Source organism: Setaria viridis, chromosome 6, assembly GCF_005286985.2.
Source record: "Setaria viridis chromosome 6, Setaria_viridis_v4.0, whole genome shotgun sequence".
In the NCBI taxonomy this organism is placed as follows: domain Eukaryota; kingdom Viridiplantae; phylum Streptophyta; class Magnoliopsida; order Poales; family Poaceae; genus Setaria; species Setaria viridis.
In genome coordinates this window covers 26,508,501-26,577,386 of record NC_048268.2, presented here as the reverse complement: position 1 = coordinate 26,577,386, position 68,886 = coordinate 26,508,501, and the positions used below count along the sequence as shown (strand labels likewise).

The window sequence follows — 68,886 nt, the reverse complement described above, 5'->3', positions numbered from 1 at the left end:
GCGGCAGCCCTGAACCTGTGAAATGGTATTTTCTAGCAAGAAAGATCTAATGTGCACTTCTCGTTATCGCGTGGCTGATCTCATTTTAGTCGAAACCTTAGTAAAGACTTAGTTTTTGTTCATGAAAATGAGCGTGGGACACATTCTATGATGCATGCATCATTTAGCACCATAATTCGTTTAGATTGTTCACATTAATTCGTCTCACAAGTTCATCTTCTGGATCTCTTCAAGGAAGAAATTTAGCATCGAGATGATGGGACCCCAGATGGAATTAAGCATTTTTTACAAAAAAATAAATAAACGAAATTAGCTTGACTAGTATATTAGTTACATTTGGTTGACTTTGTAGAGCGAGCTTTTTTTTTAGAGAAGTTGACCTTCATTAGCACCTCATTCTCTAGAGGAACAACGAGTGATGGGACTAATTAACATATCAAAGTTCCTGGCTCTCCCCATGTGCCTAGCTAGCTCGAGGTAAGCGAATCATTCTGCAAACAATATACTCGTAATCCTTTGATTGTTGCAGGTCAACTCCACTACAATATACAACACAATATGCTTTTCAACCTTACAAGCCTGCAATCTACGTTAGATCAGGTGTTCAGAGGCAGGATACGTTCGAAGGATTGCAGGAACGCAGCCTCTGTTAGCAATACAACGGGTTTAAAAGTCACATAGGCCGAGGCCAAGCAGGCCAGATCATGAGACCAGATGGACAATGTCAGAGGAGTTGAAACTTCTGGTCCTTCATTAGTTTTGATTTGCATTCTCTTGCACCCTCTGATAGTGTCAAAGCTCTCTAGATTCTTAATCCGTTACAAGAACAGAACTCTCGGATCAAAAGTACGGTTCTCATCTGTATCCTCTGAATATATGGAAATGTCGCAATGCAAAAGTTTTCAGACATGAAGATAAAGCTAATCTACAGATTGCAAGAAGATGCCATGACGATCTCCGAGTCTTTTTTATCAGGTGGAACAAATTCTTGATCGTCGATGGGCAGGACGTAGTCCGACCTCGTCGTCGTCACGCGGATGGTTGCCGCTGTCGCCGGCGGATGGCTGAGGGGGAACATGTGCTCGGGCGTCTGCTTCTCCAGAGACTCGTCGTCCTGCTGCCAATGAAAGCAAGTCGTCAAGAGGATTCAAGCCTCTGATTTGGCTGCTCATAGCTTATCGTCGGTCGATCCACGGGCAGCAAAAACACCCGAATTATTATCTTATAATAATAATCTGATCGATGTATATGCAGCAATTTTTGTAAACTTGGACTCCGGTTCTTACCATAACATCGACCACGGCTCGGTCTCTCTAGTTGCCATTAGTTAAGGTGCGCACACCAACTTTGGGACAGAACGTCAGGTAAATTGTCTCGCGTGCTCCTAAATCTAAAAAAATTAGAAAATCCGGCCATCAATTTGATAATATAGCCACTATATCTATTTTGTTCATGAAAAAGATCCACCTTTGTTATTGTCAAAATAATGTAAAGTAAGCTATATCTAAATTATTATCCACATTGTGAAAATAATCTAAAGTAGCTCTCTAATCTTCATATAAACTGTCCACCTATGTTATTAAAATATATTCAAAAGTAATCATCTAAATCTGCACTTATGTTATTAAAATATATTCTAAAGTAATCCTTCAAATTTGCATCTAAATTACGCTACTCCACCATTATAATATTAAAATAAACTAAAGTAACATTTAAGGACATGTTTGGAAGGAAAGGAGTGGTTTAGGATATTTTAGAATTCGGTTCAAGTTTGTACTAAATCCTAAGGATTTAGATTTTAAAACTATATTTTTAAAGACGTTGTAAATGTGCATCAAAATTATCTACCTCTACCGTTATATAAACAAATATATCAAAGTACTCCTATATATGCTTACTCATTTTTCCATTGTTAATATAGAAGAAAAAATTTAAATTAAGCCATAAATACATGATCCACGTCACCATGATTACTGCACATACATGTATGCATAAAGTTATGGTTTTAAGTTTCTCCCTCAAACATATAACTCCGGTTAAGGTTTTAAGTTTCAACTAAACATAACATGTTAACACACATGATGCGCAACGCAAAAGGGAGAAACTATGGATGGATGAGGATGGAAAATCGTATAGAGTAATTGATCATTACATATAAAACTGATATCTTACATTAATTAAGCTTTCAACTAAATATATGTAAAATACATATGAAGGTGAGATGTAAAAACAAATGGGGATGAAAAAACACACAGAGCAATTAATAACTAGAGTCTACTACGAGGAATAAAAGATAAGAAAGTATATATATTCGTATTGTATTAGAATAGGAATAGATAAGAAAAAAAAGAGAAACAATTTACTAGTTTGTGTTAGCAAAAGCAGCGACGTTCCAGACAGCCAAAAAGAGTTGCTTGTAGTTCTCTCTCTGTTTTTTCCCCCAAAAGGTCAGCTTTAGCGGACCAGAGTTAGTACTTAGATAGTGTTTGGTTCGTGCTAAGGTAATGTAAACGCATAGGAAATCAGATTACAGTGTATTTGGTGGTGGAATGGGTGATTATCCTCTTTGTTTGGTTGCACTCTGGTAACGTAATCAGATTGCTGTGTGGGTGCTATATCTGATTACGGTGGGGGAGGAGGGGTAACAAGCTTGTATAGATATTATTTAGGTAAGGGATTCGATTACAGTATCAATTGATTACAAACCACCACAACCAAACATATGTAATGGGATTCGTTACGTTCAGTAATCAGATTACGTTACATTTGAGCCAACCATACGTAGACCGTAGTACCTATTATAACTTCAAGCCCCTGCTCCTGCACGGATCAACGTACTCTATAATTAGTTTACATTTGGCAGCCATATCAGGCCCCTGTGCACGCCTTGATCCTCCGTAGGCAGTGCATGGCGGCAGAGCTGGCAGAGGTGGCTGAGCGACATCGTCTTGATTCTATTAGATTCGTGTATATATATATATATATACACATATATATATATATATATATTATAGATTTATTATTTTGCTATACACTTAGATATACTATATATATCTATATTCTTAGAAAAATCAATACGACTTATAATTTTGGATGGAGGGAGAACTATCTCCGGACAGCAACTACCAGCCCCTGCTCCTCCTGCACGGATCAACGTATTAGCTTACATTAACAGCCATGTTGCGTGCCTGTGGCCTGTGCACGCCTTGGTCGTTGGTAGGCAGCGCGTGGCGGCAGAGCGGGCACAGGTGGCTGCGCGACAGCCATTTTTTGAGGCACTTGCGATGGAACCGATGCTTGAACGCGCAGGGCATCACATAGAGCCTTTTGCCTTTCTTGTAGTGCCTCATGCAGATGATGCACATGTTGTCAGCTCCTGATGACCCGTCGTGCCTCTGCTTCTTGAGGCCCGCGATCGCCGCCGCGGAGGCCGGGACGCCTCCGAAGCCGCCGTCGCTGAACCTGGCGGGGGTAGCCTCGCCGGCAGTCATGTCATGGTCGTCGTCGTAGAGCGCGGGGTCCGAGAGTAGGTACTGGCCGCCATTATCGCCGCCGGAACCAGCAGTCTCCCCTGTCTCTGCTGCTTGAAGGTGCCCAGTGCCATCCGGTGTTGTTATTAGCTCCTGGCCAATCGTGTCGTCGTAGGCAGCAGCGTGGTTGTACTGATGGTGCTCCCACTGCATTGGGTATTGTTCAGGCTCGTCGGACGGGTTGTCGTTACCCGGATAGAAATCGTCACCGGACACCACTGGTATTGGGTCTCTGTGCTGTCTGTAATAAGAGTCTGCACCGTCGTCATGTTCATGTATTTGGGCGGCTGCCTCTAATATTTCAGTCAACCGTCTAAGCTTCTCTAACACCTCGTCTATCTTGGACTGCAGCGCATCACGTTCGCGCCTGAATTTCGCGTCGTGCATGCAGCCTGAATTTCGTGTGGATAATTGATTTGTCCTTTGTGTTGGGGAGTATTATATTTATAAGCGTGGCGTGGACACGGGTCCGTCCGATTAGGAATCGGATCAGTGCAGGTGCAGACTTGACGGATTTGGTTATTGATACGCGTAAGAACTATCGCTTGGACAGCAGGCTCGGCTGGTCGCGTCCGCGCCGGGCCCGTGGCGGCCGCGAACTTTTTTTTATTTTTAACCTTTTTTTTATTTATTTTTAAAAATAATCTTACCCGGGCTTTATTTGCGCGGGGTGACCCTTTTGGCCGCGCCAGACCGCCTGGCGCGGCAGTAACACGCTGCCGCGCCGCATGCACTGGCGCGGCGGCCCCTGCCCCGCTGGCGCGGCGAGTCGCGACGCCAGGTGGGCGTTGACGTGGGCGGGCGTTCGCCGCGCCAGCCCGCCTGGCGCGGCAGGACCTACACTAAGTCCACGCGCCGGCTCCCTTCCTCCTCCCTCCCTCCTTTCTTCCTCCTCCAGACACACCACACAGCAGCACCTTGCAGCGCCGGCCCCCACCGTCCCACCCTCAAATCCACCCAAAATCCGACGATTTGGGTGGGGAAAAGTAGTGAAAATCGATCCCTGCTTCGTATGGAAGGTATTCCCCTACCTTTTCTCGTGTTTTACCGTTGCATTTGGTAGATCGGAGGATGTTTAGGTGACTTAGGGTTAGGTTAGTGATTTGAATTTTGAATGAAATGCAATGGTGTTTTGTGTTAGATGATACGTAGTTCATACGCAATTAAGTCTCTGCCCGCGATATTGACGTGTAGAACTTGTTGAATGCTTCGATTTAGGTATATATTCATCCAATTGTGTGGTTTACATGACATGTATTTTTTTTATATCTTCAATTAATTAGTCTCATATTTGTTTCAGTGTTTGTATTTTGTAGATCGAGTGTTTACATTTTATCAAAATGATGTATATAGCTCGTATGGATTACGTGTGTAAAGTTTATTTGTGTATTAAATTTGTTGCACTTGATTTCCAGGTGAGATGGCGTCGTTTGGTTGTGAATACAAACGGCGTAGGTGGTATGTGCGTTATGTGGGCGAGTCCAATGGTGCTGGTCCCGTACCTCCTGCCCTTCCGGTACCTCTTTGTAGATGTGGCGCGCAAGCAGAGGTGAAACAATCAAGGCATCCAAAGACAGCCGGAAGAGCCTTCTATGTATGCAAATGGACTTTTGATCTACTGCCTGCCGCACCTTGTGATTTCTTTCAGTGGATCGATGGACCCGACAAATATGATCCTAGGATCCCCCTATTCCCATATCATAGCACAGAGCTTAAACCATACCATCAGTTTAGGCGTTGGGTTCCTCCTCCACCAAATCCACCTAGGATGACCGAGGAGGAGAACCAGGAGGCTGCTTGTAGGCGTGTGAGGGATCCTCCCATGTGCAAGTGTGGTGTTCCTGCTAAGCTTATGCGTCCTAACTTAGGGGATCCACCTAAGTTTACTCCATTCTTTCGATGCTCCCTAAAGACTCATGTAAGTATATTACGAGAATATTAGTATGTCGTTTAGCTAGCAGTTATAATTTTGCAGTATATTATTCATACTTTTACTTGATGTTATTTACTTGATGTTATTGCTTGGAAGTTGGAGCAGCGTTTTGTAGTTACTTTACGTATGAGTAGTTCACGTCACGGGTTTTTTGCAGGATGGGTGGCCGTTGTGTGATTTCAATGAGTATATATACGGCCCAATGGCAATGTGGCCAACAGAGGAGGAAGTGCGGGAGTTCGAAAGTGGAAAGGCACCGTGGCCATGTGTGTCCTCTCCTAGTGATAGATGCAAGTGTGGTATATTGGCAACAGAAGGTGTGGTGCCTTCTGAACTTGGATATGATTCGTTCTGTGGAAATGCACATGGCGATTACTGGGTTAGTAACTACTCGTCTCTTATGTTTTATGAAGGTTGTAACTTGTTTCAAATTTGTAAGAATATTGAATTGTTGTTGCAGGAGGGAAGGACATGTGATTGGGAAGATTTTTGTGGTCGATATGATTTGTTATTAAAGTTGGGAAATACATCGGAACCATGGAAGTCAAGGAAACAACAAGAAATTAAAGAAAAGATTAGGAAGGAGTATGATGTGCCTATTCCTGACGACGACTTACTTTGAGGGAAAATATATCAAGATATGGTGCATGAGACTGGAGTGGAACCTGAAGGACTTATTCAAGGGAAACTATTATTAAGTATTGGAGGCAAAATAGATCCAAGTATCCACGACCTCTAACTGAAAATGAGAAGAGAGAAAATAGGAGGAAGTTGCAGGAGGAGAGGGAGTTGGAGAAACAAAGGTTGAGGGAGGAAAGAGATCGCTTAGGTTATGTGGTTGATCCGAATGTGAAATACCCTAAGGGTTCATGGGAAGAATATTTGCAACAAGTTAGGGCAAGAAAGAGAAGGATTGAAATGGAAGAGTTACAACAAAAAGCGGAAGAGGCACAGATGGAGACGATGAAGGCTCTTGTTGCCGATTTACCTGTTGGTAAGGTTAATGTCGATAAGAAAGGCAAGGGAGTTGTTGTTGCCGGAGATGATGATGATGATGATGATGATGATGATGATGATGACGACGACGAGTTACTATATGAAGGTGACTCGGACTAGATGAACGTGTTGATGTAGCTGGATCATGTTTCTCTGTAGCTGTGAAAACTATGTTCTTTTATGAGAAAACTATGTTTATGTTTATTCTGGGAACTACAATTAGTTGTCAAAAACTATTTTCATTTCCGAGAGAACTATGTCCAAACGCATCAAAGTTTCCTCTCCGAGCTAGTAGTCAGCGCTAGAGTGTGAAAGAAATAGTAGTAGCTTCGATGGGATCGATGATTTGGATGGAGGACGAGGAGGAGTGGGCGGTGGAGGAGGAGGAAGGCATAGCGCTGGTAGAGCGGGTGATGGGGCGGCGGGCGGCGGGACGCTTCGTATTCTCGTACGAAGGAAGCACCATCGAGTAGATTTGCGGTCAAGTTGCAGAAAGGAAGAGCAGAGGGCAGTGGCCCGGTTCTGTAGGCGCGACACAACTGCACGAGAATGGCGTGCATGCGTTGTGCGCTAGAGTGTGAAAGAAATAGTAGTAGCTTCGATGGGATCGATGATTTGGATGGAGGACGAGGAGGAGTGGGCGGTGGAAGAGGAGGAAGGCATAGCGCTGGTAGAGCGGGTGTACTTGCAGTGTACTTGCAGTGGGTCGGAGAAGTACTTGCAGTGTACTTGCAGTGGGCCGGAGAAGTACTTGCAGTGTACTTGCAGTGATTTGGATGGAGGACGAGGAGGAGTGGGCGGTGGAAGAGGAGGAAGGCATAGCGCTGGTAGAGCGGATGTACTTGAAGGTATTTGTGATGCAATAATAGTAGAAGACGAAGTACGAATGGGGCAATACGTACCACTAACATTTAATACACGTGTGTGTTATTCTTATCCATGATTGCGCACCGGTCTGATCTAATCCTATTGCAGAACACTTTGTGGGCGTTTTGTCAGTACCATGTGCCTTGTGTTAAATGTAGTCAGAATTACCAGGCCTACTAATAAATATTATTCTCTATCCTAACCACGGGCTTGCTGCGCCACTCCGCCTGGCAAAGCAGAAATGTGCTGGTGGTAGGGGAGGGGGCTTGCCGCGCCAAACGAACCAAACTTTTAGTGAAGTATGGTTCGTGGGGGGGGGGGGGGGGGGGGGGAGGGCGTGCCGCGCCACTCCGCCTGGCGCGGCAGGAGTGCGCTCCCGCGTCAAACGAAACGAACTTTCAGTAGGTTTCCGGGGGGGAGGGCCTTGCCGTGCCAGGCGGCCTGGCGCGGTAGGAGTGAGCTGTCGCGCCAACTGCAATGAACTTTTAGTAGGTTTCCGGGGGGGAGGGCCTTGCCGCGCCAGGCAGCCTGGCGCGGCAGGAGTGAGCTGTCACGCCAACTGCAACGAACTTTCAGTAGGTTTCCGGGGGGGGGGGGGGGGGGGGGAGGGCCTTGCCGTGCCAGGCGGCCTGGCGCGGCAGGAGTGAGCTGCCGCGCCAATTTTAGTAACCTTTCAGTAGGTTTCGGCCCAGGAGGGTGGGGCGTCAGGAGCACGCTGCACAATCCGAAACGTATTTTTGTTCTGAACATTTACGAAAAAATACACGAAATACAAGTACATCATGGAGCAAACATATAACATTGTACGGACATAAAAAAAACTAACAACCAACTTAGTCTTTTACAAACGTGACATGAATAAACCTAACAACCAACTTAGTCTTTTACACACGTGACGGTTCCAAAAGTCTTGAGACATGCTAGGTTCAGTGTCGTGACCGCCGCTCATCCGGAGGGCTAAAAGGATCTCTTGGGCGACGCTCCCTCCTTGGATGCGTGGGCAGCACATTGGCGCTGCCAACGTCGGTGTGGTCCCGGGAACGACGACGCCGGCGTGGCAACCGGGTACGAGGTGCAGGTTCCTATGGAATAATTGGGCACAAATCATAAAATTTGTATGACACTTCGGGAGCGAACATTAAAATGTATAATTGAATTTGGAGAAACTTGTGAATATACCTGGCTGGACTCTCCCTGCGTCTGAGTCACAGGTGGAGCATCGTGAGAAATCTCCAGTTCCTCACCATATGTAGGGTCGTCATCCTCAGACTGCTCACCTTCAGAGTCCTTGATTTCCTGAGGGGATGCGGGTTCCTTGCCTCGTGATCTCCTGCTAGGACCTGCAGCAGTGGACGGTGTTGCAGCCCTGGGGGTAGTCGCCAATGCAGTCCGACGTGATCCCGAAGAAGTACCCTGGACATTGCCCCCGTGGTGCACATCTGAGGACGTCATGCAGTTCATCCTCATGGCCATTCGCCTGCAACTTTTTCGAACCCTCTGCCACATGTAAGCAGCATATATTCACGACTATGTTATTGATGGTTATAAAGGTAGTACGAGTATAAGTGGAAATTAGTTTGGCCTTCTACCTCTGCAAAAGCACGAAGCAGACCATCACCTTCCCCGACGGCGTGCTCCATAATCACGCCCGCCTCGTTTGAGAGCCTTGCAAGCTGCTGTCCCTGTACGCAGGAGTTTTCATTCCACGAGTGATCAATGTTACGATACTATAATTACAAACCGAAATCTTACCATGTAGTCGTGGAGAGGTGCACGCTCAGGCTGTGTCCCATAGCGTGTCACCGTGTCGTACGCGTCAGCTATGTCAGCGTCATCATCAGACGGTGCATCCTCAATGGGCACATTAGTCCAAGATGGTTTCACTTTGGTTCTCGTCGAAGTACAGTACCATCGTATGTACTCATTGTTTGGTCGCCAGTACGGTCCACTTTCAGGATCGCATCCTTGCTTGTTCTGCCACAGGAGGAGGTACTGAGCATGCTTCAACCTCCAATCATTCTCCTTGTACCGCTTTCTGCGGTCGATACTGCATCAGAAATTAGTGAAGTATTAGTATAACATGTTAAGTGCGTTAATTGAATAGCCTCCAATAGTTATTTATTCCTACGTACCTGTGCAGCTGCTGCGAAGTCGATAATTCCAAAGGAGGGCACGGTTGCATCCTCCCAAACTGCCGCATCACCCTATGCGGCATATGAAACTCTACCACGTAGTACAATATCAGTGGGGTCGTGCACCTCCACAGCTCTCTGTCTCTGTAGCACGTCGGTGAAAATACGATATGGCTAAGCTGCTCATGGTCGTACGGTTTCCATTCCACCTTCAAAAATTTTCACGCAATACTTATTTCATCTATCATTATACGAAAGTTAGCTTAAAAAACTATGGTGAGCAAATTACCTGGTGCTGCGTGAGAACATCAAACTCGTTTGTGTAGGCCCTATAGCGCCTATCCGGGTTGCCACGAACAGGTCGCACATGCTTCCACACATGATAGAACGTGGGACGAGCATCGTCTTGATGCCATGGCTGAAATTGCAATTAAGTCCAATTGGTCACATGATACAATAGTTTTTCGAACATTAAAGTAGAAAAAAGAATTAGCCGTTGTGACTTACATCGACACGGAGGCGGGAAGGTCGACCCACGAGCATTCGCTCCCAAATCCAAATCTGGAGCATATAAGTGCACCCTCCAACATTGGAATCCCTCGCTGTGCGCCTGCAAGCCTCACATAGCTGTCTGTACAGCCAGGCAAGAGCCGCTGAGCCCCAACTGTAAACAACTATGTTTTCCCAAACCTGACCTAGAATGGGGAGAACCATCCACGATACTATGTTCCCAGCTGCATCTGGAAGGAGGAATGTACTGACAAAGTGTCATAGCCACACTCGAGCATAGCGCTGCACGACCTCGTCATTTGCTCCCGGAGGACACACATCGAAGTGCTCCCTCAACCATGCAAAGCTGACACCGGACATCTTCTTCGAGCTGTCTCCGCCCTCCGGCTCTGGCGGCCTAATCCCAATATGCATCTCGACCATATCACGCCAATTCTCATTCTGTATAATACCCGTCACTGGCTGCCCATCCAGTGGAAGGCCGAGTATCATAGCCACATCCTGCATTGTGATGGTCATTTCTCCGAAGGGCAGGTGGAACGTGTGAGTCTCCTGACGCCACCTGTCGACCATAGCGGTCAACAGCGGTCCGTCCATTGGAGGGAGACCCCCCACGACCTGAACAACGATATCCAAGAAACCTGCTCTCTGCAGGTACTGGGCGTACCACTCATCCCACCTAAGTGGTGAGTGCACCCTAGCCCTGAGTGGTGTCAAATTCTGCAAAACATTATAAGATTATTAAAAAATGAGAAGTCAATCCAATTGTGAATAACGGGCTACTAAAGTGGTAAGTAACACAAATATGATACAAATGACATTTGCAGTATGAAATTGTTTACACTGTACACAAGCGAATAGTAACGATAGGCACATCCTCAATTCATAAGAACATTTCATACGAAAATCTTGCAATTCTCATCCTAAGGTATGCATTCATCAACAAAAATTAGCAACCATTGTTATACCTCATTTAGGTCCGCGAGGTGGTGGGCACGGTGCTGCAAGTCGTAAGCAGCCTCAAGAAGAGGGTACCCCGGGGCCGCCATCCTAAAGAAACAAAAAAAAGATCGTTAGCAAAAAGCTTCATTATATGATAATTACGGTAACTATGATAATGTACAACTATAAAAAAGATAAAATAATAGCCATGCAAAATACAAGCAACGCACATACCCAATTGTTCGAAGTACGCGGCCTATTACTGCTCGCTCTAGATTTAGTGTCTTTAGATTTTCTACTGCGGCACGTGCAATTCCTAATGACTTGTGGCACTTGGAGCAACGATTTTCCGACTTGTCAATATCAAAATCACCAGTATCATAATCTGCAGAAAGCCTCCCTTCCGACACGTCCATGTCGCCTGTGAAACGCTTCTTCTGCCTCCTTCCTACTTTATTTCTCATTAAACTGGGGTTAGGCACGTACCCTGCCCCTTCATATGCCGGCCATTGTGACGGATCTAGGTAAGGTTGAAAGCTTGATTCCCATATTTTGATGGTGTGCTCCCTAGAGTACAACGGTGACATGTACAAGGGGCTTTCATAGTTAAGACCTCTTGCCTTGCAAGCTGTAATGAAGTGTGAACATGGAAGGTGCAACAATTGAGGAACATTGCTTTCTGGCCTGTAGTGTCGGCCTCCATGACTCTCACCCCCAATGTTAGTCGTACCATAACTTCTTATAGAATACACCATCCTTTCTGGCCCGTACGGTTCTGCTAAGTGGTGCACGGATCTAAGCTTAGCCTCTGATAAATAATTATCTGCAACTTGCCCAATTCTATAGCCTTGATCTAACATTTCACGTGCCTTTCGCCATCGGTTCACAAAGTAGGCGTTGCATTTTTCGAATGTGTATTCAATAATTCCAGCGACGGGCCTACTTCGGATGCCTTTGAAAACTCCGTTGAGTGATTCCGAATAGTTCGTGGTCATAATACCCCAACGCATCCCTCCCTCATCGAAAGCCTGCGCCCATTTATCCTTGTCCTCCATTTCACCCTTCAACCATTCTTTTGCGTCGTCGTTCAAGTCCTTCACTAGATCTTCTAACTTCTCACAAAATTCTCTCTCTGTATGAACCTTGCATAATAATTTCAATTTTCCAATCACACGATTGCTCTTCTACCGACGCGACATGTTGGCAGCAAAGTGCCTCGTGCACCACCTATGCACAAGCGGTGGAAAACCATCAATGTGGTCCTTCGCACAATTTAGGAGCCCATGATGCCTATCTGATATCATACACACTATCCGTGAAGTTCCAAGAACATGTAGCCGAACAAGTTTCATAAACCATGACCAACTCTCATTATTCTCACTCTCGACCAAGGCAAAAGCAAGAGGCACAAGCTGTTGTTCTGGATCTACAGCAACTGCCATCATTAATGTACCCTTGTACTTGCCAGTCAAGAATTTACCGTCCATAAGTATCACAGGACGGCAATGTTGAAATGCCTCACTACATTGAGGGAAGCACCAAAATACCCTTTGCAGTATATGCTTCAAAACTCCATTGTCAGGAAGCATCATGCCACATGAGTTGATGCACCATTTAACTCCGGGATTGTAGTAGGTTATAACTGAGAGTACCCTAGGAACCATGCCGTACAACTCCTTCCAGTCGCCCCAAAGCAGGGCAACAGCGTGTTGCTTCGCCCGCCAAGCCTTCGAATACTTCACACGGTATCCACTAAAGATGAAGATGGACTCCACGAGTGATGGCACCGATGTCTCGCTATCTTTACGGATAATGTCTAGGATACGCCGTCCAAGGTACTTTGCTGTGCACTGTACATGCTCTCGCTTCGGCTGTGACGACCGACAAGTATGCGGTTGCACAACATTTGAAATTCTCCATTGTCCGGTGCTTGATATTAGCCGAGACCATACACGCCAATGGCATCCTTGCTTGCACATCACATTGTATCTTAAGTTCTTATCAGAGTGAACTACGCTAAAAGGTCTATGTAACCTCACCGCATAGTCAGCCAAGAAAAACTTCAGCTCCTCAAGACTATTGAACTTCATCCCCTTCTTAATCACTGGACTCTCACCAATGGACATCCCTTCGGCATTCACCATACTAGATTCACATATTGCTTTGTGAACCATACTTATGTCCTTATCATTGGGAACGGATGGCAGTTCGACATCACGTTCTTTTAACAACCGCAACTCATACTGGGTGTAAGAAAAACAATCGTCCATACGACGAATGCCTTCTACATCATGCACGGTTGCGGTGTCAAATTGCGGTCCATCCTCTTCATTTTCTACCCCGACGTTCTCATATTCATGCCCACCACTCTCAAATAGTGATTCCTCCTCTACCTCCACACCTACTACCCCATCTTCCTCCAATTCACAATCTTCGGAACCCATAGAGACATTATCAACATCTATATTTGCTTCATCCCTCTCAAAAATGTTATTGGGAAAATGATCATTGGCAATAGCCAAGTGAAAATCACGTTCTGTTTCACCTAACACGTGATGCAACATTTCTGACTCCTGGGTACCATTATGGTTCACTACCGCCACTTCCTCCCTCATGACAACATTTGGGCCAGGCATACGAACAATTTCGACTATAACCTCCAAACATGCAACATTAGCTTCATGCACAACATCCTTATAGTGCTTCCAATTCGCATCGGATGCTAACTTCATGAGAACATAATGAGCTCTAGCTTTCCCATAATCAAAATGACCTCTCAAACTGATCTCATCCACTCTACATCCATACTTCCTCATTACACGGTCAACTAAATCACTAAAACTTGGAGGACCATCGAAGAATTCAATTGACTCATTCATATTCTCTAACTCCCCATTTTGTTTCACAACACTACCATCAAAAAATCGAACTAAACGATCCATCTACAAAATACAAACATTTCACCATGTCATATACACTACACATTGCACATATTCGACATATCAACTACACATTACATATATTGGACAAATTCCAAACAAAAAATATACATATACATTGCACTATACGATTCAATGAATATGTACCTAAATCAACAAGTTCTACACGTCAATATCGCGGGCAGAGACTCAATTGCGTATGAACTACGTATCATCTAACACAAAACACCATTGCATTTCATTCAAAATTCAAATCACTAGCCTAACCCTAAGTCACCTAAACATCCTCCGATCTACCAAATGCAACGGTAAAACACGAGAATAAGTAGGGGAATACCTTCCACACGAAGCAGGGATCGATTTCCACTACTTTCCCCCACCGAAAACGTCGGATTTTGGGTGGATTTGGGGGTGGGGCGGCGGGGGGTGGCGCAAGGAGCTCGAGCTCGGGCAAGTCTGGAGGAGGAAGAAAGGAGGGAGGGAGGAGGAAGGGAGCCGGCGCGTGGACTTAGTGTAGGTCCTGCCGCGCCAGGCGGGCTGGCGCGGCGAACGCCCGCCCACGTCAGCGCCCACCTGGCGCCGCGACTCGCCGCGCCAGTGCATGCGGCGCGGCAGCGTGTTACTGCCGCGCCAGGCGGTCTGGCGCGGCCAAAAGGGTCACGCCGCGCAAATAAAGCCCGGGTGAGGTTATTTTTAAAAATAAATAAAAAAAAGGGTTAAAAATAAAAAAAGGGTTAAAAATAAAAAAAAGTTCGTCGGCCGCGAGCTCCTACAGGCAACCTCCAAGCTGCCATCGTGGCAACTATCATATCCTGCATATTCTAACACAATTATTAATTATACTCATACATAATCATTGTAAATTTTGTTTGGGTGTGGTAGAATTTAGATATTAATTACTCTGCATGTTTTTTTTATCCTTGTCCACAATTTTTTCTCCTATTGCATCATATCTTCGTGTGTGCTCCCACGTATTTAGTTGAAACATTAACTTGACCTACTTATTTAACATGGAAATCCACAAGCACATCACGGCATGAAAATTCTAGACCATGCTGGTACAGCATGAACGTGAGGTCGTACTTGTGCGCAGGATTTTGGGACGGCACAACACTAGAACATACTGGCATGATAAGATCCACGTTCCGCATAGCATAGTTTAAATCCCATCTCTAGCTATGAAGGCAGGGTGCGGGCACGTGCATGTGCAAAACTTTATGTGGGATAAGCAATGATGCCAACATTGAGCTGAAATTTTCTTATTGCCAAATTTCAATTACCACTATCCGCTTTTTAAATCACATGTTGGATTCGATATCCACTGATATCTTGGTATTTGTTGTGATTTTATCTTATTTTTCGGTGCATTTTATCTTGGTTCCTGGTGTTTGGGTCAGTTCAAGGAATTCAGCTTCTTCCGAGGAAAAATGTGCAAAAATCGCTCCCCCATCACGTTCAAACACACATGGAGAAATAATTTGTTCCTCAAGAAACAGACTAATCGTTTGGGGGAATGCAACTTAAGCTCTGAACTGGCAGAAAACAAAAACAGAGATTCAGAGCATGTTGCAATGTCGAGCGTCTCATGCTGGACTTCGATTGCTTAAGTGCGTTGCATGGAACCATGTGGGACCAGAATTATTTTCATTCTGAAACAGAAAAGAAACGGGATGTGCATCACGAGAGAAAATTACAGGTAAATAAATCCACGACTAGTAAACTCATCAGTAGGCCAATACAATGTACAAAACTAGTAAGATGACCCATGCAAATAGCACGGGTAGCTAGCTTTTCTCCATGCTAACATTTGATCTTTTTTACTTGAAAAAATGTTCAAATAATTTTTTCATTCTACTTTGCTATACAACCTATATACTCCACACTTAACCAGCATTTAATAGATTATCCAACCCCGAGTGGGGGTTCGGTTCGTTGGCTGGTATTTGTTTAGTCATTCAGATAGTGACTGGCGTTTTTTTAGCTATGCATCACACACCTCATGTGGATCTAGCTTTCAACAGCGTAGAACACATCACGAGAGATGTTGAAGGGGGCTGGTTGCTCCGTTATATGCATGCCTAATGGGCCTTTCCTTCACAAGGAGAAAAAAAAGAGCTATGCTATTGATCGACCCTTTCCTACTTACTTCGAATCAATAGGGCCTATCATTTTTCATGAGGCGGGCCAAATAGCGAATGAAATGCAAAAATAGGGGAAGGGGTCCCTTTGCTGTAGTTCCTCGAAATCCTCTACTAGTCATTGGTTTCAAAGCAAAGGTATCCGATTCAAAGCAAAGGTATCCGGTATAGGGGTCGTGGGCAGGTTAGTGTTTCATTTCAATAGGTGATAGTGGTATACCCAAACCATATGGTATAGGCCTTGGAAAGGAAAGTAAATCAAGTCCATCTTACATGATTTCTTCACTTGCTTGGGCTTAAGCGGTACCAGTACCTGGAGATTAGTTCAGTTCTCTTTCTCCACATGACACCCTTATGTTGTCAAACAAATGAATCTTTCTCCGCCCCTGCTCCGACCAATGAAAGTGGTACGTGAGTTGGGTTTAGAATGTCATGAGACAGTTCGGTTCCTATCTACCGTTGGTGTTAAAGGGAGAATTGCGAGGAGCCAACCCTAGTACGAGAGGGCTGGGTTGGGTCAACCTATGGTGTACCGGTTGTTATGCCTATAGCAGCGCCGGGCAACTAAGTTGGTATGGAAGAACTGCTGTGCCGCAGGAAATCCTTCTCTATACAAGTTCTCGTACGAGGTTTTTGAACAGAGAACAGGCACAGGATTGAGGAACTTTCTAGCATAACACACCCGTAATGGCGATCTCGTTCTCACGCGCCAGTCCCTCTTGCTAAGCCTAAGTGTTAAGCATAGCATATATATTAACCCATCTTAAAAGGACTTCCAAACATTGATTTTAGGAGAGTCATTTTGTAGGACCATTCTTTTTCACCCACTTGAAATTCTCGTAAAGAGAGAGTGAGTGTTGTTTTCTAAAACTGATATTTTATAGCCATTTTCAGTGCATCTAGATCAGAAGCCTGCGTGCGGGCTCTTTCTTAATTTCATGTCCATCCCTCACTCGGGCTACTCAAAACTTTGATTCAGGAAAGAAATGCAGAAGGAATTCAATCACTACTAATTGGTATATTTATTTATGCATCCATTCGCCATAGTTCCAGCATTACAGCAAACCTGTGTCAAATATATTTTGCAAATGGTCTGACCAAGTTATCATCCCTTTTATAATAATATGTTTTGGCCCAAGACATGAATTCATGATAAAATCGAATACCGATGTTGAAATATAGTTTTTTATGTTCAAGTAATATAATTTTTTTCTTCTTATGATGTTAATTAGTTTTTGTTACTATAAGAAATTGTCATTAGGTTTTAATAAGAAGATATAGGTGACTTAATAGTTTTTATGTAGTCAGTTATTGAGTGGAATTGGCGAATGCAGTCCAGTCGCACTTAGCCCAATTATTATGTCTAATTGAGCTATAGTTTCTAGCATATAATTTACTCGTGTCTTCAATCTTGTATTGGTGGATGCATTCATTGGTGAGTTGACAAAGCTGCCCTTCAGCCACCCTGGCATTGCATATTCGCTTTTTTACATAGGTGGTGTGATATGATGCTGAGAGGTTGACCTTCTTGAATTTCCTCCGATCTTCCACTCCACCAACCCTATTTGCTACATTTTTAGATGTTGTTTTTGACCTTATTTTCTCATCTGGCTTCATCAAGATCTTCGGCCGGGTGCTTTTCTCTCTATGGTACATAGCATTTTCCATCGATCGAGTAGATATATCTCTTTTTCGTGTGGTACTCTCTTGAAGATTTCACAATTTTTGTTTTTTAAAAATTAATTGTGATGCAAAGAAACTAACTAACTGGGAACACTTAGTTCACTCTTTTAGATTTTATTTGTAATGGTATTATGCTTTTATTTTAGAAATTTCTTATTTATTATAAAATAATATATTTTATATTCCATGTATGTATGCTTTCGTATGAGAAGTTATTGTAATATAATTTCAATATAGTATAATTTTAAATGAATTTGCAAATAAAATTATGTGGAGATTGTCCAATGCTGTTATTTTGGCCCATCGACCTAGACCAATGCTCTATCTTTTTTTTCTATCTTTTTTCCCTCCTCAGATTCTTTTCCCTTCCTGGTAAGGGAGCAACCCTGCAACTTCAATTGTGTACCTCTTCTTGGAGTTGTAACGGAGCATCTAAGAGGTGTGGTTTGAGTTTTCTGCCTTGTCTATTTTCCAAGGCTTGCTAGCTGTGCCAATCCTTACTTCTTCCTATTCTCTAATGACACTCTCAACATCATCATCTTCTTTGATGGGTCTTTGGTGCAATATGACTAGCCTGTTTTACTAGTTATTAAGACCGGTGCAATATGACTAGCCTGTTTTACTAGTTATTAAGACCGAGTATGTCATCCGCTTTGTTGGCGGCATCAGCTGGAGATCAGGCCATCCACCTTCGTCACATCCTAGATGTGAACGAAGTTATTATCTTTGATTCCTCCAGGTCATGATGCTAAAGACATAATTTCATATCTACATCAATTTATATAAAATCATTACTTGTGTGGGTGCCAACATTCGTAGTCGAATGCACCATCCATGGCCCTGCCCCAGTTTCCATGGTGAGAGGTGTCATCTATGATGCCTCTTTCATCGATGGTCGCATTGTGGGTGGCGGCTTCATAGAATTTAAAGCCTTCCTCTCCTAATTCAAAATTTAGCTATTAACTAATTATATTATACATGGAGAGGAATTCAAAATTTAGCTATTAACTAACTATATTATACATGGCCTCTTTACGTAAGTAGTTTGCTTTCCAATCTCAATGATTGCTCTAATTCCAAAATTAGTTATTCATTAATTGTATTTTTTCATAGACACTTTAATTATTTGTCTATTTTGCTTCCCAATTTGTATACAATTCAATTACTAATGTGTTATGTTTTTAAATTCCAAATTTATCTATTTATTAATCGTATTCAACATTGACCCTTTGGGTTTAGCGAAGACTACAAATCTCCATAAATTCAACAATGTGTATCTGCTCATGTTTTTATGGGAATTGTAATGAAATATTTCTAGGCTTTCCATGTGGAATTACTATTCTTTGTCTACCGTAAAATCAGGAGAAAGAATACATCATTGCGGATTAGTATTCGTCCACGTTGCCACAAAGCTACCCAGCCTGATCATCCATGGTTGTTTTGTCTCTATACAACACCTTGGCCAATTAGCAAGGGGAGTTCTGATTCCCCATCAATATAATTCAGCAAGAAACATTTTCTTTCTGTGCAGAACCTTCAGCTCGCTCTGCCTGTTTGCGCATTAAGGCAAACGTGGTCACCAAAGCAAACCCTTCAAGTTAGTGGAGTTAGGCTAGAATAGCTCTCCTTCAGGTTCCAAGTCTCCTTGGAGTCTAGGGTATGGCTCTTGTATCTTTTATTCCTAGGTTGACTTTATCCTATTCAAGATATTCATCTTCCTTATATAGTGTTGTGCTTGGTTCTTCTATACATGAGTTGGTTATATACCCTTGCTATCGTGATGTGCTAATCTTATACGCTCGTATGCTAGTCGTATACCCTTGCTATCGTAGTATAGGCTTATATACTCTCATGTGTGCTAATAGACCTTGCTAGATGTTATACTTTGTGTGATGTGAACCCGTGGGGTTGAATCCTGATCTTTCGATGAGAGAAGGGGATAACTCGATTTGGGGATGGAGATGACATTCACAGCCCGACTACAACCATCCAAGGATGCTGTGCCTTAGCAACCGATACACCACCTCCAATGGTCGTCGCAATCTTGTGGAGCACAATCAACCAAACCACTAGGGTAATTCCTACAAGCAATTAAGGAACAAGTAAGAACAAGTAGAACAAGCAATTCAATTGCAAATATGGAGATAAAAACCAATCTAAAATCACAAAGTTGATGTTCTAAATTGAGTAGAACGGATGGTCTAGTCGACACATGCGTCTATAAGGAAGTAGCAATGGCTAAACTTTCAAGAAAATAAAACCCAATCTATTTGTGGCAGTCCTTATTAATACCTTGGAGGATGACCAGGGAGTCCTGGTGTCATGCTCCAACCCTAGAATGTGTCCTTATTGGACCCGACTTGATACAAGGCCCATCGAGTCAAAATAGGGTGATGTAGCACCGTAGACAGAAAATGTCTCTGGAATAAATCGACGATTGAGGCCGCCTCAAAAATGATATGACTATGAATCTAGATCCATATGAAAATAGACATGATAAGGATTCCATGAAGTACTTGAACATCCCAATCTGAGTCCATATGCGACCATGGTGACCGTTACAAGTTAGTGTTGTTCTGCAGTTTGAATCCAATTCCGAAACGTGTTGGATTTGATCTCTTTCTTTCCTTGGGCCAAAGTGACATGGTGGCCTAGTGGGGAACTCTAGGAATTCTTGGACTTGGTCCCCAATCAACTTCTTTGGACCTCTATGCCTTCCATGTGTGTTTAATACTATTTTTGATCCATGTATGTATTTCTAAAAATGACAATGAACACACATCATGGTGCAGCATCAATTCATCAAATATATCAAATACAATCATAGTAAAGAATTATTTCACCTTTGAATCAAAAGTTGCTAATGTGGTTGTATCCGAGCAAGTGATGTTCTCATCATTATGTGCATACATATCATGTATAGGCTAGTTGATCTATGCTACAACATCGGTTCAGTGGCCATTTCCATGGTGGCTTCAGCCATTGTCACCATAGCTAGGATGTTGGAGTGTTGTTAACAATGCAAGCATGGTGCTTAGATTGCTTAGCTTCATTGGATATGAATTTGTCCCACTGATTGCTAGGGGTAGGTGGCATGTAGTGATAGCCCTGTTCGTCCTTTGTAATCCCCCACATTCGGGTACGCTGTAGGAGTTTATAAATTAGCAGTAAATACGCTGGCAGACCGTTAGGGTACTGTCTCCCCATGTGTGCCTGGTTGCATAGGCCTGGCTCCTACACAATGTTTATTTATATTATGCTTGTATGATCTGTGTAGTATATAGGAAGTACATATGAATCTAGAGCTAACTCTTAGTCCTTCTCCCTAGCTTAGTTATCTTGAGATGATTCTTCTGTGTGTGTCACACTATCTTCTGTGTGTGTCACACTACCCTATCCATTTATCTTACCCCTGCCTTGAGTATTATCTCTATCCATCTTATGATATACTCATATGCATAGTAAACTCTTTTGACCTACCCGCCTTCCTTTGGGAAATACGATACCCTTAGGAATACTCTTGGGGTGAAATGCTACAACGGTATATCCGTGCGCTTGTGGATTTATTCTTGATCGTTAAATATACCAACAGGTGGTTCGGAGATCGAGTCAAAGTCCTTGAAGTTTCGGTGCCTCTCTCTCTACCCGTCGCTTGTTCGCATACAACCTTGGTAAGTATAAAGCTAATTACCCAGTTGTTTACAGCAAGTTATCTATTTGTTCAATGTCCTACTATCATGAAGAACATACCACCCCAAGGAGGTTCCTATCATGTGGTATTAGAGCCATTATTACGATGGTAGGTTTCATAACCATTCATATGTCCCACCTTTTAGTTTACCATATGTTATTGTTTAGACATGCTTGTTTTGTTGTGCATATGAAATATTTTAAGGGTTATGCTAATATGTCATTGACAAACCAATACTTTTGGATGTGGTTAAATTTGTATCGAAGGCATGTTGTATGCCGTATCAAATTATTGGTAAATGTACTCTTACTTATGGTGCTAGAATGTGCTATCATATACTCCCATTTTACACATCAACAATTAAAAATAAGTGTAAAATGCACTATAGATTCCTAAACTTGTCACGCCGTGTCAACTAAGTTTCTAAACTTCTAAAAATGCATGTCACGCCGTGTCAACTAAGCTTCTAAACTTCTAAAAGGCATTTTTAGGTCCTTACCTATGTAAACGGTCCATCTCATATCCCAAACGAGCCATGTAAGCTTCCAACGTGGCATGCCACCGTGGTGCTATGCTGGTGATGATATACAAAAGACCCGCTAATTTCTATCACTTTGCAGTCTGTATCCTCTCTCCACTCCTCCCCTCCCATTCAGCTGCCACCTCATATTGTCATGCTCGCCTGGCTTCCTAGCTGGTGCTGGCCCCGGCATCGCCATGGGAGCCCGCGGCATGCTGGGCGACCTCACCGTGGCCACGCCACTGCGTAAGTCTCAGCTGCGATGGGTGTCGACGCTTCCTCCTCGCCATCGGCATCGGCGTCCATGCAGCTGGCCGTGCGGCGCCCCTGAGCGCGATGGACACGGAGGTAAGCCAGGCTAGCTGGGCCGCGGTCGAAGCCCCGGCCATCTTCTCCTGATGGAAATTGCGTAGACAGCCAAAAAGAAATCCGTAGCAAAGAAATAGAAAAGATAAAATATTTTGATTTGAACATCGGTAACATCAGCAAATCGATAAGATTTGCATCTCTCTGGCCTCATCTCATTTGGACCTCCTACAGGACCTCCTGACGCGATGGAGCAGCTCGCACGAGCGGTAGTGAAACGCCGGAGCTAAATGGTGGAATGGTGATCAGAGGCTGATATGAGGGAGGCGTGCGCCTGGATACTGCAGCCTTGGGGAGGGAGGAGGCGTTGCCGGCCCGCCGCCAGCCGCGTGCACAAAGTTGCGGGGGACGGCGGAGGAAGTGCCGTTGTCCTGCCACCTGACACCATGGAGGAATGGAGAGGAGAGGAGGGGCAAATGGGAGGAGACGTGGAATGCGGAGGGGTTTATTGCATATTCGCTAGCATGGTGCCACGGTGGCATTGCCACATCAGTGTCAGATGCTTGCTTGGCATGTTTGGGATCTGGGATGGACATTTTAGATAGTTTGAGACCTAAAAATGCAATTTACAAGTTTAGGGACCTGGTTGATACAGCATAATATGTTTAGGAACCTGTAATGCATTTTACTCTAAAAATAATATAATTATATCTTTTGTCTCTCTATATTATATTCTATGGCATGTCTTTTTATAGTAATAACTTTATTGTTTATTATGTATGTCTTTGATATAATATATTTATTATTTACAACATATTATGTAATTATTAAATTACTAGGTTTTTAAAAAAACACATGCCCGTGGCATGTATATCTCTTTTATATTACTTTATGTTAAATGAAAAGTGATTGTAACTACTGAGCAGCACTACCAGAAAAAGTACTGCACAGAACCAAATGTTTATCAGCATGTAGAATATCAAATAAGAAGTGACCAAATATTCTCCATAAATGCTAACAGATCTGCCCCCATGCATGTAAATATCCATGTAGTTGGTATAAATAGATATGAAACATATAATATATACTCTTAATAAATGCTAACACCTCTTGCCTCATACATGTGTATCCATATAGTTAATGTAAATATAGATAGATAGATAGATAGATAGATAGATAGATAGATAGATAGATAGATACTAGAAGCATATACTAACATATTATCCTACAATTTTAACTTATCTACGGAGCTGACGCACGCAATTGGTAAAACTCAAGGGTGGAGTTCACCGGCCAGGGTTCAAACACTGGCACCCACATATTTAGCCTCAAAAGAAGGCTGGGATTAGGGATGCAAGTTATATATATTTTGGGTCGTTGGGTTGACCTAAAAAGTTGATAAAATAAACTAGAATGACATTCCACGTAAATAATTTCGGAGGATAAATATATTAGAGTGGTATGCCATCGTAATTAATCAGCTGACAGGAAACACTATTGGTTACCCACTTGCATCCTAGCTGGGATGTTTGCCTCTTTAAAAAAAATGCTAACTTATCTTGCCCCATGCATATATAATTATCCATGTAGTTGTCGTAAGATATACTACGTACAAACATATATGGATATATTCTCCATAAATACTAATATATTTTTTTCATGCAGATGAGTACGCATCTTTCTTCATGTAGTTGTATTAAGATATACTACGTAATATGTACAAACGTATACCGATATATTCTTCATAAATACTAACGTATCTTTGCTCATGCAGATGAGTACATACATCTTTCTCCTGTACCTGATCAAAGATGAACATATGCGCATTCAACATTGATGAGTTATCTATCTATATCCATCTATATATGTAGATATAGATATATGTGTATGTATGTCGCCATAGAATTGGCACAGACATTATACTCCTAGCTATATATAGGAGCACTCCTTCACCGAGCGATCATAACAACTGAACAAGCTACATTAGCCTAAGTACGATGCCTGGGAAAATAGTGCTCCTCCTGGTTGTGTTTGCAATAATCTCTCCTAGCCACGTGATGGCTGATTGTACCCAGGACCAGAAGGCCGCCATCCTGTACGACTGCCGCAAATACCTTTCCAGGATGGCAAGAAGGATTGTCGCGCCTAAGACTTGGGATCACTGCTGCAGGGATGTCAGGGCTGTACCGAATAGGGACATGGACTGCATTAGAAAGCTGCTTACGTATACAGAAGTGATGAGGATCGTTGAAATAAGGATCACGAATCTGGCATACCTCTGTTAGATGCTCCTACTTCTCCTCTCCGCCCTCATCATCATGGCTAGGTAAGAACACTAATTTCTGATCCATTTCACGCTATGTTCCGCAATATGCTGAAGGAGGTGATAAGGTTAGAAATGAGGATTGGTCATGTTTTTCCTTCCAGACCATGTTGCAAAGGGACGGCTATCATCGTTGATGGAATTTGAAAGAAGATATGTTGGCATTTTAATAAAATCATTCGAAGCAAAATCATTATGACATGTATATTTGATGAAAGAAATATCTTTATCAAGGTTTGCTGGTGAATTTTTATTCAATCCCTTGTTGCCACTGAAAAAAATCCTATCCCTCTTATGCCATCCCGTGTGCATGACACACGGTCCTGCTAGGTCTTTGCTATGTGGACTTAGTGGCATACAAGGGTTTGGAATTTTTTCAGTGGCATTGACGGAATTAGGCCCCAACCTTTCATTATCTCACAGTGTACATGATTTAACATCTCTTCTCTTTCACACACGACGTACGGTACAGCCACGGTTGACCTCAATTTTATTCTTGCTCTGTATTCACAGCTGCTTCGATCTGAATTTGTTGAGATGCGCAAAGTCAAAGGCCACAACCACACTGCCATCAAGCCTCTTCACCACGAACCTCTCCACCAGCACCGATCCGCCGGCAAGCCTCCCGGCGTCCTCCTCCTCGTCCACCCACCCGCCCCTGTACTCCTCCCACCGCATCCTCTCCCACACGCTCGTGCACACACCGATCCTCTGTCCCGTCGCCGCCGCCCTAAACCACACGTACCCGTCGCCGTTCCCCGAGCTCCCCACCTCCTGCTTCGCTTCCACGCTCCCACCGATGAGCGCCCTGTTGCTGGCCAGCTTCGAGACGCCGGCGGCGTGCGCGTGCACCGGCTCCCAGTGCTGTTCCAGCGTCACCTCGTAGAACGCGCTGCGCTCCATCTGCTCGCGCGGCGCGACGCCGCCTTCTATGACGACGAAGAACGGGGAGTACCATTTCCCGACGGCAGCCGTGTTGGTCGCCGCCGGGAACGCGTCGAGGATGGCGGCGTCGGGGAGCTGGCGGGACCGGAGGGCGGCGTCGAGGCCCCGCGCCTCGCCGAGGTCGAAGTCCTTGGGCTTGGACGCGTACACGCGCCAGCCCTTCTTGCGGTAGAGGAAGTACGGGAAGCCATCGGGGGCGACGGCCCTCGCCGTGAACCGCCCCCGCCGGCGCGGCACGATCTCGATCTGCTGGTAGATGTCCGCCGGGTCGAACGGCCGGGGCTCGACGTCGCTGATGCACCGGCAGAAGCAGCACGGGACCATGTCCTCCTCGCGAGAGCACGCCCTGACGAGGCCCCTGCGCCGGCCGGCGGCGATGACGGGGTAGTAGCGGTTGGACGCGAGCGGCTGGTCGGGGACGGGGACGAACACGACGGCGTCGGCGTAGGTGGTGCTGCTCTCGCCGTGTTGCTCCGTGTACCGCACGGTGAGCACGCGGTTCTGCGGGAACGGGAGGTCACGGACGCGCGTCCCGCCGCATGTGCCCCAGCAGCAAGTCTCGCCGTCGTCGCCGTCGTCGTCGGGGACCTTCACCACGAGGTAGCCGGAGTTCCGGCCCTCCGGTGGCGGCCGGGACGCCGCCTCCGGGTGGCTCTTGAACAGGGACAGCGGCTTGGTCGCGTACATTTTCTGATTAAGCTGATATGGGTGTCATGTGCTTTGTGTTGGTAGCGATGAAGAGACAAGTACGATACATCATACATATATGTATACGTTTGGCGACGGACACGATACCTTTGAGGCTTTGACGAAAGATGATAAGAAATGTTATATGGACCTTTCCTGGCATGTGATAAGCTAAAATAAAGATGAGATAAAAATCCAGAGATGATTACTGGACCATATGGGAAACGCGTCTTTGACTTGACTAGTCGTTACTAGTGACCCTAATTGTTGAGTGCTGACAAATTGTCGGTAGCGTAAGTATAGCTAAAATTCAACCAGCTTTTTTTTTTTTTTGAAAAACCAGCTTTGAAACTACTTGCACAGCTCACGGCTGTACACAAATATAATGAGGTTCGAAACTTCTCCGGGGTTGATAAGTACAAGCACCCCATTTAATAATCTATGGCTCTATGCAGTCCAATCTTATCAACACAATAGCCATCAAACCGTGCATTCGGCACAAGTTGGTTTTGGGCCCTTGGAAGGTTTTATTGGATGGCTTCTCCGACGGCTTCCGAAGAAACTATACCGAATGCCCTTCCAACAAATGGTTTCAGCTATGGAGCACCCACGAAGCCGGTAGCCGATTTTTACTAGCGAGGCAAAGCTGGAATTTCTAGCTCCCCGCGGCTTCCTCCCCACCCGCGCAGGACTCGGTACGAAATTGCCTCTAGACTTCGCTGTAATTACAGCCAAAATACCACCACCCCCTCAGAATTGGCAAGGCCTCATCCACACAGCGAACCGCACGTCTCCCCCAGGCCTCGATTCCTCTCTCCCTCTCCTCATGGTCTGCGGTGGCAGTGGAGAAATGGAGGACGGGGCGGTGGCGCCAGCCGGAAGAGGACCCCCGGTGGCTGAAAGGGGCAGATTCAGTGGTGGTCTGCAAGATGCAGCCGCGGAGGTAGTAGCGGTGCCACATCCCCATTCGCGTGATTGGGAGGCCCACCAACGGGTCCCTGGGCGCGCTCCTGGCCGCCGCGGGATTGCCCCCAGGCCTGGGGCCGGGCGCATGGCTAGGCTTCCATGGTGCACCTGGAGTAGCAGTGTCCGCAGGGGCGGACGGCACCACCCAGACCGGCCACGCTGCTAGGTCCTGGGGTGGTGCCCCAGCCATGCCGGGCCTAGCCGCCGGCGCATGGCCCAGCCGCCATGGCTGGAGGCACATCCATGCCCGCAGGCGTCGGCATGGCTGGCCATGGAGGATAGCTGGAGTGGTGGGCCAGAGCAGCAGTCGCAGCTCTAGGGCTGGAATGGTTCCGTGCCGATCTTGCCACTTGTTGACGGCAGTTAGCACGCTAATTTATGAACCGCAAGCATACGGATCAGTTGTAACTCTTCCCTTAGAGTAATCCCCAAGATTTATCAATCCGTGGAACAAGTGGATTTGCACGCTTAACTAAGCACTAATCTATGTAACCGAAGGTTCTTTGTATATGATAAGATTGAACTAACAACAGAACTAGTGACTTCGATTAAAGCGGATAGAGAGTATGGATGTAAACAAGATAGATAAAATGCTTATCCTAGGGATCTAGGATCCCTTGTAGATGTAATCGCTTTGCATGAAAGAACTAGATCTAAGTGTTATCGTGAGTGGATGTGAACCATGCCCAACACTTTCTATCTCGTACATTGTCACTATACGAGGGTACTCAATTATTAAACGATCAGAACACGATATGATGATCGTTCTAGGTAAGCAAATAAGCAACCCAAAGTAGCGCTGGCTAGGCATTATATAAAAGAGCATCATCAAGATATGATAGATAACAAACAGATCTTAAACAAGAGGTTCAACGATTACAAATCAATGTCTCCAAACAACCCCGAGGATAAACAGAGATTTTACCCCATGATCTTACACATATTCATAGAATTCTGGGTAAAGATCGTCCTATAGATCAACTGGACCGAAGACGATGACGAACGGGGGCAGAAAAGCCCCAGGCCGATCGGCCTGGGCACCTCCAAGTCGATTGGCTTAGGAGGTTTCTCTCTCCTCTGGTGCTCCGCTTCGCGTGGCTTTTTATAGATCCAATCTTCTCTCCGTTTTTCCTCCTTGTCGCGGTGGTGGATGGTGTTTGCGTGGTGTTTTCTCCTCTATCTCCAACTCCTCCTCCTTGAAGTTCATGAGGGGGTATTTATAGTCTCCCATAGGCGGCGGCTCTAGGTCAATATCGGTGAAAAAACCCTAGAGATCATCATAGATTTCACGCTGAAGAAATGGGAGGTCGACCAGGCCTTGGAATGGGCCAAGCCGATCGGCCTAGAGGGTCCCAGGTCGATCGGCCTTTGCCCTTCCTAGCCCTTCTGGTCCTCTCCTTCCTCGTGCTAGCTTCCCTCAATGACCCATGTTCAAATATCCGTTAAGCTCTTTATGTAAATCCTCTTGATTATGTCGTATTTCCTACCAAAATACAATATGCTCCAAAATACAACACATCTGTAATAATAGGGTTATTTCAGGTGCTAAGTGGTGGGTTAGTATAAGAATAAGCATGAAAACACTGGTTAAATAGCAGTAAAAGTGTGTCAATAACGAGCGTAAACAATCCTCCCACGCTTAGCTAGAAACTTCTCCAGCAAGGTTGAACAAAGATCTTGAACTAAACCTGAGCAAGCGAGTCAAGTATCTAGCCTTCAAACAAAAGATTAGAGGAGCATCAAAGATAATCAAAGTATGGGTGTTCAAAGATTTATCTAAGCAAAGATTCCCCACAGCTATTATTCAAGACCAAGTGACTTTAAGAATCAACTACACTTACTTTCTGACTTTCTTCGGAGGGTTTTCTTCCATCATAAAACAATCTCCCTGCAACAAAATTGAAACAAGAATCCTTTTCCAGGTGCTTACATGTCACTCAAATGAATGGTGGCTATCCTACTTATTTCCAAGCTCTCATCTCTCAAAAGTTCACTCAATTATATAGTGGAGCTTGGGTAAGGCTAGCTAGAATCAACACTTATATTATCGAATTAAGAAAACTCTCTAACAGTTACTTACCTTCCGAGCCATTGATCATGAGAAGATATAGAATGGTTGACATGTGCAAAGGCAAATAAAATAGTGACTCTGAGGCACAGGCGATGTCCTCGTCATCGCAATGCACATGGTTGGAATGAAAATATGTTCCGTAAACAAGTTCATCTATTCTTTGCACCTCTCTTGATCTTCATGACAGTAAAAACTCCTCATTTATTTCTTTCTCTTTTTTCATATTATTTTTTTTCTTTTTCTCAATATTTTTCCTTCTTTCCTTCTTTCTTTATTTTTAATCTCTTCTCCAAACCTCCTCTGAAGACCACACCATAAAAATTAGTTTTATACCCTTCTAGAGGCCTTCTAGGAATTTGCTGCATGAAAACCGAGGCAAAGGAGCCCCAGGCCGATCGGCCTAGAGGGGACCAAGCCGATCGGCCTGGCCTCTCCTTTCCTGCCCTCTGGCTCAACTTTCTGGTGAAACTTCCTTTTCTTATATCTTTCCTTATTTTCCACAAAGCTCAATAAAAAGCGGAACAAATCTTTGTATAATGGGTTGTGTTCAAGGAATAAGTAATAAATTGAGAAATATTTGGTTTGGGTTTCGGAATTCAGTAGAAATTATGATTGTTCCAGTGAAAAACTCTCATTACTTAGTATTGACTAGGCTAGAAATCAGAGATGGTCAAAGAATATGATCAATGCTCATAATTAAGGCAAACTAAGAGAGAGCGATCCTAACTCAATTCAAAGTGTCAATTCTTGCTTATGGTGGTATGAATAAATATTTTTAGGCATTTGGTAGGATAGGCAAAACTCTCAACCTGGTAGAAAACTTGATCAATCTTGTTTTTGCAGAGGTTTTATATAAGCAACAAAATTTTAAATCACCTCCAATTCAAGACTTACACATAAAGCATAATCAAAACCAAATCACTTGATCATCATAAACCATAGGTATTGCATAAACAAATCAATTACTAAACTCCACAACTAAGATTTAGAATTCAAGACAATGCTCAGGATCAAAAGTTTCAAAGGTAAAATAAAAGACAAGCAAGCAAAGGTACACACTAAAAACGCTCGCACGATCCTCATTTTTTATTCATGCTTCTTCTCACAAAGACGCTAAAGTAGCGATCTAGGCCTAAGTCTTCCTAGAAGTTTAAGAAGACTACTACTTTATCTACTTTTGATTAAAATAAAAACACTAGATTAGACTCTCACATGACTCGACTCGACCAAACTAGATCCAAAAACTCATACGAGCAGCGATCTCCCCCCACGCTTAAAATCTACGACGTCCTTGTCGTAACCATATGAAGCACAAAGGGAGAGACGCTCGTAAACGCACTAGTGATGATGCTCGCACTGCTTGCACACAGGACGATTGCTACTTCCTTCGCCATGAGCCTTGTTCTTCCTCATGTTGCCGCACATCTCGAAGAGCTTCCTCATGTTCCTTTGCAAGAACTTGAAGTCGTCCTCCTAACGGTGATCATTATCTTCAACCTTTTGATCTTGAGCTTGCAAGGCTAGCATGATGTCGTCGACGGCATCGAAGAGGTAATGGATGTTCTTCCTGCAAGTGGTGCAACACGTAGGATCATGCTCCTCTGGTTATAGCCCATTGTCTTCTAGATCCTTTTCTTGGCCCTTGTCTTGACGGTGTTCCTCTTCCTCCTTGCTTTTCTTCATCTCATCAGCCCAATCCTAGTATGTGTTGGCATCTTCTTTGTCATCACGGCCTGCAGCATCCCACGATCCAGGGCTCCTATCGTCCTTCCAATCGCTATCACCTTCGTAGTCAACCGGCGAGTACTCGGGCATCTTCTCCACATAGCTCTAGCGCTTGATCCGGAGGAGCCTTGCTAAACAAGCGACAATGACCTCCTTTTTCTTGTTGGTTGCTTCATCATCACTTGAAAGGATGATGAACTTGCGATCCATGAGCTTTCCAGATGGCGCCTTGCCTCCAACGCTGATGCGAGCGATCCTTGGCGGAGTTTTGGGACCCAACTCGCACCTCTTGACTTCCATGTGAACAGCGAAGGTAGCGGCTAAAGGAGAGGGTGGTGCCGATTGGCCTGGGGAGGTCAGGCCAATCGGCCTGGCCTCCTTCGCCAGCTACTACCCCTCTCATCTTCCGAGCTTCTGGACATCGCCATTGCACTTTTTTTCTGGTTTGGGTGGATCTAAATTACTTGTGTAGATGCGAAACTCGAGCTCCAATTGCCCTCATTATATACTCTTGAAATCTTGGCCAAGGATCCACACATTTCCAAAAACTTCCTCGCCCCTTCCCACAAAAATTCACTTCCATATTTTGTCATTACCAAAGATGGGAGAGGGGAACCGATTTGGTGGCGAAAACCTCCCAGGCCGATCGGCCTGGGGGCTACGGGGCCGATCGGCCCAGGGGGTTTTCAGCCCCTCTGCCTCCTAACTTTTCGTAGCAGCACGTACGTCTAAAAATATATCTAATTTTTTAAGTCCCACACAAAAAATTGGATGAAAGATCTAGGTATCATTGCAAATGTTTAGCCCATGATGCACCCTTTTGGGAAGCATGGCTTCTTTGTGCCGCAAAGGCACTTCATGTGACTTGGTTAATGTGAATGAAAGAAAAAAAATTAGTAATTCACCAAGTTTTTGTGCTTAATGTTGATATTCTTGCTTGCTTAGTTGTTATATGATGTCTACCAAAAGAAGTAGGCACATGGTTTCAACAAGCCTTGACATGACTTGTGATGCATATGTGGGTGTTTGCAATGATCTCTTGTTGAGAATGTATCTTCCTTGTATGAGCTCTAATGACCTAGTTTAATTCTTGCTTGAGTGATTCATGACTAGATGCTTGCTCATGTGGTGATACTTTTATAAACTACAAAATTTGTCAACTTGCTTCGTCTTTTGCTTATATCATAATATCCTCTTGATGGCGATGCAATTGCTCTTTATGTCTACCTGCTTGTGCATTATCTCACTTGTAGCCTTTGCAAGTGCTTTGTGATATATTTGAGAAGCTTGGTAGGTTGTATACCCATGGCATGCATTTTGTGCTCCCATGCGTATCTTATGTTTCCATTTAAGGGGGGAGTCTTGCATTTAATGGGGAGTTTTGCATTTGAGGTGGAGCATGCATTCTTTTGCTCTTGTTCATGCATTTCATTGTGGCATGTTTTTAGGGGGAGTGCATGTGTTCAGGGGGAGCTTGTGAGTTTTGTGCTCTCTTTTGCTCTTTTGCTGGTTGTGTTGAGCTTTTACCTCTTCTTGAGGAACCGGCATTTGGTTTGAGCTTTCGATCCTCACATGATTGGTGTTGAGCCCTTTTTGCATCTTCTTGAGGGATCATGTGTTTTTGATCTTCACATGATTGATGTTGAGCCCTTTCTGCCTCTTCTTGAGGGATCATGTGTTCTTTGTCTCGGTTGTGTCGAGCCATTGCCCATGTCTTTGGGACCGAGACTTTTGCAAGTTGATTTGGCCATTGTGATGCTTCTCATGCCATGTGACTTTAATCTTTGCCTTTACATGACTTTCGATCACTTGGATGAGAGTATGGCCTAATTGGTTTCACAACTTAGCTTTTATGGTTCTTCTCATCTCAAGTGACTTTGATCTTAGTTTTTTACTTAGCTTTCGATCACTTGGATGAGATTTTCGACTTGTGCCTCTCAAACCATTTCTTTGTGCTTGAATGTTGTCAACACACTCATCAAGGAGGAGATTGAGAAAATCAAGTTGATATGAACCTTGATTTAATTGTGATGAGCGTTTGACAAATGTTGAAATGGCTTTGACAGCATTTTGGGATTCATGAAGCTCTTGTGTCTCTCGCCTGACTTTTTAGTTGTCTTGCGGGATTCATCAAGGGGGAGATTGAGAAATGGCTTTGATGCCATCTAGAATTTTTGATTGGAGCTTGCATGATCCTTTCTCATATCAAGTTGCCTGGTGTTTGCTTTTACTTGGCTTTTGGGCACTTGAATGAGTTCTCTTTTGCTTTCAAATCATCTTTTGTCAATGCACTTATCAAGGGGGATATTGAGAGACCAAGTTGAGAAGTTCCTTGGTCTATTTGTGATGAGTGATTGACTAGATGATTTGAGGCTTTACCGGTTGAGTCCATATTCCATATATGCTTGATTATGCTAACGGCTAACCGGAGGTCTGTGTTGTGTGAGTTGTGTTGTGGTATTTGAGTATACCATATGTTGTGTGTTGTGTCTCTTGGCTTGTGATGTGCAGGTGTAGGATGCGATGTGGTGGTTGACGACATAAGGTGAAAGTCAAGCGTGAAAGGTCCATGCCGATGAACTAGGGCTATGAAGGGCGGACACGAGTAGGCTTGGAACCAGGGACCTGAGGAGTCCAGGCGGAGTCATGGGCGATCCACATGGTTCATGGAAGAGCAAGAGTACACGGACGATGATAGAGACAGCGTCGGTCAAGTCAAGCAAGACGGAGGCAAGTCGAGTAGGCGGCCCAGGAGCTGGGAGCGAAAGACTTGGAGGCGTCGAAGGATTGGCGGAGGCTGGACACGCGTCGACATCAGTGAGTCACGCCTTGCGGGACGTGCAAGAGGGTTTGACCGGTTTGACCTCAAAACTGGGGGTGAGTCACATCAGGAGGGTGTGCAGAGGGTTTGACCTCAAAACTGGGGGTGAGTCACACCAGGTGGATGTGCAGAGGGTTTGGGTGGTTTGGGCCTCAAAACCACCGCGCAAGCAAGTTTGCCAGTTTGGACCTCAAAATCGGGGGCGAGTTCGGTGCGGCCGGACGGTGTCGAGTTGGAGGACACGTGGCACCATTGCGAAGCTTGCGTCGAGGCGAAGCGAAGTCGTGAAGGTGCTGGGTCCATCCGATGAACGAAGAAAATGTTGGACGGTTTTACCCCTGGTGAGGTATTTGAGTTGTATGCTTAATGTTAGGGCATTTTGGACATTGGCCAAATGTCTATATATATGTGGGAGGGCTGTTGGGGCAGCTATTCCCCTTGGGCTTATTTTGGTGGTTGCTACTCATTTATTTGTGAGAGCTTTGGGAGAGAAGAGAGGGGAGAGAGGAGGGATCTTTGTTTGATCTTTTTGCCATCGTAGCTTTGATTGTGCTAAGGGGTGGATTGTAACCGGATATGGTGAAGTAATCCAAAGATCTATTTCATGCTATTTGTTCCATCCCATTTAGATTTGCAATTTCCGTTTGTGTTCTTCACGTTCTTGCTTTCTCTCTTTTCTTCCCTCTCACATTTTTAGTTGATTCATGTTTTGTCGGGAGTTTTGAGCCAATCCAGTTGTTTGGAAATGAACTAGGACGTGAGTTGAACCTTTCCACCGAAGGGATTTGATTGAAACCTCACGAGTTCATAGATCGAGTCGATTGAAGTTTCAGGGTTGAGAAAATAGAGTTCTTCATAAGATTTGGAATTACTCTTTATTTTCAAATCTTTTGGGGATGATTTCTTAGGAGAAGCTTATTTACTAAGTTGTGAAGCTATGTTTCAAATTTCGTGATTCTTGGAGGTCGTTTGACCCTATTTCGGATTTTTCTATCATCTTTGCGCAGGGTGTTTTGGAATTCCGGAAATCTCCGGACCTTCGGAAATTTCTGCACGTCTGGAATTTTCCGAAGGTTCCTCCGGATTTTTTCGCACAGAGGTGTTGGTTTTCAAAGTTTGTCTTCCGGAGCTTGTTTGAAGTCTTTCTTACTTCCGCTATTCTCAAATTGGATTCCTAGCAACATTCCTAGGTCTATTAGCTTGTGCATAGCTAAGTGGACTTGATTTTGCTAGAAGAGAGGCTTGTGGGCTTTTAGTCGAAGTTGTTGGAGAAAATTTGAATCGGCTCCCATTCACCCCCCTTCCAGTCGCATTTCTGGTCCTTCAGGTTCCAAGAATATCTTTAGTCACTATCCATTCACAACATATGCTTTGACGTCCATAATTGTTACCGCTTCGGTAGGTGATACATTATGAACCATGTATAGTCTGTCCCACTTGCTCATCAATTTTCCTTTACCGATAAGTTTGAACCTAGAGTTGAACAGTAGTACTTTGTCTCCTTCTTTGAATTCTTTCTTGTGAAGCTTTTTATCGAACCATCTCTTTATTCTCTCCTTATAAATGCTTGCACTGTGGTGAGCTTTAAGCCTTGTCTCTTCTAATTCACTGATCTGAATTCTTCTTTTTACTCTTGCAGCATCAATATCAAGATTCATCTCCTTTATAGCCCAATAAGCTTTATGTTCGAGTTCAACAGGAAGGTGACATATTTTTCATAAACGAATTGATACGGGGTCATAACTATAGGTGTTTTGTGAGCCGTCCTATATGCCCATAATGCTCCATTTAGCTTCTTTGACCAATCCTTCCCTCCTTTAATTACCGTCTTCTTCAAGATATCCTTCTGTTGTTTATTAGAAGTTTCAACTTGTCCATTCGTTTGAGGATGATAGGCTGTAGATACTCTATGTTCAATTCCCAATTTTGATAGACATTTGCCAAAATCTTTTCCTGTGAAATGTGATCCTCCATCACTGATCAAAATTCTTGGCACTCCATACCTGGAAAATATAATAGTCTTCATCATGTGAATTGATTCTTCTGTTGACGCCTTCCGACATGGAATAGCTTCTACATTTAAACACATAATGAACCATGACAAAGATGTGCTCAAATATATCCATGTGACTTTAAGAATGGCCCATGAAATCTATACCCCAAACGTCAAGTAGCAAGTTGTAGTTCAATGGCATAGAATTTCTAGCTGAAATATTCCCTATTCTTTGGCATTCCGGGCAAGTAGCAATGAATCTCTTTGCATCTTCATGCATCTTTGGCTAATAAAATCTGCTTGCCCAGACTTTTGCTTGAGTTCTGAAGTGTCCATACTGTCCTCCATATTCTGATGAATGACATTTTAGAAGTACCGCTTCCCTTTCTTCTCTTGGGATGCATCTTCTTAATACTTCATCTGCTCCATATCTATATAGGTAAGGTGCAGACCAATAGTATTTCATGTTTTCAGCAACCACTTTTCTCCTTTCATTCCTCTACATCCAAGTATCCTTATCGAGGATTCTATATAGATGATCGGCTCTCATTCGATCCTCAATAGGCTTTTTTCCATCATCTTGTTGATACATTCTCGACAAGTGTTAGCCACCACATTTTCTGATCCCTTTTTATCTCTGATCTCCACATCAAATTCTTGTAGCAGCAATATCCAGCGAAACATTCTCGACAAGTGTTAGCCACCACATTTTCTGATCCCTTTTTATCTCTGATCTCCACATCAAATTCTTGTAGCAGCAATATCCAGCGAATCAAACATGGTTTAGCACCTTTCTTGGATAAAAGATATTTAATCGCAGCATGGTCGGTGTACACAATCACTTTGGAGTTCATAGTATAAGATCTGAATTTTTCAAAAGCGAACACTACCGCAACCAATTCCTTCTCCGTAGTCGCATAATTTATTTGAGCCTCATTTAAAGTCTTAATAGCTTAGTAAATTGCTTGTACCTTCCCTTGTTTTCTTTGTCCAAGGACTGCCCCAACAGCATAATCACTTGCATCGCACATTATTTCAAAAGGTAGATTCCAATCTGGAGGTTGAAGGATGGGTGCGCTAATGAGTGATTGCTTTAAAGTTCTGAAAGCTTGGAACCAGTCTTCATCAAACTCGAATTTCACATCTTTTTGCAGGAGTTGTGTTAATGGCTTGGTGATCTTTGAAAAATCCTTAATGAATCTCCTGTAAAATCCAACGTGTTCGAGAAAGCTTCTCAATGACTTGATGTCTGTAGGTGAAGGCAACTTCTCCACAGTTTCGATCTTTGCTTTATCAACTTCTATCCCTCTCTCTAAGATGACATGCCCAAGTACTATTCCTTGTTTCACCATAAAGTGGCACTTCTCCAAGTTTAGGACTAGATCAACTTCTCCACATCGTTTAAGAACTTTATCAAGATTTTCCAAATAATTGTCGAAACTTATACCATGAACTGAAAAATCATCCATAAATACCTCCATGATATCTTCAATGAAATCTGAGCATATAGCCATCATGTAGCGTTGAAAAGATCCAGGTGCATTGCACAGTCCGAAAGGCATCCTTCTATAAGCAAAAGTTCCGTATGGACAAGTGAACGTGGTCTTATGCTGATCATCTAGGTGTATAGGAATCTGAAAGAACCCGGAATATCCATCAAGATAGCAAAAGTGAGAGTACTTTGCTAACCTTTCGAGCATTTCATCGATAAAAGGCAAAGGGAAGTGATCCTTCCTAGTTGCCTTATTCAGCTTCTAGTAATCGATACACATCCTCCACCCTATCACTGTCCTCTAGGTGATCAGCTCATTCTTCTCATTTGTTACGATAGTAAGTCCTCCTTTCTTTAATACGCAATGCACTGGGCTCACCCATTCACTGTGTGGTATTGGATAAATAATCTCGGCATTAAGCAATTTGATCACCTCCTTCTTTACCACGTCACGCATAGCATGGCTTAGTCTTCTCTGGCCCTCCACAACTGGCTTATGTTGATCTTCTAATTGTATCCGATGAGTGCAGAAAGTTGGACCGATTCCTTTTAAGTCTTTGATCGTGTACCCAATCACTTTTTTTTATGCTTTCTCAATAAATTCAGCAACTTCTCAGTTTTTTATTCGTTTAACTCATTGCTAACAATGACTGGATACGTCTTGTTATTCCCTAAATATTCATATTTTAATCCCTCAGGGAATGGCTTCTGCTCAACATCTGGTGCTTCTGGTTCTTGTTGCACCAATTCCCCAATATCTTCGAAATTTCCTTCCTCCAGAGTCCTATATTGAGGTGACAATGCATCAGTTGCTTCTCCCAATTCGCTATCTTGGCCATCCACATTATTTTCCATTGCTCTTAGTAAAGGATCCCTGAAATTTTCATCAAAGCATATACTTTCTACCTCCTTGTTATCAGGAGATAGATGTAATTTTTTCTGAGATGCAGGTAGAAAATCATAAGTATATTTAGCACCATCAACATTAATTATTACTTTGCCTTCTCTCGCATCAAGCACATCATCTACCAACTTAAGAAAATGTCTACTAAGGATTATATCATCATGTTTCTCATAGGAAGCATCAATAATAAACAAATCAGTTGGTATAGATTTACTTGAGATGTTAACTTTTAGATCTCTAAGCACTCCCAAAGGTTCGGTTGTCCTACCATCTCCCATGATCAATTGAATTGGTGTTGGAGCAAGTTGCAAAGTCTTACTGAAAAGTTTATCGTAAACTTTTGAAGATATGACGCTTATGTGTGCTCCAATATCGCAGAGTGCTTTGTCGATAATCTTCCCATTGACCATGCAATCGATATGCGGTGTAGGCAAATGTGCTCCTTCGTCTTGATTGGTTCCAATTGCATATATCTGTGCTAGACTAGCGAAAGGTGATGCCTCAGGTATTACTCCCTTGACTCTCTTTACTTCAGCAACGTATTCTGGGTCTACTTCTTCTTCACTGAAAAGTTTTTGAATAATTTCTCTAGCTATTTCCTTGTCAAGAACATACCCAATGTGTCTCTCTAGTGGAAAATCCGTCTCTATGGTGCTGATTGACCCATTTTAATTGGATATGGCCTATGTTTATCAAATATCCCACTGAAATCGATAGGAATTCAATCCATTTGTTCAAACTCCCGCAAGGGTTTTGCATTCACCAAGCTTTGAGCTTCTGATATTTCTGGTTTGTCATCTTTGATGCACTGGGTAGTTTCCTCCTTTATGTGTGCTGGTTCTTCTTCTTTTTGCACCATAGACTCTTCCTTCTCATCCTTCTGGAGTTCTTTTCTGAAAATTCCAGCAAGTATATGTCCTTGATTTCCTTGCTCTCGTGCCCAGATTGATAGTTATCCCATTCTCTGTTTACGGCTTCTCCTCTACTGATTTTTGGTAGAAGTTGTGCAGCCACCCTGAGTGTCTTTTCCATAAGGTCTCCTCCTGCATAGATTTGAACAAACTCCTGGCATTTTAAGGTTAGTGAAAAATAAAATGTGTCCAACAACACATCACCTAAGAATCCAAGCTTAGGTCCTTGTTTGAGTAGTCTGTTGAATCTGTCCCAAGCTTGATCTATTTCTTCATCTTCTCCTTGCACAAACATGATCACTTCCTTTCGAAGGTTCTGAAGTTTGCTAACAGAGAAAAATCTCCCACAAAATTTTTTCATTAGTGTCTCCCAATTCCCCTTCGCATCGAAACAAGCTTCTGCATACCATCATCTTGCTATACCTGCAAGTGAAAACGAGAATAGATTCCACCTGAACCAAGCTGGCATAATTCCTTCTTGTTGTAGCGTGTTGCATAGCATCGTGAATCGTTCAATGTGTCTATATGGATTATTAGTCTCCACTCCTTGGCAAGGATTGATTCCAGCCATGTCTATTATTTCTTTATCCAAGATGTACTCCTTGGATGCAAGCATTGAGTTAGATTTCTGCCTGTCGAAATTGATCGGTTAATGGAATTGCATAATCCCTCATAAACTTTTCTCCTTCCTCCTTGTAGTGATTGATCAGAGCCATCTAGACATCAAAAATAAAAACAAAGATTTTCTATTCTAGAGAAAAAGTTAGATGTTAGAGGTTAAGAAAAATTGATACAAAGTTAAAACATAGCAAAATTGACCTGTTCCCCGGCAACGGCGCCAGAAAAGCTTGTTGACGGCAGTTAGCACGCCAATTTATGAACCACAAGCATACGAATCAGTTGTAGCTCTTCCTATAGAGTAATCCCCCAAGGTTTATCAATCCATGGAACAAGTGAATTTGCACGCTTAACAAAGCACTAATCTACGTAACCGAAGATTGTTTGTGTATGATACGATTGAACTAACAAAAGAACTAGTGACTTAGATTAAAGCGGATAGAGAGTATAGATGTAAACAAGATAGATAAAATGCTTGTCCTAGGGATCTAGGATCACTTGTAGATGTAATCACTTTGCATGAAAGAACTAGATCTATGTGTTATCGTGAGTGGATGTAAACCATGCCCAACACTTTCCCTCTCGCACGTTGTCACTACATGAGGGTACTCAATTATCGAACAATAAGAACATGGCATGATGATCATTCCAGGTAAGCAAATAAACAACCCAAAGTAGCACTGGCCAGCCATTACATGAAAGAGCATCATCAAGATATGATAGATAACAAACAGATCTTAAACAAGAGGTTCAACGATTACAAAACAAGATCTCCATACAACCCCAAGGTCAAACAGAGACTTTACCCCATGATCTTCACATGTTGACAAAATTCTAGGTTAAGATCGCCCTGTAGATCAACTGGACCGAAGACGATGATGAACGGGGGCAGAAAAGCCCTAGGCCGATCGGCCTGGGCGCCTCCAAGCCGATCGGCTTGGGAGGTTTCTTCTTCCTCTGGTGCTTTCTTCCTCTGGTGCTCCGCTTCGCGTGGCTTCTCGTAGATCCAATCTTCTCTCCATTTTTCCTCCTTGTGGTGGCGGTGGATGGTGTTTGCGTGGTGTTTTCTCCTTTCCATCCAACTCCTCCTCCTTGAAGTCCATGAGGGGGTATTTATTGTCTCCCATAGGAGGCGGCTCTGGGTCAATATCAGTGAAAAAACCCTAGAGATCATCGTGGACTTCACACTCAAGAAACGGGAGGTCGACCGGACTCTAGAATGGGCTAGGCCGATTAGCCTGGGCCCTTCCTGGACCTTTTGGTCCTCTTCTTCCTCGTGCTACCTTCCCTCGATGACCCATGTCCAAATATCCATTAAGCTCTTTATGCAAACCCCCTTGATTATGTCGTATTTCCTGCCAAAATACAATATGCTTCAAAATACAACACATATGCAATAATGGGTTATTTCAGGTGCCAAGTGGTGGGTTAGTATAAGAATAAGCATGAAAATACTGGTTAAATAGTACTAAATGTGTGTCAATAATGAGCGTCAACAGCACTTCCAACATTGACAGTGGAACATCAGCATTGACCACCAAGGAGACGGTTTCATAGGAGGTTTGTGCCGACGAACATGGCCATGAGCGGCTGCCAGTTTGAGCCTGCTCTGGTCTAGTTCGGGGCTCCTCAAGTCGCCGGCGAGGTGGCTGCGCACCTACGCCACCACCGGCAGCTAGGATAGCTCCTGCACCTGCATCAATGGACATCGACCTCACCGATCCAAGGTATGACCACTGACTACCATGAATGAAACATGATGTGCCAATGGAATTGCTATATGAATATATCTGAATGTAATGTTGCATTCTAGCATGCTGGTAGATAAATGTTGCATTGTTGTTAGTGAGCAGCCAGCCATGACCCATCTTTGAATGAATGTGCAGTAGACTTTACTTGCTGCTTTTCCCTTATCAAACTGATTTTGTTAGCAACAGTTTGGCTAATTGGTGTGATGAGAACAATACGATAATTTGTGAGATTTTTGCTAATGAAGTTTTAAAAGGAAATAGATCAAGTACTCATTTGAGTAAGACCGGTTACAAGAATGTGATAATAAGGTTTAAAGAGAGGATTGGAAATGACTATACTAGAAAGCAATTCAAGAATAAATGGGACAAGTCGAAGCAAGATTATGGTATTTGGAAGCAATTGAAAAATAAGGAGACTGGGATTGGATGGGATGAATCTAGGAAGAATATTGTAATGTCAGAGGCTTGGTGGAAGAAAACAGCAAAAGTAAGTAGAATTTATGTTGCAGTTGTTTCAAAATTTTCATTTTACCACATGGCAAATGATTGTTATCTGAATATTGCATTTTAGGATATAAAGGGCTCTACTAGATTCAAGCTGAAAGGACTACAAACTGAAGAGGCATTATGTATGAAGACCTGAGGAGCACAGGTGATGAAGATTGGTCCACTTCAAGTGGTATAGCACCTTCCCCAACAAAATTGTCTTGTGACAATTCTCCAATTCCTATTGATGACAAAGATGAAGTAGACAATGATGATGATAGTGAGCCAGAGGAGGTGACACCTAGGAGTGTGCAAGGTTTAACAAGAGGTAGAGGGGCTAGTAACATGAAGGGAAAGAAACCTAAGACAAGTGCAGATCACTGGTTTTAGAAACAAATGGGCAAGATTGTGGAGATGAATAAGAGGACAGCTGCACCTTGTGAGTTCATTGCAAGGAGGGAGGATACATCTGGTTGTTCCATCCAGGATGTCATGGCTTTGGTCAAGGATTGTGGGGCTCTTCCCTCCATAAATGAACATTTTGTTGCATCTCTAGTTTTTACCAAGAGGGCTGAACGAGAGATGTTCATGACTCTAGATACTTCTAAAGAGAGGTTTGATTGGCTGAAGAGGAAGTATGAATGGATGAGTAGAAATGATGTGCCTAAGTAGTTTGTGCAGTATGCTTGTACCATGCAATCTCGTATCCTTTGATGTATGCTACAATTTAATTTGAAATATGTATGCTCCAATTTTATTTGTATGCCTTTGTAATCTGTATGCTATAATTTAATTTTAAATATGTATGCTACAATTTGAAGTCTGTACTTTGTAATATTTGTATGCCTTCAGTTAATTCATGAGTGTTGTTTATGTCATGAACAGATACGAATCTTCTGATGATGAGATGTTTGATGATGATGAGTGGGTTAAAAACACTCTAGGATTGTTGCGGTCTGCTTAGAATTATCAATTTACCACTGTTCTTATTTCTTGCAAGTACTTCATGACAATAATGATGTTAGAACTCCATCACAAAGTGGATTCGGTTGGACAATGGAAAAGCTGAACACTCCAGGTGAAAGTCATAAGCAATTCTGAATGAATGCATCTCTACTTTACAATTTGCATGATCTGTTAGTGGGTAACTGTGGACTACAGTCATCTCTTCATATGAGTTCTATGGAATCATTGGCTATTTGCCTTCTTGTGTGTGGGCAAGGTATGGCCAACAAAGGTGTAGATGGTATATTCAAGCACTCCGCAGAAACAATTAGTAGAAAATTTGAGGTATTGATCCGTATGGTGGCTATGAGTGCAAACTACATAAGGCCAATTGACCTAAAATTCTCTACTACACATCCTAGGATTAGTAATGATCGTAGGATGATGCCACACTTTAAAGATTGCATTGGAGCTTTGGATGGCACTCACATTTCAGCGACACCACATTCGAAAGACCTTATTAGGTACATTGGCCAGAGTGGCAAAGCGACACAAAATGTTGTTGGTGCTGTTGATTTCGACATGAGGTTCACTTATGCATCTACTGGTCAGCCTGGGTCTATGCATGATACTAATGTGTTCTTCCATGCACTTCGACATGATCACACCACCTTTCCACACCCCCCTCTAGGTATGTCAGATTACCTATCTTGATCTTTTCTCATATCTGTACACAAATGCATGCGGCTCACAACCTTCAATTTTCTACATGTGTGTTTAGGAAAATATTATATGGTTGATGCTGGATACCCAAATAGACTTGGATACTTGGCACCATACAAGGGTGAAAGGTATCATGTGACAGATTGGAGGAAAGGTCCTGCTCGAAACGGTGAGCAAGAGCATTTTAACCATTTGCATTCAAGTATTCGCAATGTGGTAGAGCGCTCTTTTGGTGTGTGGAGAATCCTTCTCAAGATGCCGAGTTACCCAATGGAGAAGAAAATGATGATTGTTGCTGCAAGCATGTGTCTCCATAACTTCGTACGTGAAAACCATGCACAAGATAAGGATTTCTGCAAATGCGATCAGAATCCCGATTATATGCCCACTATACCTTCAAGATATAGGAAGCACTATGTCTCTCAAGATGCTGGAGATACATCCAATACGGAAACTGATGATCAGACCATGGATAAATTCCGAGATGATCTTGCTAGAGCAATCTTCCTTTCTAGATCATCTTCATCATGTCAGTTAGCTTGTATGGTTGCATGCTATGTAAGGATTATGGGTACTTTTATAATTATTAGCTTGTATGGTTGCATGTGATGTAAGGATTATGCCTACTTTTGTAACTACAGGTGCATGAATCCCTTTAGTTTATATTCACAATTTCTAATGAACTCAAATTACGAAGAGTCATGAGGATGGATTGCGGTGGTGTGGAGAAATAGAAAAAACAAAGAGAAAAAAGAGAGGACTGGAAGGATGTGGACCGGATTAAGGAAAAAGAAAAAAATAAAGAGGAAAAATAATCCTTTTTATTATTCCTTAAACAATAATCCTTTTATTTTTTAAATTCCTAATTAACTCAAATATAAATAAATGTTAAGCATTCAATTCATCTATTCAAACAATCCACATAGTCAAGGGCATATAGGACATTTGATCTCTCACAATCATTCCTAAAGATACAGGAGAAGCCATTTTGCCAAACACTTTTCAGAACAGCTTCAGCTCCACTAGAGAAGCTGCTTCACCAGAGAAGCTACAGCCGGAGCTGTTTCAGCCACATCCACAGCCCTGCCAAATGAGCCCTTACTTTATATTGTTACATTGTGCAATAAGGCCCTGTTTGGTAGAGCTTCGGCTTCTCACAAAACGGCTTCAGCTTCGGCTTCTTTGGCGGAGTCGCTTTTCAAGTGGAGCTGAAGTCATTTTGCGAAATGTTTGGTAAAACGGCTTCTCAATGGCAATATAGGTAATTTTATGATCACGTAATGCTTGGAGAGAGAGGAGAAGCCGGTAAAGCCACTTTTTTCGGCTTCTCCTCTCTAGTGTAAACCATTTTGTGGCTTCTCCCCGTCTTTAGTGGTGAAACCATTTTGAAATTGCCCCTTTGGTAGGGCTTCACCAAAAATCGATGGAGAAGCACTTTAAGAAGTCCTACCAAACGGGACCTTAGTATCCATCTCATTGGATCACAAAAAGATGGAGAGAATGATTAACCTTTAGGATCAATCTCGCTGACATTATTAAGGTATCATATGCTTATGATTTTTCACACAAACCCATATTCTCAGTGGCGGATCCAGAAACGGGCTCCGCCCCGGGCTAACTAATATAAGGCTTAAAATCTTACTAGCCATACACTATTAGATATAACATATTTTTCTAAAAGCACAAATAATTATATAATTATCTAGATTTCAAGTGTTCAACCAATAGATTCAAACAATACATAGAACATTGAAGGTAGAAAACTACCAAATTAAGAGTCTTCCATGATAAAAAAAGAACCATACATGTCTTCATGAATTAACACCACTTCCACTTGTTCCGACGTCCTCAATTCTACATAAAAATTTTCAACATTTCAGCCCTTTATAAAGCAAGATAACATTATGTATTGAAATAGACTAATACAAGTAAACAACACGCACCTTGAGCCCTCGTTTGGCAAATTCATCTTACGGTTTCTTAAGCCTTGAAGCGCTTTAGAATTTTTTCATCTTCAATATACGCAAACAAATCCCACTCAATATAGCACATCATGCTACTATTCAGCCAATCATCATTCATTTTATTTCTTCATTCAGTCTTGATAATATTCATAGCAGAGAAGACTCTTTCAATTGTTGTTGTTGCCACCGGCAAAATCAATGCAAGTTCAATGAGATGATACACCAAAGGAAAAGCTGTATCTCTTCCAGTTTAAACCATCTTCTCAGCAAGGTTACCAAGATCAGTACAAGTGTCAAAATTATCATCATTTCTGACTTCATCAATGAATATACGAAGGTCACCTGCAAGCTTTATGCAGTCATAATCATAGAAGTCATCTTTATAAATCTTAGCAAGCTCAACTAACTTTTGTACTTCAAAGTTGGCAAAAGAATCCCTCAGATCAATTACAGAATTTTCCAAAATTGGTGAAACCAATTTTATCAGGATTGTTTTATTTTCCTTTATGCATTAAAATTCTTCAAATCTAGGAAAAATAATAAAATTTAGGTATTTATTTAATGCCTTTTGATTAAGGTATTTAAATAAATGCTTAACCTTTATTAAATGCATAAAATTCTGAATAATGTTTTCTTATTCACAAATTATTATTAAATCAAAGGAATTAAGTTTTGAGATTAGAAAGTTATTATAATGCTTTTCTAAAATAAAGGAAAAAGCTTAAGATAGGGTAGATAAAGGAATTAAAATTTGTGGGTTAATCTTTATGGGTAGTTTAGCGTTGGCTTGCAACTTTATCATGAAGATAGGTTGTATAGTCACTTGTTGGCTTGCAACTTTATCATGAAGGAAAGTTGTATAGTCATGTGTTCAAAAGTTTGCATCTCTAACTCCTGCATGTACTAAATCGTAGACACTGAAACTCCAGAAGTGAAATTCTTGGAATTATCTAAAGAACCTTCGGAGTTTGAGGAGATTGTTGAGTTGATCCCATGCGAAGCAGGATCGTTGGAAGACACTAACCTTTTTTGGATCAAGGCAAGCCTTGGTGCATCTATGCCTATCTACTTTGGAGTTATTATTCATGTGTCCAATTATTGGTTATTTTCTTTATGAATGCATTAAGTCTAGGAGTTGATTGAAACCTACTCTTGTGCATGATCCTACCTTGTTTAGAGGACATCTTTGCCACTTGTTCACTAATTAGTAACTATCCTATGCTTAGTAATGCTTAGATACTTTCAAGCAACTTGATTGCTTAACTTTAAGGTAAATTTGGTCGTACATGTTAATCAAGGAAAATAGCCTGGAATTTGGAATTGTGGAAAGAAGTTAGAGATGGTAGTTCTGTCTGCTAAGTTAATTTGGTTAAGGCCCGATCGTTGTCTTAACCTTTGATCAAGTGATTTTTACCTGGTTGCTTATTGGGTATGGGACAGTAAAGTCTGGTAGGTTAGTTGGCTCTCTGATCGGGAATATTTCGTACCCGTGCTTGACGTGTTGGAGAATGGCAGGGGCGTAGCCTCAAACTCACATGGAGATCAGGCCAGACGTGGGGTCCCATGTGGGGCTGCATCCTTGGGTTCGGGTAGTCATATTCCGAAACTTTGGGTGCGGCTACTCGAAAGGTCGTTATGTGCAACCTGGACAGTTGTACATAGCTGGTGGTCGGGTATCTCCCGCAGGATGTAAATCGGTCCAGATCGCCGCAATTCTCGGACATGAATGCACTTGATGACCAATAGCATTGTAGTGTAATCTGGTTGAATATAATATTTTTCCTGGAATAAATATGCTGTATGACTTAGTGCCACTGAGTGCTCAAAATTTTTTATTCATCTAGACTGGTTAGGTAACAACTAAACAGAAATAAAAGAATAAAATTAAGGTTCCATTTATAGTAAGCCTTTTCCGCAAAATGTGAGTCAGCCAGTACACCAAACAGCCATCATTCAGTTTTGGAAAAACTATCTATATTGGTTAGTCGGGTCAGTCTTGCTGAGCACCCTCGTACTTAGGGGATCCTTCGTTGTTGTTTCAGAAACTCAGCAGGAGTCCGCTGATCGTTGTTGTTTTAGAAACTCAGCAGGAGTCTGCTGAGGGAGAAGCCCTGAAGAACTAGGGTATTTTACGAGTCTCATAATACTCTAGAATAAAACTCAGTTGTTTAATTATTTACCTAGACTGTTTTAGGTTTTAAATTCTTAGAACTACTCTAACTTGCACTGTCAAGTTTGTTTCAAACTATGGTTTATAATAATTCGCATCCCGATATGTATGTAAAAATGTAATATTTGTTGATACCTTCCCATCACGGAAGTGATCCTGATGTATGACTATGGATCACGTCGTGGACGTTTCGAGGAGTCCTAGGGACATTGACGGACTACCGGACTTACAATTTTGGATAATTACTGTTTTGACAGCAATTGGCGCACTTAAGCCAGTTTAAGTTGGGCAGTTCCGCCACAATTCATATCTCCAAATAGATTTAGATTTAGTATGAAAATATATTACATGATTAATATATTGATATTTATTTTGTATAATAAATGATAGTAATATTTTATTTGAATTTGATCGAATTTAAAATTAGCCGACGGAGGGAATATCTGCTTAGTGCTCACTCAACGGCTTTCCCCCCTTTGTGCTCTCCAACTCCAATCAGTGCCGTGGTAGCAGGCCCGTGCTGCAGGTGCTGCCGTGCAGGGGCCAGGAGACGGGGCCGCCGCGGCTCCCCATTGGCACGCACAGGGGCCGGGCGCGTTCCGCCGCTCCCCGTCGGCGCAAGGGTCAGGGCGGGCCGCCGTGGCTCCCATCGGCACGGGGGCCGAGGTAGGCGTCGGCGTCGGGGCGGGGGGGGGGGGGGGGGGGGGGGGGGGGGGCCGCGGAGGGGCGGCGCGGGCGGCGCCGCTCCCACCACAGGTCCCCATGGGCGTTCGATTTGCCAGGTACGCTTTCTCTCTCCTTGATTCCTGGTTCTGCCCCGGCGATGGTCCGTGGGAGGTGGCCGGCGGCGCGGGAGCGGTAGCGATTGGGAGGCTTCCGGGCCAGGGGCGCGTCCTGGCAGTTGGTCTCGCCGCTGGATGAGATCTCGGTAGGAGCTCCACTGGAGCTCGGGGCAATGGTTGATGGTGCGTATGATAGGCGGGGCTTGGTTGAGGGCTCTGTTGGAGACGTTTTTTTAACCGTTAGGACCCTTAAAAGAAAAACCTTAGACCAATTCAATATGTTAGTCAGTTCCTGTATGTTGTAATAAAATCATTCTGGATATTACTTCCTACTTTTTCTAGTGGCTGTTACATTGCTGTGCTTAAGCTTGGGTTTTGGTTATTTCAGCAAGTAACCCGAGAATGGTTCTAATACATTCTACTACTTCACTGACAAAGCACACTTCTTACTACTATCATTTTCGTGCCTCCAGCACTACATTATCATTCTTTTTCAGATGAATTCACTTGCGTAGATAAATTACTGCACCTTTTTTTCTATAACAAGCTACCTTACACAGGTGCTTTTATTTTATTTTGCTTTTGCTGTTACCGTAGGGAGGAAAGAAGGATGAGAAAATGGAGGAAGATGGTATGTGTTTGTGGTAGTGACTGGAAGCACTGGGTTAGAAGGAACCCATGTGGTTATAAGGCGAATAAGGAAAGAGTTCCTGATTGTCTTAGATGATTTGTTTGGCTTTGATTTCAGGCAGCCGAGACCGCTCGCTAATGAACCCTGGGGTTTATGAGGTACTGATTTTGATAATTTCTTCTTACATCTTTTGGCATTTTATATGATTGTGGTTTGCCTAGTTAGGCTATTGAGAAACAGGGAAACTTCACAGAATGCGTTACGGTCTAGCTCATCTAAATCCTGCCAGTGCTGTTAGGAAATAAAATATCTGTACTTGTGGAGATTATATATAATTATATGATAAGACCATTACTCACATGAGCATTGGGTCCTATTGAACCCCATTTTGATGTGCTATTTGTACATTTAACTCCATTATACTCAATCCTGACCTGACTGAAGTTGTTGCTAGTTTTTTAAGGTGTGGCAGTTTTGAAAGAATATCTGGCCTACTTTTCAATATTTGGTTTCTATTATAGTTTGAACTTTTATTTTTTAATGATAAGAGTACCATGTAGAGTAGTGTTCTTATTCTACTTTATCAATCTTATTGGTGCCATTGTTCATTTGGACAGGCACTGGTGATATATGAGACATTGGCCTCTGAATTGGAAATTATTCGGGACATATCACGGACATTTCCATCTCATATTTTCTTCCAACAAAGGCATGGTCCGGGTCAAAGATCCTTGTATAACATTTTGAAAGCATATTCTGTCTATGGTAGGGATGTTGGATATGTGCAGGTTTGTGTTGACTCTGCAGGCCTAATTTTTTGATGCAAAGATCTCTGGAATAATACATGTTATTTACACAATCATTTCACAGGGAATGGGATGTTTAGCTGGGCTGCTGCTTCTTTATATCAATGAGGATGCATTCACGTGCCAATGGAAGGCTTGTATCGGGTAATTGAACTTAAGGAATTAGATTTGGATTCCAGTAGATTATACTTTAGGGATTCATAATGCATGTTTCATGGCTGCCTATCGTCTCAAATACGAATTTTCTATCGTATCTGATGTATCTAAATGATAAATTACTAAGTAAAATGTACTCTTTATGTCCATGGCCACATGTTCTTGTGCAAGCAGTGTCCAACTTCAGTTTGAGTAATTAGTAATGCAAGGGATGTGAAATTGTCAACATTGGTTCTCTTGAACAAACCTGCATCCTGTAATCTTCTGATTCTTTTTATACCCTTGCAGGTTGCAACAGGCTGGCTTGCCACTTTTGCAGCAGTATCTGTCCCAGTTTGAGAAATTAGTTATGGAGCACATGTCAAAATTGGGACAACACTTTGTTGAAGAAATGATAACCCCAAGCATGTATGCAAGGCAATGGTTTATCACAGTTTTCGCATATTCCTTCCTGTTTCACCTAACTCTTAGAGTTTGGGATGTCTTTCTTTATGAGGTTAGAAACTTATTCTGCCATATATATATTTCATGTTTAAAGTGCGTCTGGGCCTCTTGTGTTAGTTGACTGTTCTTTCAAGCAGTGTTGCTTCATAACTAGTGTAACTTTTATATCCGTGAGACTCCTTTCATTAGGAAACCCCACTAGTTTACATAACATGTTTTGACTTAAAATGTAGTTGAATGATGTGCCCATGGTTCCTTTTTCTTTTTACAAGTCATAACTTTTTACATGAATTTCTATTTCTTTCATAAGATCATATTAGTGCCTGTTGCAGTGTCCTATTATTCATTTAATTTTTAATTATTATGCTACCAATCTGTAGAAGACTAAAAGATTATGCTGTTCACTTAGATACTTTTTTGATCTGGTCGCTATTTTCTGATCACTGGTTGATACTAACAGGGTATTAAGGTAGTTTTCCAATTTGTATTGGCTCTACTGAGATTCTGTCATGATGGTTTGGTGAGTTCTTTTTTCTTCTGTCACTTTTGCTTGAAGCCACATTTTAAATATATATTGAGAAATATTCAATTGCTATCCTACTGTCGGGTCAAATTGCCTTTCGAGAAGCTCCTACAGGCCTTGAGAAATTCCCCGAGGAGTCGACTGATCCAGATGTTTTATTGCCAATTTCCTTTACATTTAAGGTAATAAACTTATTGTGCAAATCATAGAGTTTGTGACATGTTGTCATGTTTTTATGTGAGTTGCTTTGGGACAAATGTGCTCTTATTCATACATGGTCCATTTCTTCCTTTTAATTTGCCCATCTTGGAAAAACTAAAAGCTGTTTTGTGCTATTTTCTGAAATTATTTCCGATTTGTTGCTTTCTGTTTTGTTACAACAATTTGTGTCTTTTGTGTAGTAATAAAAGAATAGAATTCATCAGTATGATATTAATAACAAGTATTATATCAAATCTCTTTGTTGTTAATTGTTCTATTAACCAATTAGTTTCACTAACCTTATTTATGTAACTTTAATGTTGATGCTTCTGTTGCTTGATTAGTTCACACTATAACATGTTGCCACTATTATCTTTTTTATTTCTTGTTTCAGTTCTATTCTGATAGAGCACTGAACTTTCAAACTTAGCTAACTACACCTGCATGTTCGTTTTCACTTTTTTAACATTCAGACATGAAAGAAAATCTAGAAAGCTCCACCCCCTTTATCTGGATGAGTGAATTAGCAAATTTACCATGAACTGTTTCATATGCCAGTTATGGAAATCAGCCACCCCTGTTAGATTACAATAAGCAATCCATGGTTCTTTCCGCTTCTATTTTTCAGGTCATCAGGTGTCCTCCAGTCGTCTTGAAAAGCTTCAGAAGGAATATCAGAAGGGACTCGAGGGCAGCAGTGAATCTTCAAGTAGCAAGCAGCATCAGCTTTCATATCGAAGACGATGAGCAGGGTGGGTAGCCGCGTCATATCTAACTTTAACTGTTGACCGAAAATAACAGACATGATCTCTTGTTGTAAAACAAGCCACACCTTGTTGTAACTTGTATGTCTATTGTACAGAAAGAATGGCCTTCATTCATTCATCCTTTTGCTGCTCTGTTTATTAGTTACTGTTACAATGCTTTCGTAAACTGAAGATGTATGACTGCTCCTCAAGCCATGGGAGGCCCCGGGGCTTTTATTGTTGCTCTCAGTGATGGACAAGCGTACATACATGTGGATGGATAAAGCGGAGTGATGCTTCGATACTTTCTTCGTGAGAATAGGGATTTATCAATACATGCTGCCAGTGTCAAATTGCAGTGCTTTTTTCTTTTCCATCGAGTAAATAGATTCTTGGTCTCTCTTCTCGCATAATTGATCAGGCAGAGCTGCCATAAGTTGGAGAAGATAAAATAGGCTTGGTCTTGTTTTTTAACACCATTAATAGTGGCCCCTAGAAAATATGATTTTGTAATGTACTCCCTCTGTCTCAAATTACTATTCGTTTTGACTTTTCTATATACATAATTTTTAGTATATATCTAGATATAATATATATTTAGGTGTATAACAAAATTTTTGTACCTATAAATACTAACATGAATAGTAATTTGGGATGGAGGGAGTAGCATTCAATGATTTTTATAACAAACGTCAAACGGCCCAACGATGCATGTATTAGAGACAGAAAAAAGGAGTTCCTAAAGTGACTGATTTCTAACGAAGAACAGAGGGTGCACTCCATTATTGGCAATGTCTTAATGAAATGTAGGGGGAAGAACATTTTGTTTGCAACATTTAAAGATGCACATCTAGAAAACTTCCACCAAACATTCTGAAACAAAAAAAATTGTATCACTCTCGCATATGGATGAAGGGGAAAAAGATTACTGTCTCCTATTTTCCACTTCTTGTGTCCAAAGCTATGCATGACGTTGAACCCAATGTAGCATTAGGATTGTTACTGTAGCGGAAATGAAGAGAAACGTGCTAGAAGTTAGTTCCTGATGACGCCCAAAAATAGCAGGTCTGGGTAGATCTGGTCAGACCTGTTTAGACTGGTCTCCCAACCGGTCAGACCGGTTTAGGGAAAGTTCCCAAAGTACAAATTGTACTTCATCATGGCGTAGCTCTCATCGAGACGATCAAAATGCATATATGGAACATCCGATTTGGACTTCGGATGAGAGAGTTATGCCCTCGGGAAGATCAGCACCCTGTGCAGGCAGGTAAGACCGACTGATCCCACCGGTCAGACCGGTAGGATCAAAGTACTCTAAATGAATATTGGACTCCCCCATTGCGTAGATCTCACTGAGTAGATCAAGATTCATATATAGAACGTCTGATTTGGATTTTGGATGAGGGAGATACGACCTTCGCAAGATCTGCACCCAGGGTCAGACCGGTTGCCCAGGCCGGTTTGAGCGGTCTGGCTCTGTGTAATCCGAGTAGGCGTTGTAATTTAGCACGATTTGTATTAGGGTTTCGACTTCTACATGGGGAAGATCTTCCCTCCGGATTTGGCCGATTGAGGACATCAATCCAATCGACAGAAACCAATCTACTATTTTGTATCTTTTCCTTTATTCTTTTGCCCTAGCTTTTCCAATCTACCAATCTACTGTTCTTCCTTCGTCTTGACGACGTTTGAAGGCGCTCTAGGTGACCTGCCGATCCTAGAGCAACCCTGCATGTGCCTGCCCCGACGGGATCCTTCCCGGGTGAGCGTTCGAAGGTCTACCGTCGGCTTACTCGACAACTGGTTAGACTGGTCCGTGTAAGCGGTCAAACCGGCCTACGCTAAGGTGCTGTAGCAAGCCCCTGCGCACGCCGCAAGATCGTGTGCGTTCGTGTGTTAGCCAAAAAAAACGTCTAACAGTTCCTAAACAACCACGTAACCACTGAGTCGACTAAGTCCATAATCCTAATCTCTACACACCTTGAGTCAACCAAGGCCGATTTCAAAAGTATCATAACCCTCTCCTTCCATACAATCCAACAGGAACAAACTTACTCTTCGACAAAAAAAAAACAGAAAAAGAACAAGCGCAAATTATCACACATCGAATTCCATCATCGCTCAGAGTGCTCCAGTTCCTTTCTTTAAATTATTATTAGGGGAGAGGATTCCTTCATTTTTCTTGACCGGGAATATGATTCCTCTCATTTCGCAGCTTAAGTAGCATCGCATAATAATACACGTTAGATTGCAGCTTTTCTTTTCCTTTTGTTAATGATCGCTCGTAATCCAGTACAGTCAGCACGATGTGGACCGTACGCTAACCTATTGCTTCCAAAGCCGCCGGACGTCACGATAAAAAGTAGCGAGCGTATGGGTCTACGATTGCCATCATATCCGATGATCCCATCCCATCACTCTCTGCTCTTGCTCCAACAACTCCGCAGAGAGAGAATCTAGCTCGGCCAGTCTTCTTCCCCGGGCTCCCCCCCCGGACGCCCTCCCCCTCATCTCCGGTCGGCCGGCCTCTCTCCCGGCGCCATGTCGGCGGCGTTCAAGGCGTTCCTGAACAGCCCGTTGGGCCCCAAGACGACGCACTTCTGGGGCCCCGTCTCCAACTGGGGCATCATCCTCGCGGTACGCACCACTGCTCTGCTACACGCTGATTCCATTTCTGTAGCCGAGCGTCGCGATCTCTGCTGTGTTGAGAGACTTTGGCCTCTCCGTGCATGAGCAATAACACATCTGATAGGCAGTTTGACTTCAGTGAGTCTGGATGACTGACCGAGTCACTTTCGTAGGTCATTTCGTGGGTCAGTCAGTCAGAGTCGCACTGCTGGTTTATTTTGAATCAAACAGTTCAAAAATTTGAACGGCTGTTGTCCTAGAGATGAATTGAACTGTGCCTTGCAGGCCAGTCGATTTGGTCTTGTTAAGGCCATCATCCTCCGTCCGCTCTGCATATAGTACAGATCGTAGCTAAATTTAGGCTGCAAATTTGCAGCCCACGGATGATCGCGCTGACTGAGTTCATCTTTCGGTCAATTATCTTTGTCTATTTTGCTAAGATTTATTGCCCTCCAACCCAATCTATCTTACACATAAAACTGCCTATTACTCCCCCCATCCCAAATTACTATTCATTTTGTCTTTTTAGATACACATTTTGATATGCACCTAGATATAAACTTATGTCTAGATGCATAGCAAAATTGATCTATCTAAAAAAGCTAAAATGAATAGTAATTTAGGACGGAGGAAGTGTTTTTCATGTGTTGTATAGTACATTACTCCGCAGATCTGAAATAAATTTTGGGGAAAAAAAAGATGGCTTCATCCACGATGCGTGCAACCAAAATAATCGAACTTGAATCATGAACACATACTGTTGCTCAGCTTTTATCGTGTAATGATGAGGTACAGTTCATATACATTTCGTCAAAAATATTTTTTGCCATTTTATTTATTAATTATATATTCTTAAGAAGATATAGAGGCTAGAGGGTAGCCTCCCACCGCCCCCAAGGCGTGGCATGGGACAAGGTTTAAGGCTCGGCCGTTTCGTCCGGCACCGGACTCAACGGTGTACGGTGACTCGGATTAGGACTCAATAAAGGTGTGCTATTAAAACTTATAGTTCTACTAGAATTTGAGCGTTGAGCTTCTTGGATGAAACCATATAAGTAAGGGGGGTGGAGCCTCTGGAAATAAAATCAAGCCAAAGTCAAACATCAAGGTCTCATTCAAAGCTTGTGAGAGGTAATTAGAAGAGCTCAGGAGGAATTGGCTAGACAGTTCTATAGCACTAGATTTTTGTATCGAGTAAGAATCGGAGGGTCCTAAAGGGTCAAGTAGAGTTGTGAGGGAGCGACAATTACTCGTACTCTTTTGAAGTTGTGCTTAAAGAATTTGCGGTCGGTATTGCCAAAATACTATTCTCTTATCATGATTGCTTCAACACCATCATCTATGATTTTGTACCCGTGGGAATCGAACCCAGGATGACCAGCTCCGCACTCTAAGGAGCTGACCACCCAAGCCTACGCCCGCTCCATATACTTAAGAAGATAGTGGCTAGGTGCAATTGTATAGTTACTGGCAGCACTCGCCTTCATTTCCAAGTGACAGCCCTCTGAATTTTTCGTTTTGTTTGAATTTACAGAGTGTGGCCGACACCAAGAAGCCTCCTGAGATGATATCCGGCAATATGACGGGAGGTAGGCGAAACATTTTGGGGATTTCCACGTCTCAAATTTGCGATTTCTACGTATCCGACCATTGTTGATGTTTCTGTTTCTCCTGCAGTTCTGTGCGTGTATTCTGCCCTCTTCGTCAGGTTCGCATGGATGGTACGGCCCCGCAACTACTTCCTCATGGTAACCCACAGCTGCAACGAATGCGTCCAGCTCTACCAGCTGTCTCGCTGGGCTAGGGCTCAGGGGTAAGACATATCTGCACTGAATTCGTTTAAGTTCACACAAGTTTTCATCAAAAGTTCGACGAAACATCATCTCTGCCACGTGCTCCAACCAATACCATTTCAATAGAAGCACTCTGCTTTGACCCATTTGTTTTCGCACTGAGCCTAATAAGAAGCATATTAATGCTGGTGTTTGTGCCGAAAATAGAAGCTTATGCCGGAGTTTGGATTTTTGCAGGTTCCTTGGGAAGAAGAAAGAGCCGGAGGCCCAAGAGTAAAGAAGATGACCCTGAGGCCGAGGAAAGGAAACTCTGAAGCGCATGCTTCCATCATACAAATTATGTATTATTACCACAGATTGAACAATGTAACAACGTGACATGGAAAACTTTGGTTTCATACATCATACATGTTCTGCCACGAAGCTATCCTAGCACTGTAACACATGACATTTTCTGAATTCTCATTGCTCCATCACGACCGAAGTTTTGGCGCACAATGAATTATTGATTATTTGGCTTAGCGTCCCCTTATTCAGAAAACAATTTGTCCTCTATATGTGCTTGCCCAGAAGAATCGTTCAAGAATCTTTTTAAATTTTTTTCAAGTTTGACCTAGATTTACATATTGGCTCCCTCGAGGCCTTGACCGTCGGATGCGAAGATAGCGTCTAGGGCCCACTTCTACTATTCCCCATTTCCCAACTACTCCGTCGACTCCACCAAATCCTCTCTGCTTCCCTTCCTCCTCACCCCCTCCCCCCCCCCCCCCCCCCCCCCCCCCCCCCCCCCCCCCCCCCCCAATTCGTCGCCCTCGCTCGTCGACTCGACCCCGCCGCCGCCGTCGGCGAAATCTGCGCGAGGTATCCCTCCCTCCCCTCTCCAGGCTGGTGGATCCTCTCGCGGAACCCTACGATTGGATCCTACGTCCTGTCGAGACCGCCGCCCACGATTCCGCGCTGCTTCCTCCCCCCCTGAATTCGATGTGGTGATTCGGTATGCGTGGCCTGGGCAGGTGATTTCAGCTTCCGCGGGGAGCGGGTTCCGCCATGGCGACGGTGCTCAAGTCGTTCCTGAACAGCCCCGTCGGCCCCAAGACCACCCACTTCTGGGGCCCTGTCGCCAACTGGGGCTTCGTCATCGCGGTACGCGCCTGCAGATATGCTTGGTTTTTTTCCCCTATAAATCTGTGTGATTTGGTCGATTTTAACAACACGGCTATTCTAATTGCGGTGCATGATAATGATGCTAGTGGTGTCGTAGTTTTAATTAGTCGAACATGGTGCTCTTGAGAGAATTTGGATTGGAAAAATCCTTCTGTGTGAGGAACATCTGGTAGGGAATATAATTCAGAAGTCAGGATTCCAAAGCAGAAGGTTCTTGCTTTTGGCTTATTATTAATTAGACAGAGGAAATGTCTAGAAACAAGAACAAATGCCTGCTGTACCAGTTTAACCTGTAAAAATGTTACTTGTTTCCTCATTTCTCAACTGTGTGATTCATGTCCGGTGAGAGAAACAGGTACATTGAGTTAGTGTCAGTACTGCAGACTTGCAATTAATACTTACAGGGTGTTTCCAGCTGCCCCACAGGGATTTAATTTTTTGGGGAAATTAATTGCACATTTCAGTATTCATGTATATCGATGAACCTTTTCCAACATAAATAATTCTTAGATTGTTTGGGTCAAGAGTGCTGCTGTTTTTGATAAAAACAGATTAGGCACTGATTTGAATCATTGGATCAACAACTTATGTAATATATCTACACCTGAGTGTTACTACATCTTCATCGAGGAGTCTTTCGATTTGCTTGAAAATCTTTATGGAGCTAAATCATATTTGTCAGTATAGAAGTTAACTGGTATTTAATTGTATCATGGAATCTGTTCCGGCTGTCAGTATTATAAAGAAAGATCTTGCTTTTGTGCATTGATACTTTTTTTAATGCCGGACCTGTATCTGAACTTCTGAAGGATCGCTGTAATTACACTTTTACTTGGGGGGAGTCGGGGTGCGTAGCTGGCAAGCCTGGTTTAAAATTTCAGAGCCAGCTATCATTCTGAGATATTTAGCAACGATCTAGCATCAGGTTTTTTTTCATGGATGCTAAGTAACTTAAGTTGGACCTGCTCATTTGTTTGGACTGACCAATGATCTAACATCAGGTTCTTTCTTTCAATTCAAACATTCTGTAATATTTACATCGACCTGCAAAGATTATTACGTTTCTAGCTATTTTTTTGTCGGAAATGTATAAACCATGTTATATCATAGTATATAGTTAAAGGTTTGCATTTAGCTCCCATTACCTCACATGTTTCACCTTCATTTTTAACTTATGTTTTTTCGCTGACAACTAAATTGTACCTTGTAATTGAAACTCTTGAATTTTTGTTTTACTCCTAGGGTTTGGTTGACATGAACAAGCCTCCTGAAATGATATCCGGCAATATGACAGCAGGTAGGTTAAATAATTGGTCATTGTTCTCGTGATTTCTATTCAATAGGTTACATGGAAGTATTGAACCATCATTTATGCTTGTGTTTTTATGCAGCAATGTGTGTGTATTCTGGACTCTTTATGAGGTTTGCATGGATGGTACAACCTCGAAATTACTTGCTTCTGGCATGCCATGCTTCCAATGAAAGCGTTCAGCTTTATCAGTTTTCTCGTTGGGCTAGGGCTCAGGGGTAAGGCTCATGCAGTGAATTTGTTCCTTCAGTATAGTAATTCAATACCAAAAGTCAGCCATGATTACTGTTTCATTCGACAGCATTTTTTTTACTTGTTCCTATATCATACTCTGTTTTTCTTTATAAGGGTCATAGTCCTATCTTTAATGCAGTGATAAGAAGCTAGCGCATAAAAAGCTTTAATGCCGAAACTTGAATTTGCAGGTACCTGGAGAAGAAAGAGCCAGAGGCCCAGCAGTAAAGATGGAATGGAATGCTGCAGTCACTTTTTCAATAAGGAATTTTTGTTTGTGAAGCAGGGAAAACATTGTTCATTCTGTGGCCCATAAGTTTCTGCATGCTGCAAAATATGCCGTGGAAATCTCAATGATACCTGTGTTGCATCACTACAAGTTTTCCTTCATGTTACTTTTTCAGTGCGGGAACAATTGCAGTCTCTTGATACCTTTTCATTATTTGGCACTATTTGGTTTTAACTGGCCAGTATGTCCTCAACTGTGGCGAAATTATGTTGTACATTGTCAATGTTCTTTCTGGATGTGAATACAAATATAAATTGGTCAAAATCCTAATTTTTAGACCCTGATAAAAAGGTTAAACTTTGTAAAGTGCAAATTGATAATCTGTTCAGGCAAAAACCAAACATGATCTTTTCAGTGCAAAGGCCTGTACGTTTATGATTAGGATTTGATCTCCAATTAAATCATGGTTTAATGTGCAATCAAAAGCCAACCATCTCGGATCCGTTTTCACCTTTCGAAGATGGAAGGGAATTCTATGGCCCTGCCCCTCAACAAAACCGACTTCAGAGGTGATCAAATCCGCAGCTACAAGTTCCTTTGAACGAGCATAGCCGTGCGGAAACCCTAGCGTGCCGCCAAGGCTTCGACCTCCACCTCCTTCCATGACGAGGATGGCACCACCCCTTGCACAGACGAGGCCATGCTGCCGGTGGAAAACGCCGACGACACCACCCGTTGCGAGAACATGTCCATGACGCCGGTGGACAACGGCGGGGGCACCACCCGTTGCGAAGACGAATCCATGACGCCGGTGGATAACGATGAGGACCAAATCGACGACGATGTCGTCGCCCCTTGCGAAGACGAGCCCATGCTGCCGGTGGACGACGCCGAGGACGTGTCCGATGACGCCGCCGCCGTCAGTCTCCCGGACCTCCCGATCCGCAACATCCTGGCTCGCGTGCCGCCGTCGTCAGCGACGAGGTTCAAGGCCGTCTGCAAGAGCTGGCACTCCATGATCACCGACGACTCCTACGCGCGGAACCACCGCGCCGCTCCCGTCCGCAGCGTCCTCCGCCACGACGGGGAGGCACCGTTCCCTGTCACGGTGGTCGACGAGGCCGCCGGGGCAGCGCGACGAATCTGTGCTTGCGATGAATTAGGCAACTTAAAAACTTAACCTATGACTTCCACTACTTTGCATGTAACATTCTATGGTTGATCTAGTGTGGAACCCTTATCCTAAAACAAATTTTGCAACCTATAGCCAATCCTATCAAGATACTACTCTAAGAAAAGTAAAGGTACACAAGTTGGAAGTATAAAATGCGGAAACGTAATAGGTTAGGATGAGGAGAAGCAAAACTTTTGACACGATGATTTATCCCGTGGTATCGGTAGGCACTAAGCTATCACTAGTCCACGTTGTTAAAGTACTCACACAAGAGTATTACTTTCCGGTTACCAAGTCTCTCCTAAGGTGCTTCTTGACTTGCTACAAAGGCTCCTTGATGCCATCTCTACTAAGGAGCTTCTCTACGAAGGGAGGGGTCTCCATGTTTCCCGCACAAGGTTGTCGACGCCGCTCCACACCAAGCCGGAGGGTTGAAGACTTGCCGACGAGCCACCAAGACTCTAAGACGCTGGCACACCTCTTGTATAGCGATGGTTCACTTTAAAACCTGATCATAAGGTCGGCACACCTTGCACTCACTACTCTCTAGGCCTATCCTAGCACTAATCACTCTCCTAAACTTGTGCTAAACCTTTGATGGATTACTTAAGCACTTTTGGTAGCATGGATGTGTTCTTGAGGAGTCTTGATCTTCAATGCATCCCTGAACACTCCAGCAACCCTAAATCGGTTCTTTGGAACATAGTATAGAATCGTCAGTCAAATGTATTTTCAACCCAAGATGAAAAGCAATGACTATGAACATATGCATCAACAAATGTTTTTTTCCTTACAACCTTTCCCTTAACGGACGTACCAGACGCCACTACTTGCGAAAGTTATCTTACCTATTATTAAAGTGAGGAACGCTTTTGCTCACTTTTTTTTTATTTGGTCCAACCTAATCTCGTTGGCAGGTGGACCTAATTATTAATTTATTGTAATTTGGATCATTGACACGTGGGTCCCGGAATCGACTCCGTTTACGAGCGAATCGTTCCAGTCTGCGGCTCCCTCCCTACCCATCCAGCACTCCAGCCGCCCCTGCCTCTCGCTCGAGCCTCCTCCTCCGCCCGTCCCTACCTCTCCCGCTCTCCGGTGGATGCAGCCACCCTCCCCGCCCATCCCTGCCTCTTCGGCCGCGCGACGCCGTTCGGCTCCCTCTCCTCCGTCCGTTCCTACCCGAGAACACCGGCCCGGTTCCACGGCCACGCACTTGTCAAGAGCCCGCACAGGCACACAGCGAGGTCGGGCGGCCATGGCCGGCAAGCAGCACGCCGAGGCGTAGGTGCATTGCCACTGAAGCCCGGCGTTCGATAACACGGAGATAAACACTTGCTGCGCATCGAAGGTCCAATCGGAGAATAACAGCCTTGCCTTGAACAACTGCATGGCGCCGGTGCGATGCTTCTGTGCTACTGCTACCTGAAGAAGAGGAGCAGAAAGGTGCTGACTTTACTGTCGCCACCGAATCGAGCGGACAAGCACTGTCGACGTGAATCAAACCGCAGGTGCCGCCGAATTGAGCACCGCTGCTGCCACGAGAGCCGGACGACGTCGGCAGGGCTCGTGTTTGTCGGCCTCACAGGTGGAGTAAGCGGTGCAGATGAGGAATCGGCGGTCGGTGGCGCCAAGGAGAAAGCGGGCTGCCAGGCTGTTGAATTCGCGTGGCTCAAGCAATAGCGGCGGCACCACGGCGTGGGGGCGCGGGGCAAGCAGACAATCGGCTTTGGGGGGTGCGGGTGCCTGGCGCTTGGAGGACTGGAGGCGCAAGTAGAAGAGGAGGCGCTCTCTGGCGCTGCCGGTTCTTACTGGACTGGATGTCTGGACGCCTGTAGAAACATGTGGTTCAAGTTTGTCTGATGGAATTGGAAGAGATAAAGCTTGGCATATTTGCTTGAAAGCTCTCAATGTAAAATGGACTGCTGATAGTATATGCTATGCAATTCAAAAAGCTTAAAAGACATTAACTTTCTCAATATTTTAAGTGCGGTTAGCATTTTATAGATGCAAGCCTGCCGCCACACGCAGTATATGTGTCTTATATTTCATTATATCAAATAAAATCTAGCTCTAAATGAATGGTACACGGTTGTTTGAAAGTGCAGTAAGTTATGCAATAATGATATTTATACAAACATATAATTATTTGACCAATTTTATTTAAATTTCATATTTTTTATCCCGTTGCAACGTACGGGCATATTTGCTAGTAAAATATAAGTTTTCCAAAAGCCAAGATGCAGAACAGATTAGCATAGAAGAATTGATAATGTAGTACTATACCTGTAGTCCTGTACAGGGAAAGCAACAATGTTTACATGTTAAGGATTTGATATGCCTATGCGACAATGCCTTCACCAGAGAGTAGGTTCTGACCAAGGAGAAGCTCCACTGGAACTTGACAGTTCCAACAATGTACATGTTCATTGTCCGGTATCTGAAAGCTGCAATGGGTGACAAAGAGGTAAAGTTATCAACTATTAGTAATGCTTCAGTGGTGATTAGAGAGTATCAAGTTTCATCCATGGCCTTAACTGGAGGTGTATTCACGTTAGGAGCTGAAGAGCTAACGCCTGTTCTCTCCCGTACCTCCATGCAATGTACTCTTGGCATATGGACAAGTGACAGAATAAATTTCTTGTGAAATCGCCACAGTTTGCTTCCTACACATGCTATATTTTGGAGTGATTAATATTTCATTCTACTAAAAACAATAAACCATGAAGCGTCACCCCCGCTTGGGCGACTCGGGCGGCGGCCGTGCCACTAGCCTCCGCCACTCCCTCCCTCCCTCCCCCCTCCCCTGGCGCCGCCAGTGGGGCTTGTCGAAAGTCCGCGCGGACCCCTAGGACGGCGGTGGCGGGGAATTTTCGGGCGGTGCGCGTCGCTTCCAGGTGGGGGAGCGGTACGGTGCGGCTCCGCCGGCCGGGGTGGCGGCGCGGGGCGGCGGATCTGGGGTGCTGGGGACCGGATCCGACCCCCCTTGCCAGATCTACAGCGTGCGGCGGCCAACGCGGGACGGGGTGCCCGCGGCTAGCCTGCCCCTCGCGCCGCACCGATGGCGTCGCCAGCCACCTGCCGCAGATGCGCCGCTAGGTGCTGGCTGTGCCCTGCCCTGTGCCTTGTGTGGATAGGTGCTGCCGGTGGTGGGAGAGCGGCATCCCTAGCCGGCGTGGTGGGTGTTGGGTGGCGGCCGTCCAGGTTGATGGGGAGGAGGGCACAAGGCTCGGGAAGAAGCCTGACCCGCGCGACTGTGGCTGCGTGTGGGTCGGCGCTGGGACAGCTGGTGGTGGGAGCGGAGGCAAGGTGGCTGAAATGGTTCCTGACACCTTCTCTTCTCCTCGACGGCAGCGTAGGTCTACAGTTTTGCAGCGCCGCTGTGGTGGTGGGGTCGGAGAGTGCAAGGTACGCTCGTGGCACCATGGTGGTGATGCAGGATGTGCTGAGCCATCCTTCTGGCGCAGGCGTCGCGGAGGCAACGAGGAGTGAGAAGCTGCCGCAAGCGATACCCGGCGGCAAGTCGTGAGACGACTATCGGGGGTGGTCCATGTACGTGCAGCAGACATGGAATGGTGCTCTGGGCAAAAGCCTATGCCGGTGCTTTTGCTGATGGCGATGGCGGTGGCACCCTCGGGCGTCATTCTCCCTGTTGGGGGCATCATTGTGAGGCTTCCACACCTGCTGCACGGGGTGTCTCTAGGTGAAAACCCTGTCCAGCACGAACGAGCAATGGCGGCGCCTTTGGCGTCGTGCCCTTCTTGGAGGCATCGCTTCTTGAGACTCGGCTTGGCTTGCGGCAGTGCTTGTGTCGCCAGTGGTGGGGGAAGGCGACCAAGGGTGGAGGTGGTTTGATGGTGGTGGCGGTGGTAGTGATGGTGGATGCCCGCGTGTGGCAAAGCGGCCGCGAACTGCGACGAGGTAACCCGCGCCTATGGTTGCGTGGGCGATATGCGACAGGAGGCGTCATGGCTGTGAGTGAAGAGGTGCGGGAAGGGACCGTGTCAGCGAGGAGGAGCGGAGGGCCCATGCTCGCTGGAAGCTTTGGATCCGCATGTGTGGTCTGCTGTGATCCCGGTGATGGTAAGGCGAAGGTGAAATTTATGGAGTGGCTCGGTGGTACCAAGTCACCCCTGACGGCGAATCAAACCCGGATCCTCGGAGAGTCCAATGGCGGGAGAGGCGAGGCTCCCGTGCGCTTTAAGGTGGTGTGTCCAAAGAGTGGTGTGCGGTGGTGGTGTGGTGAGGTCCCCATGCGTTCTGCGTTGCCTTGGAGGTTCAGGATCCGGTGCAGTGCTTTGGTCATTTTGACGTGTAAGGTATAATAGCGGTACTTCGGCGAGGGGTCTTGCATGGCGATGGCCTCCTCGGTGAGGTGTGGTGGGCTCCTCTTCTAACTTCTGTCAACGCAAGACCGTAGTTGGGAGATCGACGATTGTGTGTGTGGCTTGAAGATGACGGTGGCATGGTGGAATAGTCGTGGTAGCAGCAGCCACGGCGTCCTTCCTCTATACGTGCTGTTTGTAGGGGTAGTAAAGGGTCCTCTAAAATTTAGCCTAGCAAATTTAAGGATCGGGCTCAATAAGGGCCAGGTCATAATATTATATGATTTTGAACTTATAGGGCTAAGTTGGATTGTGAAAGAGGTACGTGGGCTATGATCCATTACCACTCCTAGCTGTTCGACGTCCTGCACTACGCCAGAAATAATTTGTGCTGGCACCTTAATTTTTGAGTGCTGGCGGGTATGAATGCCACCCGCCAGCACAAAAGGTGCAATGGCCAGCCCGTTAAAACCTGTCAGCACAAATGCATTTCTGTTGGCGGGTGATATAACCAAGCGCCAGTGCAAATGGATGCCATTTGCACTACCCACCAGCACAAAGCAGGTGTCCTAGATGCAAATTAAAGCACGGAGGCAGGCGCAGCACCATCTACCTTATCTATTTATTGTTCCTCTCTCTCCACTGTCTCTCTCTGCCTTATCTCTAGGAGACGGAGGCAGGAGCGGCGGGTGACGAGCGCGGGCGTGGCGGTAGGGATGAGCGGCGGGGACGGGAGCGGCGGGCGGTGAGCGCGGGCGTGGCGGCGGGGACGAGCGGCGGGCGGTGGGCGCGGCGGCGGGGATGGGAGCGGCACAGGCTGCCTGCTCGGGCTTGGCCAGCGGTGCAGCTGCGGATGGCCATCGCCAGCGGCACGTTCGTTCAGCTTTGGTAGTTGCGGCGGCGGCGGCGGCGCAGGTGTTCAGCTTCGGGCGGCGGGGCAGCTTCGGGCGGCCTTTCGGCGGACGGCGGGTGCAGGGCCAGCAGTGGTGCTGCCGGATGCGGGAGCACGAGGTGGCCAGTTTTTTATTTTTTTCTAAAAATATCCGTGCTAACGAGCTTTCTAATTGCCCATCAATACAAATCAATACAAATCATATCTCTGCTGGCGGGTGTCTACCCGCCAGCAGAGTGACCATTTCTGCTGGCAGGTGCCAGACCCACCAGCAAAAATCTGGTTTTGACCGCCAGTGGAAATGTTTTCTGGCATAGTGGTGGCCGGCTCCCGGTCAAGGAGATCTGCCACCTCCGCGCCATCTTCTGGCCACGGCGGTCACTCACCTCCGACCCGGTCTTCATCAAGGCACACGCCGCCCGCCACCCAGGGCCTCTCATCGTGGCCTCCTTCTGTGACGACCTCAAGCACGACCTGTCCGGCCATGTCGTCAAGCGGGTGCCGATCCAAACCTTATCGACGTGGTTCTTGCTTGTGCTCGCGCCTTGATCTCATTCACATCTTCGTCGTCACTGCTTTGAGTGGAAGCTGCTGCTCTGTGATCAATCCGGCCACCGGGGCCGTCTCCTGTTTCGCCGGAGCCCGGTTGCCAGATGACCGGCCGCACTGGGGTGCTCACAGCGTTTGGACTACACGGGGGAGTACAAGATGCTCAGGCTATCTTGCATCGCAAAGACTTGGCATCATAAACCTGATGAGGATGTCCAGATCTGCAGCGTTCTTACTGTCAACGGAGCAGGTGATGGAGAAGGGTGGTGGAGACCGACCGCGAGGCCTGCGTTCCAATGGTTGCCATAAGCTTGGTTGACATGGATGCCCACGGTATCCATGGTTGCGTTCCATGGCAACCATGGAACGCAGGCCTCGAAAGAGTGTACAGCATACGGGCTCCTGAATTGGTCAACCAAGCTTATGGCAAGTTTTTTTGTGAGACCTCTATTGTTGCTAGGTGACGCGAGGATTGTTATCTTTCTTCCATACAAGGGAGGGCTGCTCTTGTATGATCCCACGGACAATGTGCTTTCAGAAGTGAAGACGAGATGTCTTCATGAAGTTGGTCTGTACCCAGGGAGTCTCCTGAGTTTACAAAGGGTCGCCAACTTGTAGTATCATGCTGGTGCTATTTCCATGTTCAGTGTGTCTTAGTTTGTACCTAGGAAATTTTGTAAATTCGTAAACCCACCTATCCATACATGCTTGGTACTTTTATTTTTCTGCTAGTGAAGCATGTCTTGTGAGCATTCCAACATATTTGACCTGATTTTGAAGCACACTGCTTGTAATCTGAATATCTGCTGCGACTGTCTATCTTTTTTGAGAAATGTATCTCCAGACTCCAGTTCTTGGTTGAAATTGGTGAAACTAACCTCTTGTATTCATAGTGGGCGTCGCTAACTTGCTATGTTAGATCTGGCCGCTGCAGTGCTTAATACTTTCCAAATATATGAAAAATCATCCAAGTCCATTTTTTTTTGCAGCGTAGTAATTTTCCAAAATGTTTCAAGCATACATGTTATGGTGAACTTTCAAGTTGCTTCACAAGGCATACATTTATATTTATAATTAATTATTTAATTTGAATTATTCAAATTCAAATGCATTCAAACATTACTCAGAATTTTCAGATATGTTCATAATGATGGACATGTATGCTCCGTACCATCCTCTGGACTTTGGGTTGTGACAACTAATTAATGAAGTGGATCATACTTTTATTATAAAATTGTAATAGATATCACATCATATATTTATAATCGATGTTATATGGACCAAACAAGCTTGGAAAGAAGTTCAATGCGCTTTTCCAAAGGGCAAAGTTTAAAATCTGGTGAGGAGATCCATAAAGTAACAAATGAATTAGAAGAGCGCCATTTTAATTTTCTTTAATTTATGTCATGTTGTGTAACACCTGCTTTTCTTAGCTACTCCTGGGTAGCCCTAGTAGAATAATGAGGAAATCTTGTAACTTTGAAAGCACTGATTTTGTTTATCCCTATAAAGCTGGTAATAATAACTCAAAATATTATTCTTGGAAATGATTTTTTTAATCACAAAGATGACTATACCGTGGACCGAAAGAAGTTTTTCACCTCTAAAGCCTCATGGTGCCGCTGATGATTACTAACGAATGGTTACCACTGCATAGTATTTATACATGATTGTTAGATCTAAGTTTATTTACTCAGATACTTTGAAACGGTGGCAGATAGCTGAATGATTTACAACATACCGCACGTACAAAACTAATTGAGAAGACAAAGGGGGAGGAGGCTAGGGGTCCTACCCAGCTAGCCAGTGGCCACTTGCAGAATTTATGCAAGAATTAGGGAACCGAATAACCCAACTAGAGGTTTTTATCGTTACGAGCAAGTATAATAAGATGAGTAGGCAGATAATATTAAGTGTCATATTAGATTTATGATGAGTTGGGAGAGAGGGAGAAGAGAGAAGGCAAGCATGCTGCAAGTTTACATCCCGGCAGAGAGCCGGCTACAACACTTCAATAAGTTTGATGAAAGAATGAGCGAGTGGAGATGGATCACGTTTTAATGGTGTAGTCCACAATGGCTAAGTTATTATGTTGACTTAACCCAACACTCTAGTAGTGTAATGGTAAGCTCCCCAGTTGAGGGAGACACCAACCACGATTAAGTCCTGGTGGCAGAAAAGAAAACTTGAAAAAATAGTGGCAGTATGCTGGCCTGTGGCACTTGGACTCTCCTACCAGGGGTAGTTGCAGTGGTCGCCAACCTAGTTAGTCGTGGTCGGTCCAGGTTACAGTGCGGCCCTATAGGGTGAAGTCAGGGTTCGGAAGTTTTCTCAGTCTGAGATTTCTTCTTAGAGATTTCTTCTTAGTGCAATACTGCTTCCCCAACCGGTTGGGTTTTTTTTATTAGGTTGGCTTAAGATGACATGGCAATAATTATCCTTGCTCTAAGTGGTGTACTAATGATGCAATCAAATAATCAATGGATCTCAAGAAACCTTAGATCTCATCCTTTTTGTAATTGGGTGGTGTGCTGATGATACAATTAACAATCGGAGCTTCAAGAAATCGTTGATATGATCCTTTGTGTAAGCTAGGAGAAAGAACCCTTCGGTATCTA

At 43.9% G+C, this 68,886-nt stretch overlaps 5 protein-coding genes, 1 long non-coding RNA gene and 1 pseudogene across 6 annotated transcripts; 5 read left to right on the top strand and 2 right to left on the bottom strand.

Moving 5' to 3' along the window:
• Positions 1-24,735: 24,735 nt before the first annotated feature.
• Positions 24,736-26,231, bottom strand: LOC117861356 (uncharacterized). The gene has a single exon (XM_034744892.2). It carries the CDS (start codon positions 26,140-26,142, stop codon positions 25,018-25,020), a length of 1,125 nt encoding a protein of 374 aa, XP_034600783.1. The 5' UTR covers positions 26,143-26,231; the 3' UTR covers positions 24,736-25,017.
• Positions 26,232-37,831: 11,600 nt separating this feature from the next.
• LOC140223226 (uncharacterized) lies at positions 37,832-38,524 on the bottom strand. The gene has a single exon (XM_072294762.1). The coding sequence runs from the start codon at positions 38,522-38,524 to the stop codon at positions 37,832-37,834; it is 693 nt and encodes a 230-aa protein (XP_072150863.1).
• A 2,820-nt stretch (positions 38,525-41,344) lies between these two features.
• LOC117861852 (uncharacterized) lies at positions 41,345-42,844 on the top strand (annotated as a pseudogene).
• Positions 42,845-48,395: 5,551 nt separating this feature from the next.
• Positions 48,396-52,110, top strand: LOC117862029 (uncharacterized). Its single transcript, XM_034745538.2, has 8 exons — positions 48,396-48,464; positions 49,062-49,095; positions 49,213-49,253; positions 49,713-49,883; positions 49,966-50,045; positions 50,346-50,553; positions 50,962-51,206; positions 51,854-52,110. Exons 2-8 carry the CDS (start codon positions 49,083-49,085, stop codon positions 51,879-51,881), a joined length of 786 nt encoding a protein of 261 aa, XP_034601429.1. The 5' UTR covers positions 48,396-48,464; positions 49,062-49,082; the 3' UTR covers positions 51,882-52,110.
• Positions 52,111-54,350: 2,240 nt separating this feature from the next.
• LOC117859905 (mitochondrial pyruvate carrier 1) lies at positions 54,351-56,913 on the top strand. Its single transcript, XM_034743098.2, has 4 exons — positions 54,351-54,608; positions 56,134-56,188; positions 56,277-56,412; positions 56,630-56,913. The coding sequence occupies exons 1-4, from the start codon at positions 54,513-54,515 to the stop codon at positions 56,667-56,669; spliced, it is 327 nt and encodes a 108-aa protein (XP_034598989.1). The 5' UTR covers positions 54,351-54,512; the 3' UTR covers positions 56,670-56,913.
• Positions 56,914-57,163: 250 nt separating this feature from the next.
• On the top strand, positions 57,164-59,562 carry LOC117862259 (mitochondrial pyruvate carrier 1). The gene is made up of 5 exons (XM_034745792.2): positions 57,164-57,253; positions 57,406-57,535; positions 58,799-58,853; positions 58,948-59,083; positions 59,291-59,562. The coding sequence occupies exons 2-5, from the start codon at positions 57,440-57,442 to the stop codon at positions 59,325-59,327; spliced, it is 324 nt and encodes a 107-aa protein (XP_034601683.1). The 5' UTR covers positions 57,164-57,253; positions 57,406-57,439; the 3' UTR covers positions 59,328-59,562.
• Positions 59,563-65,163: 5,601 nt separating this feature from the next.
• LOC117859948 (uncharacterized) lies at positions 65,164-66,988 on the top strand. Its single transcript, XR_004641345.2, has 2 exons — positions 65,164-65,838; positions 65,976-66,988. It is a non-coding gene; the product is annotated as an uncharacterized lncRNA (long non-coding RNA).
• The last annotated feature ends 1,898 nt before the right edge of the window (positions 66,989-68,886 follow it).

What these genes read in the sequence shown, in the direction of transcription:
- LOC140223226 (XM_072294762.1), bottom strand. Translation starts at nt 38,524, where the DNA reads ATGGTCAATGGGAAGATTATCGACAAAGCACTCTGCGATATTGGAGCA.
- LOC117861356 (XM_034744892.2), bottom strand. Translation starts at nt 26,142, where the DNA reads ATGTACGCGACCAAGCCGCTGTCCCTGTTCAAGAGCCACCCGGAGGCG.
- LOC117862259 (XM_034745792.2), top strand. Translation starts at nt 57,440, where the DNA reads ATGGCGACGGTGCTCAAGTCGTTCCTGAACAGCCCCGTCGGCCCCAAG. An exon ending in ATCCGGCAATATGACAGCAG is followed by an intron (nt 58,854 to 58,947) that starts GTAGGTTAAATA and finishes GTTTTTATGCAG; the next exon opens with CAATGTGTGTGTATTCTGGA. An exon ending in CGTTGGGCTAGGGCTCAGGG is followed by an intron (nt 59,084 to 59,290) that starts GTAAGGCTCATG and finishes TTGAATTTGCAG; the next exon opens with GTACCTGGAGAAGAAAGAGC.
- LOC117859905 (XM_034743098.2), top strand. Translation starts at nt 54,513, where the DNA reads ATGTCGGCGGCGTTCAAGGCGTTCCTGAACAGCCCGTTGGGCCCCAAG. An exon ending in ATCCGGCAATATGACGGGAG is followed by an intron (nt 56,189 to 56,276) that starts GTAGGCGAAACA and finishes TTTCTCCTGCAG; the next exon opens with TTCTGTGCGTGTATTCTGCC. An exon ending in CGCTGGGCTAGGGCTCAGGG is followed by an intron (nt 56,413 to 56,629) that starts GTAAGACATATC and finishes GGATTTTTGCAG; the next exon opens with GTTCCTTGGGAAGAAGAAAG.
- LOC117862029 (XM_034745538.2), top strand. An exon ending in CAATGGAAGGCTTGTATCGG is followed by an intron (nt 50,046 to 50,345) that starts GTAATTGAACTT and finishes ATACCCTTGCAG; the next exon opens with GTTGCAACAGGCTGGCTTGC. An exon ending in GGGATGTCTTTCTTTATGAG is followed by an intron (nt 50,554 to 50,961) that starts GTTAGAAACTTA and finishes TGATACTAACAG; the next exon opens with GGTATTAAGGTAGTTTTCCA.